Source organism: Benincasa hispida, chromosome 5 (assembly GCF_027475165.1).
Source record: "Benincasa hispida cultivar pf3 chromosome 5, pf3_genome.v1.1, whole genome shotgun sequence".
Classification (NCBI taxonomy): domain Eukaryota; kingdom Viridiplantae; phylum Streptophyta; class Magnoliopsida; order Cucurbitales; family Cucurbitaceae; genus Benincasa; species Benincasa hispida.
In genome coordinates this window covers 13,583,537-13,655,625 of record NC_143482.1, presented here as the reverse complement: position 1 = coordinate 13,655,625, position 72,089 = coordinate 13,583,537, and the positions used below count along the sequence as shown (strand labels likewise).

Sequence of the window (72,089 nt, the reverse complement as noted above, 5' to 3'; positions counted from 1 at the left end):
AGTGCAACTGTGGGTCTTTAGTGAAGTATACCCACAGTTAACAAATATTGATTAATTTAGTTAATGAGTTTAGCAAATTAGTCTCATATAGTTGGAGCTTCTGATCTACAGGTCCACCAGGTCCCCTTGTTAGCTCACTAGTAGATACTTAAGAGAGATAATTTGAATTGTTCAAATTAATTTAAGGAAACTATATATTAATATGATTAATATATAATTATGGATATGATCTATAATTAAATTGGAAAGTGATACTTGAATAAGATTCAAATTAATTAATTCAAGTGAATTAGTTTCACAAAGAAATAATTAATAAAGAGGTTTTGCACATATACATGAGATGTATATGATAATTAAATATATACATTAAATTGGGTTTAATGTATAAATAGTTATTTAATTATTGTACAAATTAAAATTAAATAAGTCTTATTTAACTGGACTAATTAATTAAATAATTATTATTTAATTAAATGAGCTAATTAATTAAATAACTATTATTTAATTAATTATGGAATAGGAAACTATTAGGAAAAGGGTTTGACCCTTCTCTATATAAAGACCTTCCTATGACCCTTCGGGAATACACAGAACACAATATGCAACACTATAGTGTTATTGTACAGAATTTTCTCTAAGGCATAAAGAAAATCCTCTCTACTCTCCAAAACCCTTTTCTCCCCTCCTTGTCCCAATAGTCGAATACCACCTATCCCTTTATTGAAATCTTAGAAAATAACGAGGTTGCTCTCGTGGTAGTGTTCTAGATTGTTCAAGAAATTGTTTATGATCAAGATCGCTGGAGATTCGTTCGTTCGAACTAGGAGAGGATTATTCGTGGCACTTGGAAATCTACAAAGGTAAGAATCATTCTAATCTTTTCCCAAAAGCATGCTAATTTACATGTATATATTTTGTTTTGTTTAATGTAAAATCGATTTGCAAGATTCAAGGCGTTCTAACAAAATGCTTCCGCTACGGAATTCGATCCCTGTAGCTAGTTTATTGAATTAAGGTTATTTGGGCAAGATAAATACAAGATAACAATAACTATTTATTGTAATAAATATTAATAACACTTTATTAATGACCGGTCAAATGTTACATTTACTATTTAGAAGTTTTAGGACATAAAACCCAATAGATTGGATCTCATACAAAATTTGAAGAAGTGTTATTGTGGAAGTGAGGAGAGCTCAAAACTATACATGAGTCACTAAAGATGAAGTATAGCGGATAGGTATTACTAAACTCTTTGCATAGTGAAGTTTCTTTCCACTAGTGCATCTTGTGATATTTGTATTCTGTGTTAAATCTACTTTACTTTTTCATAATCGTCCTCGTGATTTTTATTTTTATTTTTTTGAGAGAGAGATTTTCATTTTAATAAAGGTTATATATGTAGAAAAGTGATCATAGGTAAGTGAAATCTAAGCGGTTATGACATCAAAACCTACATTACACTTGGACAAGATCATTTGGAACTAAACCAACACACATTAAACCAAAATATTAAAACTTTACTTACTAAATTAGATTAGAACGGACTAAAATATTTGGAGTTTGGAATTTGGAAAGAAAAAGAAAAAAGAAAGCCGATAAAAGACAAGATTGTGTTCTTTAACTTAAAATTAATCGAGAGAGAGAGAGAGGCCAACAATGGCGACAGCTTCCGCATCAGGTCGAAGCAATAGAGATGGAACAGCCAAAGCCATGGTGGCCGACCACATTTCTCAGTCGGTACGATCCACTTCAAATCTCCTTCATCTCATGCAGCAATCTTCTTCGGCTCAGGCATGCTCTCTTTCTCCTTCTCTCTCTCTCTCTATTGTTTTTGTTATCTGAAGCTTCAATTCGAACGGTACTCTTCGGAGTACGATCGGTAGCGGTGATGCCTGAATTTGTTCGATATATGTTTTTTTTTTTTTTTTTTTTTTTTTTTTTTTTGTAAATTTCATTTTCGTTCTCTCTTGCGAGGTCTTTAGGAATGTTGATGACGATCTTGAATCATATGAATGGATTATTGAATTTCCAAATCTTAATTGTTCGTTTTGTATCGTTTCCACTTTCTAGCTTCAGTTAATTGAGAAATCACGTTATCTTATAATTTGTGTAATATTGTACAGAAAATTAACTGTGCAATTATTGTTTGCATTCGAAGTCATAATTTCAATTATCCATACTTATATAATTGAATTGGAATTTAACTCTGTTTTTTCTCTTCACATTTTGTCTATGTGAGATGGATTCAACTCTCGGAGTTTTAGTCATATTGGCTGAATGCAATTTGTTTGAGATTTTTTCTCTTATTGCATTGCTTTCAGATTTTCAGTTCAGTTTGTCACATAGTTCTGTCTTGGCTGCAGGCTCAGTTAACAAAGTTGCCAAAGAATCTTTTGGCGAAAACACCTACTATTAAAAATATTGGGAAAGTATGTAGCATCAGTTAATAACCTGAACATGTTCTTATTTCTTCTTTTATTTATTTCTTAGCAAAAGGACTTCTGATTGTACTTTCCCCTCTCATGTTGTGATGCAGATCTTAGAGCAGATGCCACAGGTGGTTTCGTCATTAGATGCATATGTTGAGAAGGGACTAGAAAGGTTATTTTTTGTCCTTGAACATGCCTTGGTGGAATTAATTCTGTTTCTATGTTTTCAAATGTATATGCTCGCACAGTATTTCTTTGTTAAAGAAACCCATGATTTCTGATAAATTTCATAACAACTATTGAAGCACATTAGTAAATGCTTTGTTTCCCAGTGATATATTGTAATCAACAAATTTCATATTAAATTGATATGGCGGAGAGGGAGGGAAAATCTAGAGGTTGGATGATTCTTTGAAACGAGGACAAGGGAGACTTTGATGGTGGAATTTGTTGACCTAATCAGGAAAGAGACCCGCAGCTGGAGGCAAATGGCTAATGGTCATTTGGGCTAAAGGAGGGCATTGTAACTCGGTCTTTCTTTCATAGGGTGGCCAGTGGTAGGAAAAGTAAGAACACCATTGGCTCTTTGGAAAGTGATAGTAGGGAGATTGTTCAAATAGCAAAGGATATTGAGGAGGAGGATAGTGGCTAAAGGAGGGCATTGTAACTCGGTCTTTCTTTCATAGGGTGGCCAGTGGTAGGAAAAGTAAGAACACCATTGGCTCTTTGGAAAGTGATAGTAGGGAGATTGTTCAAATAGCAAAGGATATTGAGGAGGAGGATAGTGGCTAAAGGAGGGCATTGTAACTCGGTCTTTCTTTCATAGGGTGGCCAGTGGTAGGAAAAGTAAGAACACCATTGGCTCTTTGGAAAGTGATAGTAGGGAGATTGTTCAAATAGCAAAGGATATTGAGGAGGAGCTACTATCCTCGTTTCTTAACTTTTATAGTTCAGAGGCAATTCCTAAATCCTTTGTTCATGGTATTGATGGCCATTCTATTTCTGAAAGGGTAGGGGCCGAGTTGCTTGCTCCCTTTTCCCTTGAGTAGATCAGGAGAGCGGTGTTTGGGAATGATAGGAATAAATCCCCATGTTTAGATGCTTTCTCCATGGCATGATAATTGGGATTGTGTAAAGGGGGATTTAGAAGGAGTTTTTAAGGAATTCTTTGAAAGGGGCATCTAGAACAATTCCATCTCCAAAACCTTTGTGTGCCTTATCCCAAAGAAGATAAAGCCAGCAATATTAAGGACTTTCCCCCCATCGACTCATCACGTGTGTTTAAAAAATCTCTGCTAAGGTCCTAGCTAATCGTTTAAGAAAGTTTCCCCCATTGACAATTTCTTGGCTGCAAGGAAAGTTTATAGCCAGGAGGCAGATTCTTGAGCAAGCTCTTATAGCTAATGAAGCCATAGAGGATTACAGACACAAGAATAAAGGAATGGTCTGCAAAATTGCTTTTGAAAAGGTCTAGTGGATTCTTATATTAAAAAAATAAATAAATAAATAAAAAAGGACTAGTGGGTTGGGATTTTTTGGACAAGGTTTTGGAAAAGACAGGGTTTGTGTATAAATGAAGAATGTGGATGTGGAGTTGAACAAGGAATGTTAGCTACTTTTGTCTTATCATTGGTAGTCCGAGGGGTAAGATAAAGCATACGAGAGGCCTTAGACAAGTTAACCCTTTATCCCCCTTTTCTCTTCCTGTTAGTGGTAGATATCTTGAGTATGATCGTTACTAAGGGAGTGCAAGCTCAAGTGATTAAACTCTTAGAGGTCGGCCAGGAGAAAGTGGCCTTATCCCCAGGAGAAAGTGGCCTTATCCCATCTTTAATTTATCGATGATACCAACCCTTTCTGTTTTGAAGAGGTTGAGTTTTTCTTTTTGCTAAACCATATTCTAGCCTTCTTTGAAACCATGTCAGGGCTTAGGGTCATGGGTGAGTGTCAGATTATGGGTCTTTACTGTGACCCGGAGAAGCACAAGAGTTGGGTTGAGGAGGTGAGCTGTGACTTAGGTTCTTTTTCCTCCTATTACTTAGGGCTCCCCCTTGGAAGCAATTTAAAGACTCTTTTTGGAATCCTGGTGTGGTAAGCTTAGAAAAAAATTGGTCTCGTGGAAGAAAAGCTTTTTCTCCAAAGCTAGTAGAGTAATCCTTATTCTTTCTGTTATGAGTGGTATTCCCGTTTACTAATCCTCCATGTTCAGAGCCCTTAGCTTGGTCTATAAGAATATCGAGAAGCTCATGCATAACTTCCTTTGGGAAAGAGTTGAAGAAGGTAATGGATCACATCTGGTGAGATAGGAGATTGCTAAGAAACCTATTAACCCTTTTGAGTGGTTGTCGGCCGGAGTCAAAAGGCATCTATTGGAATTTGTGAAAAGATATTTCTTATAAGCTCCTCTCTTTCTGTCTCTCACCTTGTCCATTGAGTGGTGGGGAAAGGGAATGAAACCCACTATTGGTGTGGTTGGAGAGCTTCATTTCCTTTTCTTGTGGGTTTAGGCACTCGTTGTTTGATAAAAGAGGAAATGGATGTTTCTCCTCTCATGTCTTTGATTTGGGAGTGCGACTTTAGGATTGTGAAAAGGATTTTCGTGTTTGGGGTCCTGAACCTTTAAGAGGGTTCTCTTGTAAATCTTTCTTTTGTTGCATACTGGACCCTTCTCTGATTAGTTGATTTGTTTTCTCTTCTTTGTGGAGGATTCAGATTCCAAAGAAAGTAAACTTCTTTACTTGGCAGGTTTTACATGGAAGAGTTAACACTCATGATCAATTGTCGTGGAAGTTGCCCTTGTTAGTGGGCTTATGCTGTTGCATTCTCTATCAGAGGGTGGAAGAAGACCTGGATCATATTTTGTGGAGACATGCGTCTGTGAAATTTGTATGGGAATGCTTCTTCCGTACTTTTGATTTCATGCTTGCCTAGGGATACTAGTGATATGATCTAGGAGTTCCAAAATCTACTTTTCGTGAATGGGAACAATTTTTATGGGTTGTCCATGTGTGTGCTATCTTGTGGGATCTTTGGGGTGAGCGGAATAAGATAGTGTTTAGAGGTATGGAGAGTGACCCCTCGGATGTATGGTCTCTCGTTAGACTTCATGTTTCCCTATGGACTTCAACTTCGAAGAGCTTTAGTAATTATCCTTTAGTTTTTTTTTTTTTTTTTTTTTTTTTTTTTTTTTTTTTTTTTTTTTTGTTGGCCCGAAGGAATTAATATCAATGGATGACCCCCCGATGACATTGTAAGTTATCCAATAAGCAGATATTTCACTATATTGTCTGAATTACTACTTTGTTCTTGTCCTTTGGTATATCTAGTAAAAATTGCTTCTACTTTTACTTTACCCTCCACAAGAACAAGTGTTCTATGATGCATTTTAAGATAGTTCTGTGCACTGATCAATTTGGCCTCTGTCTTGGTTTACTTGATTCCGAATGTTTGCAGCATTCCTCATTTGCAGACTGTCGTGCAATTACTTACAAACATGGAAAGCTCCCAGCTGAAATCTCTGTCTCAATTCCAACAACCTCATGAGGTTCGAGTCGTCGGACCCTTTTCTCCCCCTCGGGATGAGGGGTTGTCTTGTTTTGTTATATGGTAGTTTGTTGACTCAATTTCTTATGTTTAACTGTTTCTCTCCCAGGAAAGCGAATCTCTTCGTCAACTGAAAGATGTGGACTAAGTGCTGTCCTTCCAAAACATGTAAAGATAAGGCCGTAAGAGTAAATACCCTAACCTTTTTCCTTCTTGTCCTTGGCTGTAGGATGGTACTGAATGTCTGTTGCCTCAATTTCATTTTTTTAACCCCATTCGCTTCAGGAAGTCGATTTCCCTTCATCAACCGAACGACACACGGTGTCATTCTAATAGTTTCCTGCTTTTAAATCTAAAGCTAAGTTGCTGACCATGTAAAGATAGGGTAAAATGAAATTATGAATGTCACATATCCGTAAATCATTTTCATTTTTGGCTGAACAGAGTGATGGGGTATTTTACGTTCAGAGAGTATATTAGAGTTGATTTGGTAGGCAATCGGAAAACAGAAATTCAAAAACAAGTGATTCGATGGAAACAAAGTTGTATTTCATGTTTTTAGATATGTGTTTGATGGCATATTCAGAAACTGGATTCCAATTTAAACAATTGTTTGAAATGTGTTTGATAATGTATTTATAAACCATAAAACTAGTTGTTACCCACTAAATATTAGGTTTAATATATATTATTATTAATTAATTTAAGAATATGTTGTATGTTAAAAAAGGGGATTTTCAAAAATAGAAAAATAAGGGAAACTATTTACACAAAATAGCAAAATTTTAATCTTATTTAATAGAGGTTGATAAAAGTCTATCAGTGATAGAAATTGACTGAAGTCTATCACCGATAGACGTTTATAGAAGTCTATATATGTCTATAAGTTTTTTTGCTATTTCTGTTAATAGTTTGACATTTTTTCTATCTTTGAAAATTATCCTTAAAAAATGTTGTATATTTGTTATTAAGTTTAATATAATTTATAATATGTTATATAACACATATTCTAATTTAAAAGAAGTATGAATTTGAGTCTACAACATGAAATACCATGTTTACCGTTGGTTTTATCTATTTAATCTATTTTACATTTTAAAATTTCAAATTAAAATTTGGATGTATTGAAACCTACAAAATGTTGTTTTTAGAATTTACAAAAATGAATCCTAATTATCTATCAACTTAATAATTTTGAAAACATAAAACAGCAAAAGGTGTTAGATCCTTGTAAGAATTTATTTTCTTTCTTGCATTATCGTATATGATCAGATTTCAGAACCATATTGCGAATTTGCTACCATTTATTTGGATGTTCATTGAATCAAGACTTGAAATCTAATCTCACCCAGGGTTTAAAATGTGTTGATGGAAATATCAAGGTTTTAATTTTACGAAAATATCGAAGGATATTTCTAAAAAATATTATAAAAACAAAAATTCAAAAAATAAATTTAAATTAGTAAACAAACTTTTTTATAATTTTTAAATAAGATAACATATTTATTATTTATATTATATTTACATTAGCGACATTTTATTGCTTTTCTTTTGTTTCGTAGATTTTTTTACGATATAATGAAAATATTGATTCATCACTTTTGTCGATATTATAATTTTTATGAAAACGAGGAAATATTGAGATGTCTATCTCACCTTCGTTTTGAGAAGAATTTCTCTGGATCAATTGGTTCAATTGTGTGTGTTTTGTTTGTTAAATTGATGCATACTACGTTGCAGTTTGAAATAACCCTTGAGACTTGGAGCAATTCATTTAGTTGGGAAGAATCAATTTTGATTGTGTGTTTAGTGCTTTAAAGTGAAGCATGTTGTTCTATAAACTTTTCTTAAAAGAAGAAAAAAACTAATTTTGATTGTCAAACGTTTTTAATGTGTTTTTCATTGGCATCCCTTTTTTAAGATTTTGACACAATAGAAATATCATTATCACATCCATAAAAGTGAACACTTCAATAATTGATTTTTTTTCTTCTGGGTTTCTTTCTTTCTCTCTCTCTTTGGTTAAGAAACACTTTTGGGGGCATTTGGGGTACTTAATTGAGTTATAAAGTTGGGTTGTGGAGTTAAATAGATTGCAAAGTTGTTTAATCTAGAGCTTCGACATTTGTATACTGTTTTTTTCTTTTGCTACTTTTTCTTTTTTATGTTTACTTTTTCTTTTGAAAAGTTGTTTAAATTTTCAAATTTCTTATTGTAACCTTTTGATATTCAATTTCATTTAAATCTTAATATGAATGTTGAAACTTTTCTTAATTTGAGATCAACCCTAGATCAGATGATTTACATTTGAATTTTACATTTTTTTTCCAAAATATTTGAGATGAAGTTTGGACTATATCCAAATTTCATTCAAGGTAAATGTTATATTCTGAATTTGGTTTAGATTTAGAATAGAGTTCTAGAATAGACTTGGAAATTGATATGGATGGATTTTGCAATTTGCTCTTCTTTTCTAATTATTAATATTCTTTTGTGGTGGAGTTATTAGGAACATGGTAGGAAGGAGAGAGAGGAAAATGTAATTTTTGATAAATTTGTAGGTTTCAATAGTAAATATTGTTGAAATAAAGTTGGTAAAGCTGAGTTATTCAACGTTAGATTACAAAGTATGTGGCCAAACAATGAGTTGATTATTTTAACCAACCCAAGTAACTTGAGTGAGTGGGCCGATCATTGTGGTGGACTAAATACCCTCTTTGATAATATTGAGCATACTTCTACTCTATGCATGTTTGTTCTCATTTATTTTTCGTGTTGAAATTTAGTTTTCATGGCCTTACAATATTTTGTTGTCAAGGAAATTCATAGGGTATTAAATTCGAAGTAGATAGGCATTATGGCACCTATGATACTCATGGATCACTATGTCAACTCGTGAATGGTGTGTACTACTTTCATTCATTATTGGCCATCATCATATAAAAATGATGTAAAGTCTAATAACATTAATTATTTATGAAGAAAATATTTTAATGTGAACCGAAAAAGTACGTAATATAAGAGAACTACAAGTTATTATGTACTCATTTTGACTTTAAGAGTTTTACCAGTCTTATTTAGAGTAGTTAGTGTAGTTAGAGATCACTCATGTAGCATAAACTTCTATTGAATGATCTCGATATGAAAAACATGTTTTTTTTCCCCAACATTTTGGGCATGTGAAATTCTCTTTTTACTTTGGGGTTAAAGAAAACACGTTTCAAATGTCCTTTGTTGATAATTGCTAAAAGTATTTGTAATCGCTTGATTCTCGTTACTCTTTAATATACATTTTTTGGTGTTCACTTACTTCCATGATTAAACTTTGTCCTATGCATCTTAAATCGCATGAACGAATATTTGAATTTATTTACTGGAGTAGATGATAAATCGATTGAACTTTTTGTTCTTAGTATTTGATAGCATCTAAAATATGTTATGTTCTTAATTTATACTACTTTTTTTTAGTCTTATATGCTTAGTTATTTATTTTCTAGAGGTCGAACACTTTGAAGTTGTTTATAACATTTTGGACAAATCAAGATAAAAAAGAAGTTAATTGGACCTAAATTGAGAAACAAAGTCAAGAAAGATGAATTTCAAGCCATAATACTTGAGGTGATAATGTCTCAACCCAAAAGAGGCGTCAAAACGCTGCTACATATTTCCATCAAGACATTTTTCTCGTAAGGGTAGCACTGAGATTAAGTCTTATAGCATCTCAACGCTATGAAATAACTTAATAAACTTACAATGCCTCACTCAACGTCGTAGTTCCTCATGCTAAACGTTGGTAGCACCGAGATGCCAGAAATGCATGCACCAAATAATTTTCGCTTATCTAATATGGTATCAGAGTCCATGAAGTTTAAACGCCTATTTAGTCTAAAGAAAAAACAATGGATCTAGTCCAAGAATAATGAACTTAAAGAGGTACTATCACCATAGGCATGTTTATGATCCCACACTAGACAGATGGGATACCTCACAATCTTTATAAAATACATGTGATACTCTTTTTATTGCTTATTGATTTTGAGATGAAACCCCATGTTTGTTTAACATGTATCGTCTCAACGCCACGAATTTTTCTTTGCAAAATAGCTTCTTGTCAGCACTTTTAATCCTTTTCTCCTCATTTTCGGGGGAAAGTTTTTTGTTGTAACACCTTTTAGAGAGCTTTTTGTGCATTTTGTTAATTTTTGTATCAATCAAACCATGACGTGTTTTGGCTATATTGTCACGATGAGTAACTAGAGCTCATGTGACATGAACCACCGAGGCTGAAAATTATTGTTTATTTTTAAAAATAATTTAGATATTATTTTATGTTTACCTTCTTTAATGTTTATTTTGTTGCAACCTTTGTCGGAAGGCGGAGGAAAACCTAAATCAACCTTTTTGGAATTGCTTCTTGCTCTTTGATCTTTCATTTGCCCATTAAAGGAATGTTCAGTTGACAATCTAGGAGTTCCACCTCTATCCGCCTTTCAAAGAGAAAGGTCGATTTCTTTGGTATACTAGGATGTGTGTTTTCTTGTGAGATCTTTTGAGGAGAAGAACAAGCCCTTGTATTCTTTCTTTTTTTTTTTTTCAAAGAAAGTAGTTGTTTCTAAAAAAAATTATCATTTCTAAATATGTTGAATATGTTGTCATTTTACTAAGATATATGATGTGGCATACATTTCAGGTTTTGTGAGTCTGTCTAAAGCTTGGCCATTAGATTATACATATTGATCCATTTTGGCTATATTGTCATGGTGAGTTAATGGAGTTCGTGTTTCTAATTCAAAAGTTAGTTCAAGTCCAATTGTAAGATTACGAGACTTCGAGCGTAATTTTTTTAATTTATCTAAGTATTCTTTAATATTTTCTTTATTCTTATGAGCTTGTGATGGTTGAATTGACGCATCAATCCTAGATTGCTTGCTTCATTTTTTTTTTCTTTTTGCGCTAAGCAAGATTTTAGTAACCCACTAATCTCCACCCAACGAGATTTGCAAGGGAAAAAAAGTTTTTATTCTTTAATTAGTAACTTACTGATTAAAAAATAATTAAAACTCAATTAAAAGACATTTTATAACTACAATAAAATATTTCACAAACTTTTGGTATTTTAGCTTTCAAAAAAAAAAAAAAAAAAAAAACTTTTGGATTCTTGTATCTTTTAATTACTAAAACTTTTTATTTGCTATAATTCTAAGTTGGAAATCAAATAATTCATCATTTTTTTCTTCCTTCACTATTCTAACTATATCTTTTTTCTTTTCTTTTTAAATTGTTATATTATATCATCATATCTTTTAAAGATCACATCTTTGGGTTCAATTTCATGATAATTCGAAGAGAGCAATTTCATCGTATCTTTTAAAGATCACATTAATCTAATTTTAAAATATTAAAATTCAAAAATTTTGTAACGATCCTCAACTTCTACAACTATATAAGTATTTTTTTTCCTTACTTTTATGGTTTTATCAACACACATTGAGTCTATTCTTCTTAGTTTGTTACTCTTTCTTCCTCAATTTCTCCTCCCAAAGTTCTATATTTAGTATTTAAAGATAAACACTCATTTGGAGAAGATTATGTGTGTTTGAGGGAGGCTAAAAATGTAGTTGACAACCTTAATTAAGCAAGAAAAGATGAGCTATGCTTATTGAAGACAACTTTTTTTTTTTTTTTGACATTTCTTTAACTACTACATAGAAAATAAAACTATAGTGATGTGTGTAATTTCTATGAATATTTTTCTCTAAACTAGTATGTGTTAGTTTGATTGTAAGCATAATTGCATGATTAAAATGCTTTGACAAAATTACATAAGTGTATATCAATCTTTCTTATAGGTATTTTCAAATTATTTTATTTGACCTAATATATAATATTGTTGTTATTCTAAAAGTTTATATGCATGGTAGAACTCTTTTAACTTTATTTTTACAATAATAATAATGATAATGATTGTTGTGAATTTGAGGAACACAACGAGAATACAGATATGAAGAAATTATAATATAACAATAATATATAATAAAATAAATAAATAACAAAAATTAAATAAAATAACAAAGGATGGATTTCTCCACTTTCTCTAATCTTTTTGGATTGATCACCAATATGTGTGGCTTCCAAAATGCACAAAATGTCACTATTTATAGGAAATTTAGCAAGTAGGAGGTGGATTACATAGACACTAATAGTGTGTAATCTTAAGACACATGGACAACACACAGGGTAATGGATAAGCGACACTTGGCCAATGAACACTAATAATGGGCATCTACAATACACCTAATTTAACATATTTTTAATATTCTCCCTTAAATGCTCATTATATATGAAATACGTCTCGTTAAAATCTTACTAGGAAAAAATCCACTGAGAGAAAATTCTAGATAAGAAAACAGAGTACATATTCTATATAATATAATAATATTAAAAAGAAAACGATAAATTTACTCCTCTCATGGAAACATCATTCAAACTTAATTAACACTGATAAATATAACATTTAAATCAATCCTACAATCCTTTTTGTAACAAAACAATCATTTGACACTCACCCCTACTCAAACTTATCTCAAACACAATATTCAACTTATTCAAACTTAGTTAACACTCATGACTATAACAACTACCTCAAACTTAAATTGTCTATCCTACAATCATTATTGCAACAGAAAATTAACAAAATAATCATCCCACACTCAGCCCTACTCTAAATCCTAGAATTATTATCGGAGAGAGCTTTTTTCCTGATACTTCTTCTTACGATGCCAAGATGCGAAGGGATCGAATTCTAAGCGAAAGCAAGTGATCACCTTGCAATTTTGTTTTCAATTTTATATAAACAAAATACGGTATAAAAATAATAACATAATGGATAAACAATCAATATTAGCATGCATTTAAGAGAAGAAAAGAGGGAAGAGCTAAACTTTACCTTTGTAAATTCCCAAATTCTTCATAATTCCCTCTGCGTCTTCTTCGAAATGTCTCTTCAATGATCAAGGGACACCACCTTAAGTGAAACCTTGTTATTCTCGGATCCCAAGAATTGGATGTGTGGTCTCCAAGACTTGGAAGAGGAAAAAGAAGTAGTAGAGAAAAAAAGAGAGATTTTGAGAAAAGTAGTAGGAGACTAGGATTCAAATTTCTCAATTCAACCGTATCACAAACATGGGTCATGAAGACCTATTTATAGAGAGGAAGGGTGACCCCCTTCTCCTAATCTTTTCTATTCCTTCTCTAGTTCTAATTTAATTAAATAATTTTTATTTAATTAATTAACCAAATAATTAAATAACCATATATATTAAAATCTAATTTAATATATATAATTAATTAATAAATAAACATCACATGTTTATTTATCTTACTTTTCAAAAATTAATTAATGAATTAATTAACCATTAATTAATCAATTAAATGACTATATTAAATCATATTTAATTTAGAATTAATCAACATATAATTATCACATATTTGTATGTATACATCTCTTTAATATTTGAATATTATTCAAATATTTTTTTTCTTAATTATAGATCACATCTATAATTAACCATATTATATTAATTTCATTAATATGCAATTGATTTGAATAATTCAAACCATTCCTTTTATATATCCTTTAGTGAGCTAACATGGGGACCTTATGGACCTATAGATTAGAAGTTTTGATGATGTAAGATTAATTAATTAAACTCTTTAATTAACTTAATCAATTTTCATTAACTATCGATCACTCCACAAAAGACCGATAGCTGCACTCTTTGTACTGTAGTTTTATTTCCGTGTCCACAGATATAACCAATCAACAGTGAGTCAACCCTTCACAAATTGCTCATAGCTATAGCTGGGTCAAAATACTGTTTTACCCTTATAATTACATCTAACTTCTTAAATATCACTTATCCCTCTAATGAACAAATAATTTATAATCCAATAATAAACTAACACCTTTTGGGCCAATGAGAGGTTGATGCCTTAATGTTTAGGATCAAACCATTTGTAGCACTTTACAACAATTGTAACATCTACAAAATAAGTCATATTCGTAGTGTCACTAGAATAAGGTACTCAGTCTTATCCATCTACCAAGACCGTTTAGGTTATCACTTAAACGTGATCCACCTGTATATCTCTACAAACATGTTTAAGTTTCATAAAATAACCTTGGATCTTAGTTTATTGGATTGAATTAATGGAGTCTAAATATTAATAAAATAACTCTTATTTTATTAAATATATAATTTGTGTTTATAAACTACAAGATACACTCTATTTAAGACATTAACTCCAAGAAGATGACCGTGAAGAGACTTTTTTTTTTCTCGTAGTGTTAATTACTATAGAACTTATCATACCCATTTAATTAGATAACAATAATTGGTTGTAGTGCTTTGTTAGAACCAATAAACCTAGGGAAATTAAATCAAAATGACAATGAGATGAGATGATCTTGAATTGGGAACTTTAGTAAGATTGATTTTTCTTACTAGCATTTATCAACTTATCGTTTAATTTAGACTCTCACAAACAAAGCCCTCGTGTTTTTATCTTTTTGTTGAATTTTAATTTTGAGAAATTGACCGTAGATATCGACATAATCAACTATTTTAACAAACGAAAATAGGAAACTTATTTTATTTTGGCAAGTCTTGACAACCTGACCCTAGTGTTGTTAGCATTACTGAATATAATTTTTTGTCACTGTCTATGCAGATTGTGTAAATAGGTTGTTGAAATATAAATACATTATTGTTCGTTCTTGGCCGATTGATCACAATTTAGGGACCATAGTCTTGGTGTTGGACCATAATCCCATTGCAACATTATAATATCACATAGTACGACTATAAATACTTACAAACATTCGACCACGTTTTTAATAGCAACCATAAGAGACCACTTGCAAACGTTTGTTAAACCCAACTATTCAATAGCCAATGATTTAAAGAGTTTATTATTGATTTTTGTCATTGGTAAAATCTACGTACGGACAACTAAATATAATAAATTGTATATTGAATGAGTGAGAGGGCATATTGGTAAAATTGCATGAGAACAGAAAAAGGTTGAAAAAAAAAAAGCTATCTCCAAACCTAGGTAGTTATTTTAAAGAACTTATGTTAGATAGATCAGTTCTAGCAATTGGCAATGGCAAAGTACCTATATGGGCAAATATTTAATTCCTAAGGACTAAATCATTATATTCTTGATGAACTTTATCAGGTTGTCCCACAAATCTTTTCATTCATAAAGAATAAATAATGACGGTTATATTGATAATCCTCAAAACGATTCACCTATATAATAACATTTTGTATAACAAGAAAATTAACACACTCAAGATAAGGAGTTTGAAGAAGAAGAAAAAATTGCTCTTCCAACACCTTAAATAGCGAAGGTGGTTAGTTTGATGAATGACGTCTTAGCTGGATCTTACTGAAGTCTCTTTTTTCATTGAGGACGCTATGTCGGTTATGCATGAGATGATTGATGTCTTCTTTTTTTTCATGTGAGGCGTCGTCATAAAATGTTGTTTTTTACCACACATAGAATAAGGGGATCAAACTTCAAACTTTAAAGTTAACAGTACAATTTGTATCAATTGAGTTATGTTGATATTGCAATTATGATACCAATTGGTAGTGAAAACATGCATAATATAGAAGCAAACAGAATCATTAAGCACTCTAATCGATTTAATTTGAGTAACAAGCATGCAAGTTCACAACATGTTTCAATAGGGTTTCAAATTGAATACCTTTGATAATTCCATAAATTCCTTGCTTTCTCTACATAATTCTCCTTCAAGCTTTGTAGTAGACCTCCACAAAAGTCTTTTCTACTAAACTCGAGTCTTGGATTGAATGGTGAAACTCCAATTGAGAGAGAATTTAGATTAGATTGGAGGGTTAGACAGATAATTAACTTTTCTACATAAATTTTTCAGAAACTCATTTGCATGCCTCAAATTCAAAAGAGTTTTGAGGTATTTAATCAAACTAAACATGTAAAATCAATTAATGGACATTTTGACACTTCAAAATCTACTAATTAGGTGTTAATTAGTGGGAAAAATGGGATAATTCCACTTTATAATTTTAAAATGATTTTTCAATTTAAATTTTATTTAATTTTACACTATGTGTTAGACACCAATTATCTTTAGAATTAGCATATTTTGGCAAAATAAATATAGTTCAACTTTGACCATCAAATCTATAGTTCCCTAAAACAATACTCTTTAAACTCTACAAATAAAAAGAGGGATAAGAATGGCAATGTGACAAAGAAAGAGAGAGTGGAAAAAGATAAGAATGCCAACCATTTTGAACGTGGGAAAATGGTGAGATGATGAAGTCAAATTTGTCAAAGTTTCATGGAAAAAAAAAAAACGCTTACGTGGATGGATTTTATTGAACCAAATAATTCAATTTTTTGTCACTTTTTGATAATGACGTCCAGAAAATGACAATTTAATTCACCCCGTTTTCAGTTTTCAACTCTCCCAAAATGCCTCATAATGCATGCACTTAATTATAATATAAAACGTCTTTACACTATAAAATATGTAACGTTTTAAATTCAACTTCCCAATGCATTTTCTTTTTTACTTCCAACTTTTTGTTATTGTATTCTTAATTTTAATTTATTTTATTTGAATACCTTTAAAATATTTATTTTCGTCTTTATATTTTTCAAAGTATAATTATTAAGAGATAAGAGATTGAATCTTCAAATTCTTGAATCGGAGTGTATGTCAATACCACTTAGTTAAGTAGGGATATACATGCATTGAGGAGATTTTTTTGGACTAATCCAAAAATTCAGATTGGTCGAGTTAGCTACCTAAATGACCCAAATATGGTATTCAACTCAATTCTTAAAATTCGAGTTAGGTTGGGTTGGGTTTAGGGTTTTTTTTCTTTCTTTTTTAGTATATTTTTTATTAAATTAAAATACTTAAATTTGTCTATAACACTAAATAACTAAAATTTCATTAAAACTCAAATGTTAAATATCAAAATCCAAGATATTTCTTACAAACTTCAAGCAAACATCATATTTATATAAGTTATAATATATATTTTTTAATAATATTAGAAATTTGGGTTGTTTAAAAGTGTATCATAAACCCAACCCAAGTCGGAAAGATATAAAAAAAAGAAATTCAAACCAACTCAATCCAAAAACTAAAACGAATTCAACTCAACCTTTATAATTTGGTTTGGATAGTCCAAATTGTTCAGGTTGTCAGGTCATCTGAACATCCCTAAAACTAAGCTCACTTTGGCTTGATCTTTATATTTTTACAACCTGAATATCTATTTTGGTTTTTTATTAATTAAATGAAAATAAAGATAAAGAGTTCAAAATGAAGATTTTGAGATGCATGGATCAAAATGATTACTTGAAAAGTATAAAACTGAAATGAATAAAAGTCGAAAGCATATGTACAAAAGTAGTATTAATGTTTTTTTTTAGCCATAAATATTTAAAAGTTAAATTACAAGTATAGTACATGAACTTTCAATTATATTTAAGAAGTCCTTGAAGTGTCTAATAGATATTTAAATTTTTAATTGTATTTAGGAAGTTCTTGAACTTTCAAATTTGTGTCTTATAAGTCCCTCATAATTCATTTTCTTTCTTACTTTCAATATTTTTTATTCCTATACTTTTAAAATGTTTATAAGTCTATGTATTTTTACAACATGATTATTTTGGTTCGTTGATAATGAAATAAAAATGAAAATAAAGAAACCAAAATTGTCACTTTCTAAGATACAGAGATCAAAATGAAGATTTTATAGTGCATTGATAAAATAAATATTTATAAAGTTTAAAGATCAAAATGAATTGAAGTTGAAAGTGTCACGCCCCTCCCCAGATTACCCCTTAATCCAAGAAGGGATGTGAGAACAGCAATTGTCAATTCTTTTGTGACAACTACTATCCAACTACACTCTATAACCTATACTCTTAGCACCTGGCAACCTGATAAATATTTCAATACTATAATTGTCTCAAGCATCACCTCATTAAAACTTGATAACACAGGTGCTACCGAACTACTATTCACATACATTCACATAACAGTTAAACCAGTAACAAATGTTATAATTACATTCCTCATCTCAAAGTTTCTACCCAGATTTCCATGATATGTAGAAACAAAACTATAGTTAAACATACATCATGAACCACCTAAACACTATTCTCTAGAGAAATCCTAGATAGTGACTGACTAGTAGATCTACTTAGCTTTGGGACATCGATCGCTACCTGGAGAAAGAAAACATATGAAAGAATGAGCTTAAAATGCTTAATGAATGACTGTCTTAAATCAAACAGGCTTATCATTAAACATTTATAAAATCATAGTTAGGGTTTTAAATGAAACTAGAATCGTAAAAGTACATCATGTAAAAACCCTAAAATGAAGCTCATTAGTATCTTTCTGGAAAACACCACTACTCCACTACTTGAACATGTAGAAGAGCCCTTTTGCTTAATCCCTAATAACCTTAGTTGAGAGAGAGCCCTTTTACTCGATCTCATCAATGTCAATTACATAGTCATACATGCACGTAGAGATGAACTGGATCCTAACCACCTTACCATACATTCGATGTCAATGATCCTAGCATAATTGAAATTTGGGTACCTTAGCATACCTTCGGTACCAACATTGGAGTACGGTTCATACAAGACACAAAACATTGACATGACAGAATATACATTCATTTAAAACATTCCTCATAACTTCATTACCATTTGCATAGTGCCTTGTAAAACAATAGGCATACTTATAAAATTCCTTGATAAAACTATATCATGTTATAAAATATGACATAGGCTTATTGAAAACCGCATGCTAAATTCATAAATAACTTTATCACTTAAAACATGGATCATGCAATCAACATTCATTTAAAGCATGCGTCCATTAAACCATAATATGAAAACTTCATGTAAACTGTCTGTGCGATAAAAACATTCATAAAACTGTTTTTGGAAAACATTTATTAAAACTTGTCACTCACCGTCTTAAGCTACTTATCTGAAGGGCCTGTAAGTCTCTCCTACTACCATCTGCCTTTAATAAGAAGAGGTCCCTTGGTATCAATAGCTCCCTTTTGAGCTTAACATAATACTTAACTTAACATTATCGTTTATCATCATCGCATGAGTTCATCACATGTCTTATACTTAGCCATTTTACCTTCTTCCTATCTAGAGACAGGCTTCCGCCTCTATTGAGTACTCTATGGTCGCAAGGATACCTTATTATACCTATGCGTCAACCAATCCTTGCCTGTCTTACTTCACGCCTGTGTGCGTCGTCACTCACCTTGACAAACCAGCCACTTGCTTACTCTTTGTATGCAGCTACCTGCTTATTCATCCATAGCATTAATTCAGATTTCAACCTTTAAAACCTCATAATTCTATTCCAGCTACTAATTAACTAAATTTCCTTTTGATAACTTACACAAAACTTCATTGCTCATTTACATTAGAAATTTAAGCATCAAATCCTTTTTTATTCAGATGGAAAACTTCTCAAATCTCCTCAAACTTGCTCAAAATTCTTTCAGCACCTTCAGAGTTTTAACGGGCACTCACACTCCTCTTGGGTGTAAGAAAATTTGGCAAAACAATCTCCTTCTTTGCTAAGCCTATTTATATTTAGGCTTGCATGAAAAGTTTGCTTAATTAAGTGTCATTTGGCCCATTAATCCTTAGTTGACCCTTTCTAAGGTTAGTACTTATCCCACTAACAAATTATTAAACCTGAAATTCTTAACTTATCTTCAACACATAGGGCTTGCGATTACTTAGGCCCTTTCATTCTGTTGGGATTGATGCCCTAAATCTCATGGATCCTATAGCTTATAATTCTAATATATAAATATTTTATTTATTTAATAAAATATGAGATGTTTTATTCAATATTTAGTAGCATTAACTCACAAACCAATAAACTAACATTCAAGGTTATCAATGTTTTATTCACTGTTTAAGTGATAACCCAAATGGTCTGTAGTAGATGGATAAGGCTAGGTACTTTATCTTGGTGACACTATGAATATGACTCGCTTTGTAGATGTTACAATTGTTGTAAAATGCTACAGATGATCTGATCCTTATCATTTATATAGAGACATGAGTCGGGGTGTTCTATACAAAGGAGTTTGTATAATACCGGACCACAAAATCAATAGTCCTATTATACAACATCGTTCACAATAGGGACTTACATTTCACTAGGATGACCATAGGTAACATGACCCAAATCCCGAGTAAGTTGTGAACTTCTGTCTATGAAGGTGGTCCTTTAATTTGTATGGGTGATAGTGGCCAGATTGTCGACTCAATAAGCCTACCATTTTGGGAATTTGTCTAATTTGGGAGCTGGGAATACAGTTACACAAGGCGGAATTCACGCATTCCCTAACATCTGGGTAAGTAGATAAATTACTCCCTTAAGGACTGATTTTGGGGCTTGAACAATGTACCGCCACACCCTCTTTTACCTCGAGAGGGGTTTGATCATAGTTGGACTATGACTTATTGTCATTAGAGGGATCAGTGGTACTTACGAGGTTAGATGTAACTATAAAACCCAAATGGTAATTTTGGCCCAACTGTATTTATGAGCGATTTATGAAGGGTTATCGCGTTGTTGATTGATTATATCCAATGGATACAAAAATATATTTGTAATGCGAAGAGTGTAGTTGTCGGTTTTTAGTGAAGTGACCGAAATTTAATGAATGTTGAGTAATTTAAGTAAATAATTTAATTAATTATCTAAGTACCATTAGAGCTTCAATCGCAGGTCCATGAGGTCCCTTCTGTAGCTCAACAGGGATTATTGAAAATTAATTTTGGATTAATTTAAATTGTTCAAATTAATTTAGGGAATTAATTATATATGATATAATTAATTATATGTAATATAATTAGAATAATGTATATAATACATTATAATATAAAATTTATTTGAGAGAAAATAAATATTTGGATATAATTGAAATATTAATTATATGGATTGGATTCATATAATTAAATTAAGTATAAATGTGATTTATATTAAATACCATAAATGATTAAGAGAATTAAAAACTATAAATTATATTGTATTTGATACAATATAAAAGGATAGGTTGTGTATTATATTTGATATAACATATAGTTTTTGTTTCAAAAAGTTTCTCACATATTAGATAGAGTACTTCTATTCCTAATTTGGTCGTCAGTATTAGTTCTTGTTCATTTTTATTTATCATTGACCTTTGAGTTCAATTTGTTCTCCATCTGCCACAATGATAGCAAGAGTTGGAAAAATTACCCTTGATAGAATCTCTGTCCCCTTCCTTTTTGGCATCGGTGTTGCTCTCATCTTTCAACATCAATAGGGTTGACAAGATCGACTGCAACCGGCTCATTATATTCATGGGTGTTGCTTTGTCCATCACTGTCTTTTTTTTTTCTTTACCGCATTTTAAACGAACTCAAACTCCTCAGCACTGAAGTTGAAGAGACCATTATCATAGTTGTCATTGCCTTCAACGACGTCATGACCTAAATCTTCCTCACACTTTTTCATTGCTAAGATTCTGATTTTCGTTATTAAAATAATGAATAAATAAATAAATGTTGTTACCTACAAGTTACAGTCACCAGACAATTGATGCCTGCCGTTGGAACTTATCCATTCCTTTAGAAAAAGGTTCGATTTAACTTTAGATTTAAAGATTAGTGGAGGATATAAGCTATCTAAGAATATATTATATTCTTTTTTATACAATTTTTTATTGACCATTGATTAACCAATATGAACAAACACTACATATTTATTACTATAATATCAAGTTAGAGTGTATGAATGGTTGTCAATTAACCAATATTAATGTAATTTATCAAACTTAACTCATTAATTTTCCATGACTGAGTATTGAGTAACATATTGTTTGATACATATCCATGATTGAGTATTAATTTTCTCAATATATATATATATATAGAAAATTGTTTGACTAAGTAATAGTCGTAATAGTCTATGTTTAATGTGAAGTGATTTTAATATTCTCTTTTACATGTGGAAATGAAGAAAAATAATGTATTCTAATGGTGAGGATAAACTATTTTTTCTGGACTAAATTATGAGTTTAGGGCATGTCTACTTATCCATAATCAAAATTGTCGTAATTATAATGAGTTTATATTTATGTATCAACTGTAATGGACCTCAAAAGGGAATGAGATTCATTTGATTGTATTTAGTATATATGGGTGCAATCATGTAAACAAAAATTCATTGGTGTTGTTTACTGATTGCAAAAAAAAAAAAAAAAAAAAAAAATCATTGGTGTTGTTTACTTTTATAAGGAAACGTAATGAAAAGGGTAAATGATGAATACTAGTAGAAAAAAGTGTGGGGTCCCACATAATATTAGACGTAATTGGATCGATGACTCTCCCCTTTGCAATAGAATTAGGTTTGTTGATTACGTATTTCATAGTAGGTCCACGTTTTATTACGATTACAGAACACTACTAAACAACAAATGTAATCATATGAAACCCATTTTTCATATTATCATTGATCGATTATGCTTACAATGAAGTAAACATGACCTTAGTTATCAGTTTTAAGAATGGTGTGTATTTCATTCCTCAATTATCAAAAGTATTAAATAGGTCGATGAACTCTCAGATTGTGTCTGAATAGATTTTTGAACTTTAAAAAGTATTTAATAAAATATTAAGCTTTCAATTTTGCATCCAATAGATCTATGCTTTTTCAAAATTATGTTTAACAAATCATTGACTTATTCAATATCTTAAAAAATTCACTTATCTACTCGATACAAAATTAAACATTTATAGTCCATAAGACGTAAAATTATATCTAATAGACTAATTAGTTTTTAAATATATCAAGAGAGACCTATTAAACACAAAATCGATAGTTGGGAAACTTACTAGAACATTTTCATTTTTTTTTTAATTCAATGGTCTAAGGCAACAATGAAAATTCATATATTACACACTCTTTGAAATTGTAACTTAACTTTCTTTTTTCTTTTCTATTTTTTTTTAACATCGATATTCTATCTACTAAGTTATATTCAAATTGTCGCTACGAAGGATATAATTTTTGAAATACCAAATTCCAACGAGTTATTCAAATGATAATAAAATATCAAGTGTCTATGTTCATGCATATGACCGAGAATACTTTCAAACAAATGTTATTTAAGGCTATTATTCTTTTTTTCTATATTTCGAGGTTATTATTTAGAATCTTGAAATATTTCATTGATCGTAAGTTGTCATGTAATTCTTTCATTTTAGTGGTATCAATACCATTATATAATGTTATTACAATGACCTTTGCTAAAGGGAAGTTACATTTTCCTCCTTGGGTTTATTTTAAAAATAAAATATCATTTAAAATGTTTTTTCTCTTAAGATTTCATTTAATGTTGTTTACTAATAAAGTAGTGTGAAGACTTATTTGGAATATTTGACTTTATGGCCTTCTCAATGATAAATAATTCTCCTTATTTTTTTTTCTTTTCATTTTCTCCCTATCGCTCCCTTATTTATTTATTTCTGTTATATTTAAGTATTTTAACACACATACGTGAATATCCGAGTCAACATGTAGGTATCTTGACTAATCACTTTAGAATATTTTGGTGTCAAGAAAACTTGTAAAATATTTGTTCTAGAGTGATGACAAAAATAAGGTATATAGGAAAGAAATTACAGAAGTAAGGTAAAACGAAAAAATATTAAAAATAGGATGGCAAAATCATGCTACCAAATGTGTGGACGGGGTCCACGAGTTCTATACTTTTATTATTTTTTATTGTTTTTCGATTTAAGTGGATACAAAAAAGTTACTCAATGACATCGAAAGATGTTCAAAAGCTGGCTAGAAATTTGATTAAATTTTTATTTTACCATATGCCTTTAAAATTTTGAATTTTATAGTAAAAGATTCTCCGAAAATACAAAAAAAAATACTAAAAAATAAAAGAAGAAGACAGAAGTTGAGAAAAATGTGAAAAAAATGGATTTAATCTGACTAGAAATTTGATTCAATTTTTTATTTTAGTCTTTAAAAATTTAAATTTCACTATCCGAAAATGCAAAAACCCTAAAAAATAAAAGAAACAGAAGTTGGGGGAAAATGTGAAAAAAAAATTAGCCTTAATTCGTGGCTAGGAAATCGTGGACCTCGTCCACGATTTATGTGTTGACTAACTCGTGAACCCCGTCCAAAATTTCACAACCCTATTTTTGTCCATAAATATCAAAATAACATTATTTTAAAAAAAAAATCTAGATATATAAGGACATACCAACTTGAAAAGTTGAAATTTACCATAAAATTGTTATAGAAAGTTTGAAAGATTTAAAAACATATATAAAACAAAGAATTTTAACACTTATGATGAACAGGAAAAATTTATAATAGCTTTTAAAATTGTTGATAAAGTTAAGTTAATTTTACATATCTACAAATCTATGCAATTAAACTATGCAATTTAATTGGTTAAAATTAAGAAAACGTTTAAGAGATAAGTGAGATGTTTGAGATAAAATTAAAAATAACACGAATGAAATTTAAACTTGTTAAAAATTAGATACATGCCAACATGATACATCTAATTTAAAAATTGGGTGTTTAATGTATTTGAAATATATTTTCAAATGTTTAATTTAAAAAATAAGTTATTTTGAAAAAATTGAAATATTTGGTAAGAACTCAAAATAATTTTTCAAGTGTATTTTAATTGGATTTTATCAAAAGTGTTTAAATAAAAATGAGTTATTTGAAAAACATATTTTTCTCGTCAATCCAAATAGGTCATAAATCTTCACTATTTAAAACCTAGTTCAATTTACACATAATAAAATATTTTGGCAAATAAAGAAAATTATTAAAAAAAATTGCTTTTTTAGTTCTAAATTCATGAATAGATGTTTGATCCCTAAATTTTAAAAATGTAATTTTTTAGTCTATAAATTTTAATATATAGATTGCAGAGGTCATGAAGTTTTTTTTTAAGAAAATTAATTTTCTAATTTAAAATGTCACATAATTATTTAAAATAATGAAAAAAAATATTTAATGGACCTTTTAAACCTATGGTTAAACTAATATTTTAATCCCTGTACTTTAAATTAACTTTAGATTTAGTCCCTCAAAATTAATCTCAACTGGAATTGATGAAAAAACAACAATAATTTTCATAGAAAAAAAATATAATAACTGGATACATTTTCAAAATTTATAGTAAAAATGCTAATATATAATAAAAGATTTTAAAAAGATCAACAATAAACTAGCTTTCAAACTAAATTTAAGATTTATTAAAAATAAATGAACTAAAATTAGATAATTGAAAATACAGTAACCAAAATCCTAGTCTTACAAATTCGAAGAGTGAAAAGATATATTTTAAAAATTCAAAGACAAAATACACACATTTTTTAAAACTCGAGAACTAAGAATTGATATTTTAAATTTAAAGATCAAATGTACACATTCTTCCTATAGGACTTAAAAAAATAATTTTATCATGGAAAAAGAATAAATAACCTACCAAACAAATTAATATTTTGTACTTATTTTTTCCATAAGGACATTTGGCCACGTGTCAAACAAAAAATTAGGAACATGAATTTGTGTGGACTTTTGAAATTTGGATTCTAAAAAATAAATATCATTTTAATTTGGATTTTGATTCTTCATTCTTTTCTTTGACCTGACCCTACCCTCCTCAAATCCGTAGCAAAATAGCCCCTTAAAAAGGAATAACTTTGCGTCAAACGACGACGTATCCGGTGCTTGATGTGACGCCAAAAAAATAGAAATTCATAAAAAACCTTTTTTTAAAAAAAAAAAATTAAATTAAAAAATTATATCTTTAGCCTCTAAAAATTTTGTATCTAGTGTTTTATTTATTTCTAAAACTTCAAAATATTACAATTTCATCCTTTAAACTTTGAGTCGGCTTTCGATATATTATAATTTTACAAACACGATTTGAGTTTTGTATCAAGTTGGTTCTTAGTTTATCACTTTAAATTAATTAATAGATACTAATGTCAAGACGAAGAGCGAATATTTAGTAAAGGGTAATATTTGGTGTATCCCATGATGCACCCATCTCTATGTTTTTCTCTCTTATCACTCACATAAAATATAATCAACATATTTCAAAAACTAAATAAGAATAATTTGCTATATGTCAAATTATGGTAGGATAATTTTAATGGGATACACAAAGATAGATGTTTTTCGAGATGTACCAAGTATTTTTCTTTAGTAAATTTTGAAACTTAAAACGAAATTGATACAAAACTCAATTTGAAATCTAGAGATTAAATGGAAATCAAAACTTAAATTGAAACCTAGGGACTAATTGAAACAAAAGACGAGAACGTGAGTATTCAATGCAAAATAGAAGTTAAAAATATAAATCTTGAAATCTATAAATCAAATTAAAATAAAACTCGAACTTTAAAGTTAAAATTATAATATTTTAAAGAAAATTTTCATAAATAGAAAAGATGTCAAACTATTTAAGAAATAACAAAAAAAATACTAATAAACACCACTTCTATCAACAACTAGTAGTATCAATGATAGGCTTCTATCGATCACGTAGTAGGTAATATCGATGATATGCATCTATCAATTTCTATCACCAATAGATACCGATAAACTTCTATCAATTTTTATAAACTTTCGATCAAATTTGATATTTTGAATAAATAATTTCCTTATTTTTTTATTTTTGAAAATCTCCTTATTTTAAATTCTAAAGGTTAAATTGAAATCAAAATATACACAAAATATATATATACTTTTTTTTCCCGAAAGTATTAAAAGTTAAATTTCCGAATTAGCAAAAATAAATAAACAAATAATTCTTTTTTGTGCAGTACCGCCATTGAAATATATATAAGAAGCTCAGAGAGAGGTGTTCTTCGTCATCTCTGAATCTTCTCTCAAATTTTGTCTTGGAGGGCCTTAACCCTAGCGAGCTTTTGCTCCTCCACTTTTCTTTGAAACAGAGATGGCTTCTATGGCTGCGTTGACTCTTCCGTCTTCTTCTTCGTCGTCGTCGTTGTCGTCTCTGTTCTCTGTTGGCTCCCTCGACCATGGTGCTTTTGTTTCGAACGAGTCTCGCATTCGAATGTGTTCCAATGGCGGAGTTGTATGCTTCCTCTTCCTTTGACTTTGAATTTTCTTTTCATTTGGTGATGCGTTTAATTGTTTTTGTTTGTGGTGCTGGTTCTCACTTTCTGCATTCAACGATGCAATGCCGACAATTCGTTTATGTTTCCCTGTTTTTCTTGCTCTTTTTGGAATTTTGGATTCTGTTGATTGGTTTTTGTTCATGAGAGGGTTTGATGTACTTTTGGGGGAAGGAAGGGATTTTTGTGTAGAAGAACTAGATAAAACAGTTTTAAGTGTTGAATGTACTGTTGTGTCATGTTCGAAGATTAATGCTAGAGGGGGAAGTTTTGGGGTTTTTTTCCCCTTCCCCTGTTGTTCTAATAATTGTGCCGCTATAGCTTTTCTGATATTTTGTTACTGGTAAAAGTTGTCACTATCAATTGCATTTATTCTTATGTTTTGTTTTAACTTAATTTTCTGCCAGAGATGTGATCTGTCCGAGTCTTTGAAGCATGTGAACGGTAAACCAACAATTCCAATTGTTACTGAACGGACGCTACCCAAGTTCTTGGAATCAGCACGCATGGAGCAAAGAGTTGATAGAAGTAGTACGCGTTTGAAATTGTTTTCTGGCTCTGCAAATCGTTTACTTTCACAGGTTAAGCTCTTCTATTGCACTCGTGGATTGTTTTTTAGTTTTTATCCTACAATGGGATGAAAGTTTTACTTATATTTTAACATTTCAAATGATTGTTTAGTAATCACCATCAAGGTGGGATGATATGTGGTGGGTTTCTCTTGATAGGTTAGTCCGATTATTGTTTTGGAGCCTCTGGGTGGATGGGTTTGAAGGTTTTAATAATGATGTCTTGGTCAACGGCAAATTAGCTTACTCATCTTGTTGGTTTAGCCGAAGTGAAATTTTCCTTGGCCATTGTCTAATCAAATGACTTTGTTTTCCTTATAACTTCATTTGCAAGATTTTGACTTTCATTCTATCTTTCAATTGTTTCGCGTTTCTCTTTAATAATTTAGTTTAGTTTAGATATGAGTGACTTTTACACTGCTTATTTAGGCATACCATCACATGTCCACAATGGTGAATATTATTAAGTTGGAATTCTGTGCGTTCAGTTCATTCTCCAACCATTTTTTTCTGGATAATTCGGTCGAACTTGTTGAACCTGTGGGGTTGCTTGATCTTTTTTGTATTCATTCTGCTGGAGAACCAACGTTGGATGAAATTGTCATGTTCAATTAAAGTGACTGACAAGGCTGAATAGTTTTGGCCATCAAAGTGTTCAGATTGAAAAATTTCCTGAGCAGCATATGTAAAGATTCATATTTCTTTCTCTCAGGAGACTGATCTTTGTTTGCTAAATTTGAGTTATTTACTTCTCAGGAAATTGCCTGCTACATGGGGCTGGAGCTTGGAAAGATTAACATTAAGCGGTTTGCTGATGGTGAAATATATGTTCAATTGCAAGAAAGTGTTAGGGGATGTGATGTATTCCTAGTACAGCCAACCTGCCCCCCAGCTAATGAGAATCTCATGGAGCTTTTAATTATGATAGATGCTTGTAGGAGAGCCTCGGCCAAAAATATTACTGCTGTGATTCCATATTTTGGATATGCTAGAGCCGATAGAAAGGTAATATTTTTTAGTCACATATTTTTACAAGTCGTGTTTGAGTATACGCTACAGAGTGCTTATTCTTAAATGAACGAGGAATCTGAGTTTTGATGTGCTGAATTTGTCAAGTTTGAAAGAATAACCGAGCGCATAATCATTTACATTGCTTTGTTTGATGAAATGCTTTTGGACGAAAGTGGTTTCCATTATTTGCTGTGTAACAGTCTGTTTAAACTCTTCCATTAGACTCAAGGGCGTGAATCGATTGCTGCGAAGCTTGTTGCCAACATCATTACTGAAGCTGGGGCAAATCGTGTTCTTGCTTGCGATCTTCATTCTGGACAATCCATGGGTTACTTTGATATTCCTGTGGATCATGTAAATTGCCATGTACGTTCATTCATTTTTTCCCTTCTTTTTGCCACTAGTTGGAAATATTAGATGTTTATTGATTTTTGTATTGTTTGTCCAATTGGCGTCTATTTTATAGCCCGTGATTCTTGACTATCTTGCCAGCAAGAGGATTTGTTCTAGTGATCTGGTAGTGGTTTCTCCTGATGTTGGAGGAGTTGCCAGAGCACGTGCTTTTGCTAAAAAATTATCTGATGCACCATTAGCCATAGTGGATAAGAGGCGCCATGGTCACAATGTTGCTGAGGTAATTTTGCATTATACTCTGTGGCTGTAATCTCTTGTTTTTGTAAGGTTTTCTCTCTTGAACTCAGTGAAATATGAACCAAATCTATTTGTCATGAAATCTGGGATCTATAATTTAGAAAAAATTGTGCCATCGACAATTAGCCATACAGGGAATTATGAAGTTTTGTTGGGTTCATCAACATAATTTTACTTATTGTTGTTGATGAAGCAATATGGACGTTAGACTGCTCAGTTGAAACGAGGACTCCCCATATGTTTTTCAATAGTTAACCCCTTAACGAAAGAAATAAGAGGGTAAATAATCTGGTTATTTGATAAGCCTCCTATTAAGTATGCATATGAGGGAGAGTGGGGAAAAATGTGTTACAAATTTGTTAGTTGTGGGCCCAAGTGGGGGAGGAGTCTAAGCAGTGTGTTCATGCTTATAGGGAGGAGATGTGAGCTGAGAGGGCTACTTTTTGGCTAATCATTTTTCAAGGATTTCTTGTGGGGGAGATGGGAAACTCTATTATTCTTCCCTTGACATTGTACCTTGTTGATAAATAAACTCAGTTCTTATGATTATTGACGCATTTGAAGACAAACAGCAACCTAGGTAATCTTGCTGAAGCATATTCAAGTTCATTAACAGTGGCATGCTGCACTTGTTAGTTGTAACTAACCTATTGGACAAGGCTGATATGATTTATTGAAGAAGTTGTCAATTATAAATTGCTTACCAATCTCAATTGTTAGAGCTGTGAGTCTGGCAAAAATGGTGGCATTGGACTCCATGCATTGTATAGCAGCACTTAAGATATGAGATGAGATGTTTGATGCTGCGGTTTTTTCCCTCTCTTGTAAAATTAAATGAATACCGATGGATACAGGAAAAGCTAGTCTTGACTAAAGCTTTAGATTAAATTGCTTATGAGTTATGACTAAAATCTTTATGCAATGTGTTTGCAGGTAATGAACCTGATTGGTGATGTAAAAGGAAAGGTTGCAGTTATGGTTGATGACATGATTGACACAGCTGGTGAGTTAAGAAACCAGATAGATTACCATCTGCTTTATCCCACCTCCCCCCATTAATACCATGTTTATTAAATTTTCTACCTTGCTGAATGTTCTTTTTAAGAAATATGTCTTATATAAGCGATTGTGGGTTGTAGGAACTATTACAAAAGGGGCTGAACTGCTACATCAAGAGGGGGCCAGAGAAGTTTATGCTTGTTGCACCCATGCTGTTTTCAGGTATAATCCTCCTTCCTCTGGGTACAAAACATTCTATACTAAAACAGAAGTACATATACCAAGATATTCTCCCTCTCCCTCACTAATCACTAACTGAGATTACAATAAAGATCTCCAATCAGTTTAGAATTCAAATAGTTAGACTATCTAGAATTCTCGATTAAGAATTCAATCTAGAATGTGTAACAATAATTCAAGTCTATTCAAATGACTGATCCAGGTAATTTTTTCCTATCAACTTGCCATGTCCATTAAAACAAAAAGAATTCTGTAAGCTGAGTAGATTTCAGTGTCTTGAATGTGAGCCTCCATACGTAAGGCTGTTTGAGAGAGATTCTAAAATAGTTACTTTTGTCATTTTCATTTTGAAAATCACTCTGAAACATACTTTTAATCATTCACCACTAATTTTGATGACATGAAAATTGCATCTAAAAGTGTCAAATTAAATATTAAATTAAATTACTTTTGAGTGATTAGAAGAGTTCGGAGTGATTTTGAACATGACAAAAGTAATTTTAACAATTTCAAAATCACATTCAAACATGCACTTATCAAATTAGGCTTTAGCTTTACAGAAATTGTTAGTTTTTATCGGACCAAAAGATGCCGACAATCAAACATTCCATCAAGCATGTAAAAGCTGAAAAATTCTAGAGCTGGTAACTAGGACTGGATTGTATCACCATATTGTATGAGTATCCTAGAGATCCTGTTTTCTTTCCCTTCTTTTCTGCATTCAACGACATTTGACCTCTTAGATTCGATGGTATATGCCTAAAACCAGTTGACTTTGGCCAGAGATACTATTGTAGCTTGGGATTTTTACCTATTGGCTGTTCCTTATAATCTTTTGGCTTCACCTCTTAAATTTGGATGTCTTCATTGCTTTGCTAGTAATAACTGCCCTTAAAAGTTTCCAGTATGCAGTAGCATGTATCAATATCACTCAACAAAGTTTCTCTCTTTGCAGCCCCCCTGCCATTGAGAGGTTGTCCAGTGGCTTTTTTCAAGAGGTGATTGTTACAAACACAATTCCAGCCCCCAAAAGTCACTTCCCTCAGTTGACAGTCCTCTCAGTCGCAAACTTGATGGGTGAAACCATTTGGCGTGTTCATGATGATTGTTCGGTGAGTAGTATTTTTCAATGATGGAATTACAGAACTTCAGTCTGTCGCTACTCCCTTATTTGTGGAGGTTCTGTGGCCAGCTTATTTTATAATTGGCATATAGTTAGTTCCCGTTAATGCGACAAAGAAAAGGAAAAAAAAAAAGAAACGCCCTTAATTTATAGCTTGGACTAAGTCCTTGGCTTAATGTCATATTTACTAGAAAAAGGGAAAAGGAGAGGGAGGGTTGCCAATCTCATGACAGATTATATGTAATACTAGGAGGTAGTTAGCATAAATTACTGCTTTTCAGCATTGGAAGTGAGCATTGTGAACTCTAAATCAAGGTTTCCTGTCATTCAGTTTCCTTGAATGTATAAATATTTGAGTCTCATTTTCATTGTGTTAAATGAGAAGCATTTGCAATTTTGAGTCTCTAAGCTCCCAATTAGGTATATTTTCACTTTCTTCGTGTTTGCCATTGATTTCACTTATATGCGATGTGAAAATATTTGTCGATACATTCATTATTGATATATCTCTGTATATCGAAAGGAAGGTTTGATATCAATATTAAATATTCATGGATATATTCAACATCTTTTATTAATACTTGTACAACATAAAAATGTCATCTATTTAATCCTATATAAATAAAAATACTAATAACAATATTTTGAGCTAATTATTAATTTAAATAAATTTTATAAATTTTATGATTTACTGAAATATCTAAAATATAATATCTGTTTTGCACTCCCCTTTCCAAGTAAGGCCTTTGTTAGAGATTTTGATAGTTAGAAATACAATTATTGTTGGGAGTTCTGTAATATAAACGGGAAAAATAAATGGGAATCTGATTCCTAGGGAGTTTGTTGTCTGGAAAAAAAAAATTGATGGTTGAAGCCTCGGTTTGAGAAGTAGAGTTTGGTAAAGAATTGGTAACGAGGTGGGGTGGGGATTCTCCATCCCTATGAGATATTTTTGCCAATTCCTGTCCCGTTCTCGTCAATTGAATGTGGGGACAGGAATGGGGATTTCCTGCCGGGGACCCATTTCCCCCTCCCCCTAATTTTTTTTAAATATATGTAATTATATAAATATTTGTAAGATTAATATATATATTAAAAAAAATAAAAAAGATTAATCGAGGTGGGGATACCTTCATTGTTCCTCCTCGTTCTCGATCGGGGATCCAGTTATAATCCTTGGTTTGACCTTCATCTAGGACGAGGACCTGACTTTGCGGGAATTTTTGCCCATCCTAACTTTGTTTTTTTTTTGTTTTTTTTTTTTTAATTACTATTTTTTCCTCCTTTTATAACTCTAAATTCATGTATTCAATGTGACACATGAAAGTAGTGAGCCTTCTTTGAAATTAAAACTATGATCAAATTAGAAACAAAATTTAGTGTATAAATACAAATAGTAGGGATATATTATAATTACAAAGTTGCTATTATAGAGTAGGTTTTTTTTAGACAAAATAGATCTATGAATTATGATGAAGGTTGATGAAGTTTCGGGTTGTATCAATTTAAACACAATGTTTTTGTAAGTGTATCAATTTACATCATCCTCCAATTTTGTTCAACCATTAACGTGTAAAATTTATAATTTTAGTTAATTGAACTCCTAACTTTTCATAAACTAATCAATTTAGATATTTCATTATGATTGACTTTGGAAATCATCGATGAATTAGTTCTCAAACGTGGAAGTAGATTATTAGAGTGAATACATGGATAATTTTTTTTAAAAAATTTGTCTAAGAGTATTAAATTTATTTATTTATGAAAGTTTAAGGGTTTAGTTGATACAATTAGGATTTACGTTTGATAAAATGTAATAGACGGTGTAAATTAATTCATTTATAAAAATTCGGGTTTAAATCGATCAAGTTAGATTGATACAACTTCATACGAATAGATATCTTTCCGGTTTTTCTAATATAAAATGTACACCATTGGAAAAGAAGTCTTTTAGCCTTTTTTTTTTTTTAAGAAGTTATTCTATCCTTATTCAAATACCCTATTTTTAGATTTTACTAGTTTCATACTACATGCATTGCACGTGTTATATAAAGTCTAAAAACAGAATTTAATAATAAAATTTTAATAATATAACTTTAAATTATGAATATAAGAGTTTTGTTTTTCAAATAAGTCATAAAAACATTTATAAAAATTTTAGAAATTGGATGAGGAAAAGTAATAGTTATTTTAATTGAGTATAAAATGTAATATAAAAGAATATATAAATTAAACACATATAAAAGAATATACAACGAAAATATATTTTTAAAAGATTTGATTATGTTCCTAATTTTGGATTTCAATATGATCAAAAATATTATTATCCTATATATATTTTTAAAAAATTAGTAGTCAGTTGATTTAAAAAATATATTTGATATTTGGATGGTTTAAAAAAAGATTCTCGTGAATGAGGCTTTAGAAGATAAAATAGGATTTTCTAAAAAAATCCTTTGATTTAAAAAAAAATTCTTTTCCCTTTAATCAAAGAGAAGTAGATATTATTAAATATAAAATGTGACTTTTTTAAGATATTTTTAGCGGATTAGAGGATAAATAGTGATTTTTTAAATTTCTTTTTTTATTTATTGAATGGGAAGTAGATATTCAAAATAAAATGATATATTTTTTAAAGATTTAAATGTGAAATTAAAGATTTTAAAGTCTCTCCGTATAATGGTCAAAATCGTCTTTAAATTTTACTTATTTTGAGCTCAATTCTGGATTATATATACACATTCATTTTCTTTATTATTATTTTAAAAAAATAATATCACTATTATTAAGATTTTTCTTTTTTTATATTTTTTAATAGAATAATTGTTACTAATTATAACTATTATTTTTCCTCATCCAACTTCTAAAAATTTTACAAATATTTTTTATGACTTATTTGAAAAATAAAACTCTTATTCATAATTTAAAGTTGTATTACTAAACTTTTAAATTATGTTTTAAACTTTATGGAATACCTGCAAGTATCAAGCTAGTAAAATGTAAAAGTGAGTTATTTGAATAAGGATAGAATTTCTTCTTTAAAAAAAAAATTTTTAAATGCCTCATTCATTTTAGAAGTTAGAAAGTGGATCAAATCTCATTTTTCCATTTCATTTGGATAATCCATATATAAAAAAATGCAAACTTCAAGATGGTTTATTAATTAATTAATCTTATTTTTGCATTATTCTCTTAGTTTGTTGTAAAAAATTTAACAACGGTTAGAAAAAAACTCACTTTTGACCGATTAGAGAAACATTCTTTTCATTATAACACAACATTAAAAAAATATAAAATATTTATTTATCAATTTTTTTTAATATTTTTGTATTTATAATTTCAAAATATCTATTGCGATGTAATGTAGCTACATCTGCCATTAATATTTCTGCTAAATTTAGATCTCACCATTTTCATTCACATTCTAAATCTTGCTCAACTTGAACCTAAACTTTTCGGTTGTATCTATACAACCTTGTCCAAAAATTATCATGTGGTAATATTTTTTAATATATATATATATATATTAATTTTCTCTTCGTGTATAATGAAAATGAAAGCGTGCGCTATTTGATATATTAACTTGATATATTAACGAGTCACTTATATATAATTATCCATATCTTAAAAGTATATTACCAAGTACATATACTTATGCTACGCTTGGAAGTGTTATACTTTATTTCACAAAATTCATTTTATTTAATTAAATAAAACCCCGAAATATAGCAATAGAAAAAAAGAAAAAGAAAAAAAAAAGAAAGTAAAATTTAGCGAATAAAATCGAAAACTATCCGAACAAACGGTGAAATTTAAGCCTTTCAATTTTCTTCTACTTTTTCGTCCGTCTCATACCCCGGCGGAGGAATTCCCATTCCGTCGCAATATTCACCCACCGCACCGCTAATCTCCGGCGAGAACGCTCCGCCAGACGAAAAAATCACGGCGGCGCATTTCTCCGGTAATCCATACACAATCACCCTACAACAATTATAACTCACCTCGACCACATTACTCTTCATGGCCATGTCGATCTCGTCATGGCATCCTTCCACCAGGTTGATCGCGTCCCAACAAGCCACCGCCGACCAATTGGCTGAATAAATCGGCTCCGAGATCTTTTTAACAGCGAAAGCCGATTGAATCGTCGATGAAATTGCTAGGGCACAGAGGAAGAATCCGAAAAAATGAACCGATTTCGACATCATGAGATTCGTTAAATCTTCTTCTTCTTCTCTTTGATTGATTAATTGATTCTAGGTTTTCTTGGATTTATAAATGTATAGGGAGAGAGAAACGGAAATTTGAAAAACGTTTTAATGCGTTTTAGGAATTATCCATTTAATTCGTGCCGATAAATTTTCTTCCTACAAGTTTTGTATTGAATGCATTTATTGTGTTGGAGTTTTAAAGAATTTATATCAAAACACTTGTTTCACCTTCTCATGATATTTCTTTGGTTGATTGTAGGGAACAGATCGAAAAATCGATCCAACCGATCTAAACCATCAAGTTGGGCAGACAGTAATTAGTGAAAGTTTGGTCGGAGTCAGTTTGGCATTATTTGAACCGACTTCCATGTATGATGGCCGGTCGGGTATCAACCCATTGTGATCCAACTGAAAAGATAGGTGAAGACCAATTGTCTCAGCCTAAGATATATTTATTTGTTGGAAGCCAATGTTAAAAATGAATGTGATTTTAACATACCTCAATAGTGGAAGATAAACCGTCATTATTTATATCTAACGTATAGTTCTCATTTGTACTCAAAATTGACTAAATTCTAGTCCCATAGATCTTGAAACTTTAGCATGAATTGGAAGAAACTTCATTATTTGAAGAAGTATTTATTTCATTATTTATCTTTAAACTGTATTTATTTGAATTTTATAGTTGTAACTTATTAGTTTAAAATCTTAATGAGGTTGTCTTTCTCTATAGGATTTAGAGAGGCTGTGGATAATGAATTTTATTGTATGATTCATTGTGTTAGTTATTGAATCAACGTGAACATAGTTGATCGTCAGTTCAATTTTCTCGATTTTGGACCAATCAAGAACCAAATCAAATAAATGGATTCAAATGGATGTCCAATAAATAACATAACCAATAGAATGATTTTTATTTGGTTCAATTTATTATCTCTATTGATTTGGTTTTCTATTTTTAGCATTTTCTTTCTTTCTTCCAAATTTTTATTTTTTCTTTCAACTTTTATTTTCAATTGATCTTTTAGTTTTAAATTAAAATGGGGTCTATTTTTTTTTTAATTTTTTTTTTATAGATTGAAATGGAACTTTTTTGTTTTTTTTTTCTAGGCATTTTTCTAAATAAAAGACAGACCCACTTCATAATAATGGTTCTTTTTTCTAAACAGTAAATATATATGCACCATAATAATTAAAATACAATAAGATACGCAACGTTAGAGTTTATTTTTAAGGGTATATATGTACTCTTAGTTCGATTTAGGTTTGATTGATTTTTTCATAAAAAATCCATCTGAACCAATACTTTTTGGTTTTTTTCAAACACAAACCAAGATGTTCAATCTTACGCTAAAAAAACCAAACCAAATCAGTGGATTGATTTGGATGAGTTTGATTTTTGCCGTACTCAAACTTTTCAGTCTACTTTGTTGCACGAATAATTGTTGTGTTAGAGTAGAGTGCCTAAATGTTTGATACGTGTCGGATGCGAACATCCTAATTAAATTTAAGTGTTTGTGTTGGTTAGCTTCTTTGTCAACTTGAAAGCACAAGGTTTGATCTTCCCATGGTGGAGAAAGAAATGTGTGGATAAGTGGAACAGGGGATTGATATTTAGCATAGTTTTGTGATTCAATGGAAGTTTTGGATCTCTATAGAGAGAATATGAAATTTGTGGATGGATCAAATCAAAGGAAATGGGCAAAGGGGGAGTGAAACTAAATGATCAAAAGACCAGAAAGAGGAAAAGGAAGAAATTAAGGGGGGAAGTGGACCATTGAAATATTTGTTGATAAAGTAGAGTCAATTTTAAGGGAACTCAAACTTTTATGAATACACATAAAACACAAAAAATTATTATCTATAAATATGAATATCAATACTGAAGTTAAAATTTATAACTTGGTTGAGAAATAAAATCAAATAAATTATTAATTTAAATAAATTCTAGGAAAATTTTCGTATATAAAACAATGTCAAACTATTTATAAAAATAGTAAAAAAAAAATATCGATAAATACTGAAAGACTTTTATCCACGTATAGAGGCTAATAGAAGTTTATTAGTGTCTATTAGTGATAGAAACTGAAATAGGTCCAAAATGATTAAATTGTCCTATTTTGTGTAAATAGTTTTCCTTATTTTTCTATTTTTAAAAATCCCTCTAAATTCTATAGATTTTTAATTTATTTATAGAAATATTTGTTTATGTAAAATTGAAATTTCAATATTAATATCAGGATTGACATTTTGATTTAAGCTTTGCTTCAATTCAATTGCGATAAGGTGGTAGGAAAGGCTTCTATTAGACAGAGGGAGATTATTGGTGGATAATATAATGTAGAGTTTATCATGAAAAAGTAAAAGAATAAAGAGAAGAGGAAACTGTTAGGTTCCAGTTCTTGCACTCAGCTTAAGCAACACAAAAGAAATAAAGAAATCCACCAGAAAACAGGGTATTCACCTCTGTTCTTATATTATTTATATTTTTAGATGAGTGTTTACACAGAACTAAAAGATTCAACCACCAACAAGAGAAAAGAAACAAGATCAATGTAAAGAAGAAAAGAAGAACCCAACAATACTAGCCAATTCGAGAGGGCTAGCTTTCTCTCCTTCAGCTTATGGCTGCTTTCCCTTAAAACATTTCCTACCTCCCTATGCCTCCCTCCATTAATTTATAAAGCTCAGCTCCCCTTCCCCTGTGATTCCTTTATCCAGACAGTTATAACCTTCCCCCACTATCCTAGAAGTAATTCCCTTTTTACCCCTCCTCTTTTATGTATGAATGATCGGGGGTTGAACAATACCACTCCCTTCTAAGTGCACCTTGTCCTCAAGGTGTAGCTGGGGAAATTGTTCTTTCATCAGATGCATCGCCTCCCATGTAGCTTCACTTTCTGGCAACCCTTTCCATTTTACCAACCATTCATTTGCAGCCACTTCCCTATTCAAACAAATACCAAAAATGAATTCCGAGATTATTTGCAGTTCAAATTTCTCGGTCAAAGTTGGATGATGTTGTTGAACCCTGATTTGTTCGCCAAACTTATTTTTCAGTTGGGATACATGGAACACATTGTGAATATCTACTTCTGGGGATAACTTCAGCTTGTATACAACTTCTCCAATCTGTTCCTTCACCTTGTATGGACCATAGAATTTTGGAGCCATTTTTTCATATTGCTTCCTTGACAAGGATCATTGTCTATAGGGTCTGAGCTTCAAGAACACCTCCTCTCCCACCTCTAATTGTAACTTCCTTCCATTCAAGTTTGCCTGTTTCTTCATTCTATCCCTTGCAAGCACTAGATGCTCTTTTAAAGCCCTCAATGCAGCATCTCTGGCCATCAACTGTTGCTCCACCAGATCATTTGAAATCTTCTTCTCACCATAGGACATTAGTGGTGGTGGTTTCCTCCCGAATATAGCATGATAAGGTGTAGTTTTGATTGAAGAATGGAATGAGGTATTGTACCAGAGTTCGGCCCAAGGAATCCACTTGTTCCACTTCAATGACTGTTCATTACAAAAGCATCTTAGATACGTCTCTAAACAATGATTCACCCGTTTTGTCTGGCCATCCGTTTGAGGATGGAAAGTCATGCTCCTCTTCAAAACTGTCCCCATCATTGAGAGTAATTCCTTCCAAAAGTGACTAAGGAAGATTTTGTCCTGATTGGTCACTATGGATTTAGGGACTCCATGATGTCGCACAACCTCCTAAATGAAAGCCTCAGCCACTTGTTTGGCAGTGAAAGGATGTTTTAATCGCACGAAATGAGCATACTTACTAAGTCTGTCCACAACCACCATAATAACATCAAATCCTTCTGATTTGGGCAGCCCTTCTACAAAATCCATCGTTAAGTCATCCCAAATTTGCTCCGGTATAGGTAATGGTTGTAACAACCTAACCGGTTTCAAGGATTCTGCCTTATTCCGTTGACACGTGTCACATTGCTCTACACATCTCTTAATATCAGCCTTCATTCCTTGCCAATAAACTTCCCCAAACATCCTCTTGTATGTTCGAAGAAAACTCGAATGGCCACCTAGTATCGAGTCATGGAAGGTATGCAACATCGAGGGTATCATCAAGGATTTCTTGGACAACACCAATCTCCCTTTATATAGCAATTTCCCATGGCACAACTGATAATTTGCCTTTCCTTCAGGGTCTTCTTTTAGTTTAGCTATTATGGCCTACAACTCATCATCCTCTCGGACCTCATTGAGTACCCTGTCAACATCGAGTAAGGCTGGTGCATACAATACCATAAGTTCTTCAGTAGGAGGTATTCAGGAGAGTGCATCCGTGGCTTTTTTTGTGAGGCTAAGCTGATACAAAATCTCAAAATCATATCCCAGCAATTTGGTGAACCACCTTTGGAACTGAGGTTTCACTTCCCTCTGTTCAATAAAAAATTTCAATGTTTTTTGGTTCGACGTCACTGTAAATTTGCTTCCCAAGAGGTAATGCCTCCATTTTTGGACAGCCAGCACTATTGCCATCAGTTTGTGCTCATAGACTGACTTCCCTTGTGCTCGTGGAGACAACTTTTGACTGAAATATGCAACTAGCCTCGAATTTTGAGTAAGCACTGCTCCCAGCCCATGTCCCAAAGCATCCGTTTCTATCAAGAAAGGAATTGAGAAATCTGGTAATGCCAGCATGGGAAGTGAAGTCATGGCCTGCTTCAGTTCTTTAAAGGCATTATTCGCTTACTCGCCCCAATGAAAGGCATTTTTCTGCAGTAACTGAGTCAAGTTGGCTGCTGTTTGTCCATACTTCTGCACAAACCATCAATAGTATCCCGTGGACCTAAAAATCTCTCAGTTCTATTATTGTGGTAGGTCTCGGCCATTGCAGCATTACTCTTACCTTATCCCCATCCCCTTCTACCCTTTCTTGTGATACCCAATAACCAAGATATTGAATTCTAGGCTGATAAAATATGCACCTCTTCTTATTTGTGAATAGTTTATGATCTTTCAGAAGATTTAAAACCACAACTAGGTGTATTTCATGGGTGGTAATGTCAGGACTATAGACTAGGATATCATATAAAAAAAAAAATCCAAGATGAACCTTCGAAGGAATGACTTAAAAATCTGGTTCATCAATGACTAGAATATTTCCGGTGCATTAGTCAATCTGAAAGGCATGCAAAGAACTCGTAATGGCCTTCGTGAGTCTGAAAGGCTTTCTTCTTAACATCTTTTTCCCTTATATGGATTTGGTGATAACCTGACCTTAAGTCTAGTTTCGCATAAACAACAGATTCGTGGAGCTCATCGAGTAATTCCTCGATCACTGGGATATGGAATTTTCAACAATCGTTATTTGGTTCAATTTTCGGTAATCCACACAAAATCTCCAACTTCCATCTTTCTTCTTCACTAGTAATACAGGACTAGAATAGGGGCTTCAATTAGGTCTGATAATCTCCACTTCAAAACATTTCCCCTAAGAGTTTCTTTATTTCTTCATTTTGCTTGTGCCCATATTTGTATGGTCTTACATTAACCGATGGTCGTCCTTCCAAAGTATTGATTTGATGATCTATTTCTCTTCTGGGTGGGAGTTCTGTTGGTGCCCCAAGTATATCTTCATTTTCTTCAAGCAGACATTGAATCATCACAAGTAGCTTTTCTATCCCTTGGTCAGCATCCTTTTCAGTCCCATCTCAATTATCTGTTATTTCAAAATTTTGAAACTCGATTAAAAATCCAAGGTCTTCCTCCTTCCAAACTTTGGCTAGGGGCCTTCAGTGATATTTATGAGTGAGTGAGCATCGTAACCCTCTTCAGTGTTACTACTCGATCCCCCTCCATGAAAAAGCACATAGTTAGCGAGGGCCAATGCACCCCCATGAATTCTGTAGTGTAGAGCCACTACATTCCTAGGACCATATCCATCTTGCCCAGGTATATTGGAAGAAAATCAGTTGTAATAATCAGTTTATGTAATGTTAAAAGTAATCGACTTACATACCCCATTGCCCTGAAGCATTTCCCCATTGCCTATCAGCACGCCATAGTTTTCGATGGTCGTTATTGTCAACTTTAGCTCGTTGATCAGCCTCTGGTGAATAAAATTATGAGCCGCTCCATAGTCTACAAGAACGATTACCTCTCTTCTCCCAATGGTTCCCCTCACTTTCATCATTCCACACTTCGAAAAACCCATCATGGAGCGCAGGGACACCTTTTCATCTTCTACCACTTCGATTGTTTTTAGTTCTGGCGCCTTTTCTATCTCTTCTTCCCCAGTTTCCTCAGCTACACCATGGTGATGAACGACATCAACTCACAATTTTCCCTCATTTTGCAATGATGACCGATTGAGTATTTCTCGTTACAACGAAAGCAAAGACCTTTCGCCAACCGTTCTCTACTCGACATCAGACAGTTGTTTGATCGAGGGTTCTTTCTTCATGAAGTTCCCTTTGACGGGGATAGTAATCTATTTGGTAACCTCCATCTCTGTAGCCGTCACGTTAGATTTTGTGGCTGGGCTACTGCTTTTGTTTTCGGTTTGAGCCTCCTTCTTTTCCAGCCCACTAATATCTAACTCGAATAATGCTAACTTATGCGCCATGTTGCAATCACTAATCAGTTGAGCCTCACGTATATTGACGTCTAAGCTAATCAGGTGTCTAATGATAACCTCAGCACATATGGCCGGTTCCAACCCGTTCAAGAAAGTGTCTACAAGGACCTCTTCTGCCATCTTCGGAAGTGGTACAGAGTAGGTCATGAACTTCTCCACATAATCAACGTCGCTGCTTAATTCTCAACAATCGAGCTCTGAGGCTCCCCTCCGTTGAGGGCCGATAGTGTTCGAACAACCTCTGCTTATGCTTTTCCCACGTCCCAATAGCTCTCCAATTATGGCTCCACCTGAACCAGTCCACCTCCTCCGGCGCGAAACTCACCATCGTTACTTCATCTTCTCTTTATCACTGAGTTCATGGATCTCAAAAGAGTGCTCAACGCGATATACCCACGATTCCGAATTCTCACCGTTGAAGGTAGGCATCTCCAGTTGCTTGTACTTACTTTTATCGGTGCCTCCACTTCCCAGATGGTGAGTAGACTCGACTTTCTCCATTTTCCCTTGTTTTTGGTACGTGACCCTTCAGCAATCCCCAATTCTTTATTTCTTTTCATCAAGCTATTCTCTTTTATGTCCTCGGAGAGTTTCTCCATGCTTTTACAGAGGCCCAAGATCAGATCCTTCATAGTTGAAATCTTCTTCTTCGTTGCCTCAACCCTCTCTTCGATATGCTTCTGTGCCATTTGCCTTGTTTGCCCCGGGATTGTAACGACTCTGATACCAATTTGTTAGGTTTTGGTTCCTGCATTTAGCTTAAGCAACACAAAAGAAACAAAGAAATCCACCAAAAAACAGGTCAAGGTAAAGAAGAAACAAAGAAATCCACCAGAAAAATGGTCAAGGTAAACAAAGAAATCACCTTTGTTCTAATATTATTTATATTTCCATATGAGTGTTTACATAGAACTAAAAGTATCAACCACCAACAAGAGAAAAGAAACAAGATCAAGGTAAAGAAGAAAAGAAGAACCCAACAATACTAGCCAATTTGAGAGGGCTAGCTTTCTCTCCTTTAGCTTATGGCTGCTTTTCTTCAAAACATTTCCCGCCTCCCTATGCCTCTTCCTATTCTGTTATAAAGATAAGCCTCGTGGTCCCCTTTCCCTGTGATTCCTTTATCTAGACGATTATAACCTTCCCCCACTAGGAGTAATTCCCTTTTACCCCTTCTCTTATATGTATGAATGACTAGGGGTCTAACAAAAACACTACTATCATGATGAATCTCATCGATGGAATACGTTGAAAATGCCTATACTTATACCTCGGGATCTTGAAAGGCCTCCAATCGAACCTCTAAATCTCTCCCTCTATCTTTAGGCTAGAACATTCTCTAAGGTTCTCTAGTTTCGTGGTGTGCAAAATGAATTCGACTGCCAAAAACCCTAGGATAAATAAGAAAATATTTTTAGAAAATAATTTTTTTTTCTTAGCAACCTAGTGTCGTGGTGCCGGGGGATTTTTCCATGCATCTTGCTTCTATAAGTGGTGCCACAATGTTGCCCTATTTTAGGCAAGTCTCATTTTCAATTTTTACTTCTTTGGATAAATTTGGTATGTTTTAGCTCTTTTTACTATGAATCGATCTCAAACACAACTCCTGGAAATCACTAACAAACGACATCAAACCCAATTAAAATCATATAAAAATTACTCTAAATCCAAGACAAATAACGCATATTTCAGGTACATTTAACCACCCTTAACTTAGAATTTTGATAGTCAAGAGCAAAAATAACAAGATCGTTGGGAAGTTCTAAATACACATGCAAATGATTCAAGCATTAATAATAAGAATAACATGCTAGATTCATAAGTAGAAGCATTCAAGCATATCTTTCGTTATGAAATTTCAAGGCCAAAATTTTCATCCCTATGTGTGTGTGTGCAAGTCACATCCCATTCAAACTAAAAAATTGAATATAAACTTAACAGAACTTCTCTGTTTTCCTCATACTCTCGCTCACACACCAATCAAGCATAAAAAACTCAAGACAGTAATATATCGACTAAGATGTTCGAAATAATACACTTTAAGGGATCCCCAAACTTGCATTCTTTTACTTAGGGACACTAACTTTCACACATTCTCCGCATGGACTCGTACCAAGAATTTCCACGGTATCCTAACTGATCACAACAAAGGTTATCCATACATACATATTACTATTTGGAATTTATGCCCTATAGCCTTGTAGTTAGTTGTTTTGATATAATAGTTTTTTATTTCAAATATGCAACAATAAGTTATCAATTATAGAAAAAAATCTAAGGTTATTTCATGAGACTTGAATAGTTTGTAGTGGATAATATTCAAGTAATAACCTAAAAATTCTATAGTATATGGATAAGGTTGGGTACTTTATCTTGGTAACACTATGAATACTACTCACTTTGTAAGTGTTACAAATGTTGAAGTATTACAAACGATGTAATCCAAATCGCTCATGTGGAGACATGTGAGTAAGGGTATCCTATACAATGAGATTGTATAAGATCGGACTGCGAAATACTTAATCTCTCTTTCTAATATCGTTGATTGAAGATATTAATATTTCATAGGATAACCATGTAATTCGATCTCAATCTTGACTGAGTTTCGAACTCCTATCTATGAGGGTTGTCCTCTGATTTATAAGGAGTCACCGACTTAATAAGCATACCATTTTAGAGACATGTTCGAGTAGGGAGCTAGGAACATAGCTATACAAGGTAGAATTCACTCCTTGCCACTTTTAGGGTAAGTAGATGGGTAGTTCACTTAAATGTTGATTCCGGGTCTTGGACAAAGGTTACCCGCCCTCTCACTGGCCCGAGAGAGTCTTGGTTTATGGTAAGACCATAAATAGATTGTTCTTTAAGGGGATCAATGATACTTAAGAAGTAAGAGGGGTAAAACGGTAATTTGACCTAGTTGTAAGTATGAACAACTAGTGAAGGTTCAACTTACTAATAATGGTTAAATTCATGAATGCAAACTATTTTACAGTGCGAAGAATACAACTGTGGGTCTTTAATGGAGTGATTCACAATTAATAAATGTTGATTAATGTAATTAAAAAGTTTAATTAGTTAATCTCGGATCATTGGAGCTTCTAATCTGTAAGTCCATTAGGTCTTGTGTATTAGGACAATTAGTTTTAAAAGAATTTAAAGTATTCAAAATAATAAGGGAATTTACATTAATTTGAACCTAAACTTTTCGGTTGTATCTATCAATTTCTGGAGTTCATAGTGTTCCGAATCCTATGTTATAAACCTCTGAAGGGATAGCCATCGCTAAACGACTAGCAAAGGGTGGCATAAAGCCAACCAGTAGGCGCAACATAGGAATCTCACGGTGTGACCTAATGGAAGAGACCGTAGGACGTGTGGACACACACCCTTCACCCACTTACTATGAACTACTTCCCCTATTCACCTTGTTCTTGACCCATGCAAACACTTTCCGAAGGGAGGTTGCCGCTAATAGCAACTCGAAGCCGAGCATGGATCTTATGGTGTCAACTCTTAAAGACGTGAGAGCTAGAAATAATACATCTCACATACTATTAAGCTCCCACTGAAATGTTCTATTTTTTAAAAGATTGGGTATTTACTTGGTTATTAACCGGCTAATATTTAACAACCTAAGTCTAGGTGATTTTTCCTAGTATACCTCTTATACCGGATTAACCTATGATGTCTAGGTGATAAACCAATTTTATTACCTTACACCACTCATGCATGCTCATAAAACTAGGGTTATTGACTATGACGCCAATTTGATTCCACATAGGAGGTGTTCCGTAAACTGTCAACTTAAGTACCTCCAATTAGACAAGATCTCCCCAAGTAAGTAAACAACTCTTGTTTTACAAGTAATCGACCTATTCTAACTCTTAAAAAGGCGATTGAATTGCACCGGTTAACCCTAGGTGAGCATGCATCTTATCTTTGTTATAGATTTTAAAATTCTAGGTTATTTTATAAAAATTATAAAATAAATTATAACATTTATAACCCTAGAACATTCATCTATAACATGCTTCCTTAAACAAACATGCTTTAATGTAACACTTATATTAAAACCTAGCATGCATACTATATACGTACATATTATATACATTATAACACTTATAACATATAACAAATTCATGCCACATGTTTATCCTATGGTAGGGTTTTTTAAAAAACTATATGGAATACTTTATGCACACATAATCAAACAATATTATACATCACATGCATAATAAGTAAACAACACTAATGTAGATCGGTTTTGGCATTAATAGCAAACAAACAACTAAACTATTACATAAAACAACACAGCTCCCTCAAACCGGCTTCAAACATTTTGAACCAACTCGAACCGACTTGAAAACACCAAAAACCAGGTTGAATCGATCAAACCGGTTCAACCAGGTCAACTGGACCATTCCATATCGGATGGTCAACGTACAGAGCACGCGGGTCGATGGGGCGCGAACCGGGTCGCAAAGGGGTGTGGGGGCGGGTTGGGTCGACGAGGCAGCTGACGGAGCCGTGTCAGACGAGTCACGATTCGGGGAGACAGCTGCTGCACAGGGACTCCCACCGAATCGGGTCAGATGGCGCTGCAAGTTAGGTCTGGTCGGCAGACTTGGGTCTGGAAGCCTCTCTAGGGTCTGTGAGCTTTTCTCTACCAAATTGAAGATTTCCTCTTTCCCAGAATCGAGCAATTAAAGCCTAAAAACGACTCTAAAGACTCTAGCAAATTTACAAACCTTTTACCGCACATTGAAGCTCATATACATGTGAGCAATTACAAATTTTAACAAGAAATTAAATGAAAACTAATGCCAAAATCGTAATGTATCCACTTTAGTCATTCTTCACATGAATAACACCCACCAAAATGCAATAGAACGTTCTAAGCATGTTGTGATACCATTTGATGGAACATAAAGAACGCATGCACAGTGGAAGCGATGAAATCGACAACATTCTAATTACAATAAAAACAAAAATAAGCATGCAAAAGGGATAGTAAATACAACCTTCAAAGACTCCACCGCAATCTTCCTCTCTCGAGCTCAATCGACACCACCAACGGTAAATTTCGCTGTTCTTCGATTGAAGAACACGGCTGTGGGACTGTTATGCTAGTGAAAATAAGGGAATTTCACTATAGAAAGAAGGAGAGTAAAGAGAAATGGGGTGGAAGATTTTTAGGTGAAAAGTTGTGGAAGCATTAGTTTTTTAAATTTAAAAAACAAAGCCTTTTGTAGAGAAAACACATGCAAAATCTCATTTTTCATGTTTTCCACCTCAAACTCCATTAGCATGTAATCTTTAGGTGTCAAGCTTGTGAAATGCCACTCCAAAGTCCACTTAGTTAGGGAGAAAATCCAACAATTGGATTTTTCCACTAACTAATTTTTTAATAAAAAAATGAAAAAAAATTCAAATTTTAGAAAAATATTTAATTAAAATAATTTCAATTAAATAAAAAATAAACAAATTTAATATCACATATTAAATTGTTTAAGACACCTAGCTTTGATAATCACATTAATCAAGTTTAAAAAAATATTTTCATGTTAATGATCAAGTACACTCTAAAAAATAATTAATTAATAAATTAATTATTTAATTGTAAATTATATCTTATATAAAATACAATATTCCCTTAAGACCGAATTTGAACATTTCAAATTTTCACTTCACCTAATTCTTCAATTTTGGTCGTATTGAGCTAGTAAGGAGACCCAATAGACCTATGGATCATGAGCTCCAACGATTCGAGACTAACTGGTCAAACTCTTTAACCTAATTAATCAACATTCTTTAACTAACAAGACTGTCTACTATAGCCTATTGTTGCACTCCTCTTACTGTAGATATATTATGTGTCCATTTGAAATAACCGTTATCAATAAGTTGATCCTTCACAGGTTGTTCGTAACCTCAACTAGGTCAAATACCGAAATACCCCTGAGTTACATCTTTTCTCCTTAAGTACCACTATCCCTCTAATAAACAATTGATTTAGGATCATAATCACTAAATCCATTCCCTCTCAGGCCAATGAGAGGATGGTGCCTTTTGTTTAAGACCTGGGATCAACCATTAAGGGAACAACCTTTCTACTATCCCTAAAATGGGTATGAGTGAATTTCATCTTGCAAATTCTATGTCCCCAGCCATCTACACGGTCTTATCCCTGAAATGGGAGGCATATTGAGCAGCAACGCTGGGCTTACCTTCACCTATGCAGATCAAGGGACAATTGCGAATAAACAGGAGTTCATAGACAGCTCAGGATTCAGATAAAGTTATCTAGGTCATCAAGAAGTGAAATTAATCAGTGTTAATAGTAAACAGTGTTAATACGTAACAGTGATTATTTCATGGTCTGTCTTACACAATCTCATCATGTAGAATACCCCCGCTCACATGTCTCTACATGAGCAAACTGATCACATCGTTTATGACACTTTATAACATTTGTAACAACCATAAAGCGGGTCGTATTCAATAGTATCTCCAGAAATAGGTGCCCAAACTAATCCAAGTACTATAGATGGTTTAGGCTATTTTACTCGAACTTGATCAAGTTTATGTCTCCACATAAAGTCCAAGTATTCATGACAATAGCCAAGGGTTAGTAGTTTTTTGGATTTAGAGGTTTTAAACAATCAACAACACTTGTCTGAATAAACTTCATATAAGTTTACTGTTTACAAAACTACGAGTTTTAGGACATACAACTCAACACGAACAACCTATGAAGTACTGATCGTGGTTAAATCAAGTGGACAGAAATATATCTACAGTGAGGAGAGTGCACTACTCGACTTTAGTGGAGTGACCTAGTAGTTAATGAATGTTGGTCAATTCGGTTAAAAGAGTTTAGCTAATTAATTTTTGATAGTTGAAGCTCATTAGGTCCATTAGGTCCCCCTACTATCCCATAAACAAACTAAACCTTAGAATAATGTGATGAAAGAATTTGAAATGTTCAAATTCAGCTTAAGAGAATTATTAATTATGTACGATATAATTAAATGTTTAATTATCGAATTAAACGAAATTGGAGAGATGTAAATATTTATCACATGAATAGGAATTCATGTTTGGAATTTGTGTAAAATTAATTTAATATTTGATATTAAATTATTGTAATTAATTAAATGGTTTAATTAAATATTAGAATTAATTTTATTTAAAATTATTTTTAAAAGAAATAATTTTTTTATTTAAAATTAATTTTTTTCAAATAAAAATTTATTTTAAATATTTTATAAAGAAAATTTTAAAATTGTTTTTTTATTAGTGGGAAAATCCCACTTAATCAACTAAATTTACACCTCAAAATTCCTTTATTAGGTGTGTGATTGGTGTCAATTGTAGTGAATTCATTTTACATGAAGTTCACATATAAATTGAAGGTTTGAACTCAAATTTGGGGTTCATGCAATTCTGAAAAGGAAAGAAACTTTATTCTCTTTTTCCTACACCTATTCATTCCAATTCCCTAAATTAACTCTCATTTTGGATCCTACAATCCAATCTAAGGTCAGAGGATAGTAGATAAGACATTTTTGGTGGTTTACAAGCCATTGAAGAGGAGAATCAAGCTGACAATTGGAGCTAATTTAGAGTTCTTCAAAGGTATTCACTGAAACCCTAATTCTGGAATATTATGGACTTGCATGCTTGTGATATAAAATTAATATAGTTAGAGTGCTGAAGATCCTAATTGTTTTTACATGTTGAATGTCAACACCATCAATTTGTATCAGAGCATGATTTAAGCACTCAATTTACATTAATTTTAGCTTGGTGGGTGTTTTTCATATGTTGTATGAAATGGATGTTGATATGGATATACTACAGTTTTGGCATTAGATTTCTCTTTAATTATGTTGAAACTGTTGTAATTGGCTCTTTGTTTATGGGCATGTGTGATTAAGAGTCTGTAAATTTATTGAAGTCAATAGAGTGGAAATTAAGTTGTAATTGGAAGCAAAATGAAGCAAGCTCACAAGGAAAAACGGTAGAAATAGCCACTTTCTTCGAAAAATTGCAATGTTAATTGAACAGTGTTGCAATGTTATTCTTCAACCAACCCAGTTCGGTTCGAGGATTAGCTGGTTTAGGTAGTGGAGGTTCTGTTCAGCCTGGTTTTGGACCAATTTACCTATTTTCTTACCTTGCAAGTTCGATTCGAACTGTTTGGAGTTGGCCCAGGTTGGTTTTGGCGGTCTCGAAGCGATTCAAGATATATATATATTTTAATTATCTTTGTAATATTAGCTTGTTTACTTGCTTAGGATGCAAAAACTAGTCCATATCAGTGTATGTTTAATTATTTATGCATTGGGTGTATGTTATAATTAAATTAAATCTTTTATATGCATAATGTATACCATGTAGATTTAAAATCTCACCATAGGAAGCATGTAAAGTATGTTATAATTTGTCATAATACATAGTATGCATGATTTTAAGGTTTCATGTGTTTAATATACTTCGTTATATTAAATTGTGAAATCTTGGTCAATGTTATGGATTGATTAGCATGGCTATAATTTTATAAATTGTTATAAAATGAATATGACATTTAAAATCTATAACAAAGATAAGATACATGCTCACTTAGGGGTAACAAATAACAACTTGTTTTAATTAGTTAAAATAGGTCGTTATTTTATAAAACTATGGTTACAAACTCACTCGGACTAAAATCTGGTCTAAGGCTGGAGGTACTTAAGTTGACAGTTTACGGAGCACCTGCTACCTAGGGATTTTAGCCAATTCTTAAACGTTGTTAACTCGATTTTATGAGCATATGTGAGTGATGTGAGAAAATAAATTGGTTTATCACTTAGACATCGTAGGTTAAATCTAAATATAAACATTATAATTGGATAAACACGTAGACTTAGGTTAAATCTAGTAGCTAGAATATACCTAAGTAAAAATTTACCCAAAACAAATAAAACACTTCAGTGGGAGATTAATAATATATAAGATATATTGTTTTTAGCTCTCACATCCCTATGAGTTCACACCGTGAGATTCATGCTCGGCTTCGAGTCACCTCGGGAGTGACCTCAATTCGGAAAGTGTTTGCACGGTCAATATCAAGGTGAATAAGGGAAGTTGTTCATAGTAAGTGGAAGAAGGAAGTGTGTCAATGCATCCTACAGTCTTCTCCATTAGGTTGAACTGTGAGATTCTTATGTTGCGCTTGCTTGTCGTTTTTAGGCGACATTAGCTAGTCGTCTTTTCAGTGACTATTCCCTCAAAGGGTTGTAACATGGGATTTAGAACAACTCAAACTCTAGAAATGGATAGGGTTTCTAAGATTGATTCCCAACTTTGATTCTCCAATTCGGTAGCAATATTGGGGTCGACCTTTGAGGTCTAAAAATGGAGAGTTACACTTACAAGAGTTACTAAGTGTTAGTAAGTTATTGACTAAAAATAGTGACTAAATAACTATGGGAATAAAAGGTTATTCTGGAGTTAGTATTTAGTCAAGAAAATCTTGCTTCAGTGAAGGAGTATTTGACTGCCCCTCGGTAGCATCTATTTTTACTCCTAAAGTATTGTTGCAAATAAATAATGAAATTTGGGTACATTATTACATTTTGCTACAATTTGATTGATTTTAAAAAGAAATTACTAATTAGAATTTGTTTATATTTTCAGCATGTAAAATTCTTCTAAAACACTCGCTTCCGATAAGTTTAGCGGTTTTAAATATTCAACATGGAAATCAAGTATAAACACAGTACTAGTAAAAGATGATCTAAAGTTTGTTTTAACAGAGGAATGCCCTTTAACTCCCAGGTCATCTACAAATCAAAAGGTTGAGATGCTTATGATAGATGGATTAGGGCGACTCAAAAGGCCCGAGTCTATATATTAGCGAGCATATTTGATATACTAGCTAAGGAATAAGAGAGCATGGTTTCCGCTAAAGAAATCATGGATACGATGCAAACATTGTTGCTACAATCCGTCAAGCAAGATTCTCTCGATAAAGTTTATTACTATAACATAAAGGATATAACTTCTGTTAATGAGCATGTTCTAGATGTTGGGTTGTATGTCCTAAAACTTGCAGTTTGTAATGTTAAACATATTTTATTTTTAATAAAGATGTTATTGACGTTTATTCAATAAAGTTGTTGTTGAATATATAAATTTCACTTGTTAAGATTAAATCCAATAAACTTAAAGATCCATGGCTATTATATGAATACCTAAACTTTATATGGAGACATAAGAGTGGATCAGGTTCGAGTAAATAGTCAGAATGATCTATAGTATACAAATAAGGTTGGGTACCTTATTCTGGTAACACTATGGGATGCAGTTCACCTTGTAGTTATTACAATCGTTGTAAAGTGCTACAAACGAAGTGATCCTAATTCGTTTAGATAGAGACATGAGGAGTGGGGGCGTCCTATACAATGAGTTTACATAAGATTAGACCAAGAAATAAGTCACTCTCACTTTGTAACATTGTTTACTTTTTAAAACTGACTATTTCAAAGCGATGACCTAGGTAACTTAACCTTAATCTTGAGCTAATTATGAACTCTTGTTTATTCGAGATTATCCTTAGATTTTCATGGGTGAGGGTTGGCTCAATAACGCGGGCTCAATAAGCATCCCATTTCAGGGGTAAGACCGGATAGATAGCTGGGGACATAGGGTGCAAGATGGAATTCACTTCTACCCCCTTTTAGGGATAGTAGAGAGGTTATTCCCTTAAATACTGACTCCAGGTCTTGAATAAGGAGCTCCACCTTCTCATTGGCCCAAGAGAGATTCGGTTTGATGATTGGATCTCAAACAAATTGTTCATTTGAGGATTAGTGGAAGTTAAGAAGCAAAAGGTAATCTCGGGGGTAAAAACAACTATTAACCCAGCCGTTATTACGAACAACCTGTGAAGAGTTAACTTACTAATCATGGTTATATCGAGTGGAAACAATATATCTACGGTGAGAGGAGTGCAACTACAGGGCTTTAGTGGAATGACCCGATAGTTAATTAATGGAGATTAATTCGATTCAAAGAGTTTAGCCAATTATTCTCGGATCGTTGGAGCAAATGATCTATAAGTCCATTAGGTTCCCTTACTAGCTCACAAACATTATAAAGCTTAGAATAGCGTGATGAGTTCATTTGAAACGTTCAAGTTCGAATTAAGGGAATTAGTAATTATATGTGATATAGTTACACATTAATTATTGAATTAAACGGAATTGGAGAACTGATTAATATTTAAATATGATTTAAATATTAATTGCATGAATAGATATTCATGATAGTGGAATTGGTGTTTAATTAATTTAATATTTGATATTAAATTAATAAAATTATTTAATTAATTATTAATTTTATTTTAAAAATTAATTAATTGAATTAATTTTTGGTAAAATTAACTTTTTCAGTTTACTTAAAGAATTAAAACTGAAAAAATGGTTTTGATTTTGAAATTTGATTTCAAAATTAAAAAGGAAATTGAAATTGTAAAAACCATAAAAAGTGGGATTTTCCCACTTTGGCTTAAGCACCTTAATCACCAAATTTCTCTAAATCCACCAAGTAGGTGGTGTCTTCATTTGATGAAGACTTTAAGCATGTTGTAGTTGAATAAAACAAAGTGGATTCTGCTGAGATTGATCCAGGCAAAGTTGAGAATTTATGGATTGGAGAGGTTGAAGAAGTGTTCTTCAACAAACCTAGAAGTTTCCTGATCTCCTCTCAAATTCTTCCCTAAATTCATATCATTTTGAGTCCCACAACTCAATCTAAGGTTCTAGAGGATAGTAGGAAAGATCTTGTGATGGTTCACAACCAGTAAAGGAGAAGATTGCAGCTAAATTCGTGGATTGAAGAAAGTCTTCACAGGTATTGCTAAAACCCTCTTTTCATTTGTTGAACATGCTTAATTTGAAGCTAAAATTGATGAATTAGAGTGCTTAATGATTATGTTTTCTTCTACTGCATGCTTGTGAAAACTAAAAATTAGTATTAGAGCATGATTTAAGCACTCAATTCGTATTAATTTTGGCTTGGTGGTTGTTTTTCATAAGATGTATGAAAAAGGTTAACTAATATGGTTTTTCCTTAGTTTTGGCATTTATTTCTCTTCAATTATGTTGTAATTCTTGTAATAGGCTCTTCTTTGATGGGTTTTAATGTGTGTTTAAGTGTATGTAAATTTATTGGAGTTATTAGAGTTGAAATTAGAATGTAATTGAAGAAAGAAGCATAGAAGGTCAGCAGCAGTTTTCATGAGGAGCAACTACTGCCAGGCAGTGTTGCAACGCTGGCCATAGAGCGTTGCAATGCTACTCATCCTGAATATGAGGCATCACAACGTTGGTATGGGAGCATTGCAACACTGCTCATCCCAACACAGAAGTGCGCGTATGACCTAAACCGGCGGGTCAAGTGAACCGACTCTATGGTCTAGAAGTGTTTTGGTGCCAGTTTTGCTGATTTTTGTAATAATTTAGGCCTTTTGCTTGCTTGAAATGCCAAAACTTGTCCATATCAGTACGTGTTTAATTATTTATGCATGTGATGTATGTTATAATTAAATAAATCTTGTATGTGCATATAGTATGCCATGTAGATTTAAAATCCACCATAGGAAGCATGTTACATGCATTGAAAGTATGTTATAAGGAGTTATAATATATAGTATGCATGTTTAGGGTTTCAATTGTTTTATTATAAGTGTTATATTAAATCTTGAAATATTTGATTTTTGTTATGGATGCAAAGCATATCTAAAGTTTTATAAGTTGTTATAAAATTGGGTTAGACATTTAAAATTCATAACAAAGATAAGTTGCATGCTCACTAGGTCAACTTCTTGTTTTAATAGTTAAAATAGGTCGCTACCTTACAAAACTTGGGTTACAAACTCAACCGGTATATAATCCTATCTAAGGCTGGGGATACTTAAGTTAATGGTCTACGAAACACCTTCTACCTAGTGATTATGGCCGAATAATTGAGCGTTGTTAACCAGAAAATTCAACTGGTATATAATCTTGTCTAAGGTGCCGAATACTTAAGTTGACGGTCTACGAAACACCTCTTACCTACGAAACACCTTCTTGTTGGTTTATCACCTATACTTAGGTTGTTTAATTAGCCGAAATATACCTAAGTAAAGATTTACCGAAAAAAAATAGAACACAACAGTGGGAGATTAATAACATATACAATATGTTGTTTTTAGCTCTCACGTCCCTAAGAGTTGACATCATGAGATCCATACAATGCTTTGTATCGATTATAACTCGACTGCTCCATTCAGAAAGTATTTGCATGGGTCAATATCAAGGTGAATAGGGGAAGTAGTTCGTAGTAAGTGGGCGAAGGATATGTGTCAATGTGTCCTGTGGTCTCTTTCATTAGTTTGGACCGTGAGATTCCTACGTTACACCTGTTGTCGTCTTTTGGACGGCATTAGCTAGTCACTAACTACGGCTATCCCCTTGGAGGGTTGTAACATAGGTTTCAGAACAACTCAAACTCTAGAAATTGATAGGATTTCTTAGGTCGATTCCTAACCTTGACTCTCCAATTCAGTAGTATTGTTGGGGCCGCTAATCTTTGAGATCTGAAAATGGAGGGTTACATCTACAAAATTACTAAGTGTTAGTAAATTATTCACCGAAAATGATAACTAAATGACTATCGAAATATGAGTTATCTGGAGATAGTATTTAGTCAATAATGTCTTGCTTTAGTGAAGGAGTATTTGACTGCCCCTCGGTAGCACTTATTCTGATTCACTATAGTATCGTTGCAAATAAAATAATGAAATTTTGGTACATTATTACTTTGTTAAAATCTAATTGGGTTTAAAAGCAATTTACTAATTAGAATTTGTTTATAATTTCAGCATGTTACATTCTTCAAATTTACTCGCTTCCGAAATGTTTAACGGTAAATCAACATGGAAATCAAATATACTAGCAGATGATGATTTAAAATAGGTTTTAATAGAGGAATATCCTAAATTTTTTGTTTCTGTAAAGGCATGTCATTGAGACATGCTTAGTACAAAATTATAAGTTATCATGGATAATTAATTTAGAAGCAGCTAATCATATCTATACTTTCGCTCAGGAAACCAGTTCTTAGAGACAACTTACAGAAGAAGAGACAACCTTTAAGGTAGGGACCGGGGAGGTTGTTTCAACTAAAGCAATGGGAGATTTAAAGTTATTTATTGGAGATAGACACATTTTACTTGAAAATGTTTATTACATTCCTTCTATGAAAAGGAATTTAATCTCTATCTCAGGTTTGCTTGGACAAAATTATAAAGCTTCGTTTGAAAATAATGAAGTGTTCATTATTTCGAAAGGAAACAAAATATGTTCTGCAAACCTGGAAAATGACTTATATGTTTTAAAACCAACTGAGGTAAAAGCTGTTTTGAATATAGAGATGTTTAAAACAGCTGAAACTCATAATAAGAAAAGAAAATTTTCTCCAAATGCCTATCTTTGGCACCTAAGACTAGGTCACATTAATCTCAATAGGATTAAGAGATTGGTTAATAGGGATTTCTAAACCAGTTAGAAGATAGCTCTTTACCGCCATATGAATCTTGTCTTGAGGGTAAGATGACTAAAAGATCTTTTACTGGAAAAGATCTTAGAGCCAAAGTACCCTTAGAGCTAGTACATTCAGATCTTTGCGGTCCGATGAATGTTAAAGCTAAAAGAGGATATGAATATTTCATCAACTTTATAGATGATTATTCAAGATATTGCTGTATTTACCTAATGCATCATAAGTCCGAAACACTTGAAAAGTTCAAGGAATATAAGGTAGAGGTTGAGAACCAATTAGGTAAAAAGATTAAAACACTTCGGTCAGGTTGAGGTCATGAGTACATGGACTTAAAATTCCAGGACTATTTGATAAAACACGGAATTCAGTCACAACTCACAGCACTTGGAACACCTCAACAAAATGGCATTGCAGAAAGGAGAAATAGAACCCTGTTCAACATGGTTCGTTCTATGATGAGTTATGCCCAATTGCCAAGTTCTTTTGGGGATTTTGTAGTAGAGACTGCAGTGTATATATTGAACACGTTTCCTCGAAAAGTGTTTTGGAAACACCTTATAAGTTATGGAGAGGAAGTAAAGGTAGTTTACGTCACCTCAGGATTTGGAGATGCCCAACACATGTGTTGGTGCAAAATCCAAAGAAGCTGAAACGACGTTCAAAAGTATGTCTATTTGTAGGCTATCCTAAAGAGACAAAAGGTGGTTACTTTTATGATCCTCAAGAAGATAAGGTATTTGTGTCAACAAATGCAACATTTCTTGAGGAAGACCACATTAAAAATCATCAATCTCATAGTAAGCTAGTATTAAGGGAGATGTCTAGAGAAAACACAAATAGATCAACAAGAGTTGTTGATCGAGCAGGTCCTTCAACTAGAGTTGTTGATGAAACTAGTACTTCACATCCTTCTCAAGAGTTGAAAATGCCTCAATGTAGTGGGAGGGTTATGCAACAGCCTGATCAGTACATGGGTTTAACTTAAACTCAGGTCGTCGTACTTGATGATGGCTTAGAGAATCCATTGACTTTTAAACAAGTAAGAACCAATGGATAAAAGCTATGGACCTCGAAATAGAGTCAATGTACTTCAATTCAGTTTGGGATCTTATAGATTAACCAGAAAGGGTAAAACCCATTGGTTGCAAATGGATCTACAAGAGAAAATGAGACCAAGCTAATGAGGTATAGACCTATAAAGCTAGACTCGTGGCAAAAGGGTTTACCCAAAAAGAGTGGGTAGACTATGAAGAAACCTTCTCTCTGGTTGCCATGATCAAGTCTATTAGAATACTCTTATCCATTGCCACTTTTTATGATTATGAAATCTAAAAAATAGATGTCAATACGGCTTTTTTGAATGGCATTGCTGACTCCACTATGGAGTCAGAGTATGTAGCGGCTTTCGAAGCTACTACGAAGGCTGTCTGGCTCAAGAAGTTCTTGACAGAACTGGAAGTTGTTCCAGATATGTCTAGGCCAATCACCCTCTATTGTGACAATAGTGGGGCTATGGCGAACTATAAGGAGCCTAGAAGTCACAAGCGCGACAAACACATAGAGCAGAAGTATCACCTGATCCACGAGATAATGCATTGAGAGGACGTGATCATCACGAAGATCGCTTTAGAGCACAATGTTGCTGACCCGTTTACAAAGGCTCTCACGGCTACAGTGTTTGAGGGTCACCTTCAAAGCATGGGTCTACGGGACCGCTCGCGGCTAGACTAAAGGCAAGTGGGGAATTTTCTTGTACTAGGCTTTTATGCCCTAGTTTATTGTTTTTTGTACTTGTTTTTGTACACCCTACTTCTCTTAGGACAAGTGGGAGATTGTTGGGGTTGATGCTCTAAAGTCTCGTGTCCTGTAGTTTGTAAATAGTTTGTATGAACGCTTGTGATGTATAATATATGATATTTACTTCACTTCTTGATTTTGCTCATCTGGATGTTTTATTTGCTTTACCACAAACCAATAAACTAAAATCCCTAGTTGTCTTTATGTAACTTAAGCATGTATGTGGTGACATACAAATGGATCATGTCTTAAGTGATAAACAAAATGGTCTGTAGTATATGGATATAGGAGGGAAACCTTATCCTGGTAACGCTACGGATATGGCCCACTTTGTGGAATAGTTACAAGTGTTGTGACTCGTCATAGATGGTCTAATCTTGATCATTCATGTAGGGGACATGCGAGCGGGAGCGTCCTACACAAAGAGTTTGTATAAAATCTGACCATGAAGTGTTTACATCTCATTATACAACACCGTTCATGACAGAGACTTCACTTCACTCCTGAGTGAATTGGGAACTCCTGTCATTGAGGGCGGTCCTTTGATTTGCATGGGTGCGTATGGCCAAGCCGTCAACTCAAACCTTCCCCTTTGGAGATTTGTCTAATTTGGGAGCTAGGAACTCAACTACACAAGATGGAGTTCACTCCTTCCCCGAAGCAAGGGCATGTAGATAGACAGCTCTTTTAAGGGCTAATTCCAGGGCTTGAATGATGTGGCGCCACACACCTTCTCATGGCCCGAGAGGTGTTCACACATAGTTGGACTATGTTGTATTGTTCACTAGAGGGATTTAGTGGAATGCTTGGCATTTAACGGATGGTGGATCCCGTGGCTAAAGAGTTTAGTCAGCTATTCACGTACCATTGGAGCTTCGAGCTATAGATCTATAAGGTCTCGTTGGTAGCTTGGATAAAAGTTTAGAATCATATTTTGGGTTAGTTTGAAATGTTCAAATTGACAAGAGGGAGTTCGATTATAAATATGATATGATTATATATATATCATATATGGTTAATTATATATGATATGATTGACTAAATGTATGAGATACATTATTTTGGAGGAAATTGGATATAAATACAATTTATATCAAGTAGAGGAGAAAACACTATAGTTGATATATGATATCAAACTATAAGTTATGAATATAATATGATTATATTTATTAATTTAATAATTGGACGATTATGAGATAATTGGCCAAAGTTTTCTCCGAATTAGTGCATTAGTAGGAAGTTGAATTCAATTCTAGTAACTAAAGAATAAAATAAAAATAGTTTTCATTTTGCAAAAGAGACGCATAATCGCTCACGGTGTGATAGTATTGTATTGCTTAGTGTTGAGAGCCTATACGATAGTTCCCGCTCATTAAACGATCGCACACCCGCGCTTTTCTAAACGATTGCCCGCGATTTTCTAAACGATCACTTACCTCTTCCAAGACGATCGCTTAGCGCCTGAGCATATCTAAATGATCGCTTACCTTTTCATAGACGATCGCTTAGCTTTTACTACACGATTGTGTACCCCGCTCTAAACGATCAAGCACCTGACTATACAATAGTCTCCCTTTCTCCCACTTGCTTGTTCGTAGTACACGATAGCCTTTCCTCCTCTCCTCTACCAATTCCATCAAAGCCCACCCTTTGGATTCTCACTCCCGAGAATACTGAGGGCATCTAGTGGTGATGTTTTCCCTGTTGCCTGTTGTTCGTGTGCTATTGTTCATGTAAACGACCGTAGTGTTGCTGAGCGATCACTTGCTGGACGAGAAGGAGTGAGAGGAGTTCGTTCACGGAGAGACCGAGTGTTTTGAAGAAAGTCTTCCACTGGTACGTTCTCTCGGTCTTTTGTTTTTACCTTTTAAAGCATGCCAGTAATTTAGCATTAGCAATGCATATCTGTTTGTTTGAATGTATGTGTGTAAATTCTATCACAATGAATTGGAAAGATTCGTTTTCACTCATAGGTACTCTTGTATAAGAGTTCCTTCAATTGGTATCAGAGACAAGTTTCTGATATTCTAATTTCATTGATGCAAAGAATTACATTTACATTCTCGGTGGGTGTAACATGTCTACTCTCTGTTTTAATTGTTAATTCATTTGTGATGTGTGGATTAATGGAGTTTTCTGGGATAAAACCCCGGTTTGTTAAATTCTTTTACATTTCTAGTTAATTGTAAAGGCCCTTACGTTTTTAGGCATAATTAATTGCTATCGAGTCTGTATTCAAAGTTAGTTTGAGTTTTGACTCATTCGTGAAGAAATTCGAAGCAAGGGTTGCTGTTCTTCGAGGAAGAAAACGATCAAGCATTGTTCGGATTGTGTAGACGATGAGGTAGACGATCGCTAAGTATCGGATGCTCGGGTGTCGTTTAACGTGCGTGTGCACTAGACGATCATATAGCTCAGCAAGCCTCATCATTTAGTTACTGACTATACGATCGCGGAGTAAAGGCGCGGTAAATCGTTTATTTTTCGTGTTTTAAGCAATCTAGACGATCAGGCTTTGCAGCCTCGTGAACCGGTTTGCTCGATGGAAAAATGTAATAGATAGAATTTTTCATTCCTGTTTTGTGTTGGTTCATCCCGGTCCATTAATCTTTGGTTTAATACATGAGATGTATGTCTATTTATATGTCATATGGTATGCACATATAGAAAATCCCACCTTAGGTTATGCTTTGGTCATACATCATCCCTTTATAATAAATGTTATGATTTAGAGAAGCATGATTTAAATTACGTAAGAGCATGCTCATGCATCATATAATATAAGAGTTATATTTATGCATGCATAAAAAGCATTGACATGCATCATCTTTATATTGTAATTGTTATAGTATAAGGGTGTATGGAAAGCATGTTTGCTTGGTTATTACATGTATATAAAAGCTATGTATAGTAATGACTGGACATTGCATGAAGCATGACACATAGGTTACTTTACAAGCATTATAAATACCTTGTCATGTGGCAATGTGTTTTAGTTGTTTCTTTTTAAAGGTTAAAGAAAAATTAGAACTAAAAGCTATAAGAAAGACATGCATGCTCACTTAGGTTTAATTTATGGTTTTAAAATTTTTAAACCTTAGATGACATAGACCTAAGATCACGGTTCTAATATGATTAGCAACCATTAGACGTTAATCTTTTAATCAATTTAGTAGGATTAAATTGACTAATAAAAGGTTAAAGTGTAGCAAATCTATCTATAAGGGACCTTTTGGCTAAGGCGGGTTCTGTCTAGGCTGGAGTATTTAAGTTAACGGAAACTTAATACCCCTACCTGGGAACCTACCTGGAAAGGTGAATTAGATAGATTTGATGCATGCATGCAAGTTAAGAATAGTCCATTAAATTGTTTAAATGTGACTACTTGAACTTGTTTTATTTCATAGACAAAAGTTGTTTATAAGCGGACTTAAAAGATGACTTAGACTAAAATCAATAGCCGGATTGTCTAGGTTAATGAACCCCTAGGTAGAACATTCAGTGGGAGGTACTTGAGGCATGTGATGCTTGATTTAAACCTCTCACGTTTCTCCCATATAGTCCACACCGTGAGATCTACCCTTGGTCTCGTGGCACCCTGGGAATGTGTCCGTAAAGGATAGTGTTTGGGTAGGTCAATATCAAGGTGGATGGAGAGAATGTTCATAGTAAGTGGGAGCGGAAAGTGCGAACGCATATCCCATGGTATCCCTCGTTGGATTGAATAAAGTTCCTGCATATCACCTTGAGGCACCCTGGGAGTGTTCTCCTATAGGATGGCAGTTTTTTACGTTTCTTTATTTGATCTCCTACAAGAGGATAAGATTACTTAGTCTCTTGTCTTAATCTGCTTCTTTCCTACAGTGGGCTCATTAGGGCGGGATTCTGGCGCCAAAAGCGAGGGGTCACACTTACGTGGAATTATTAAGGGTTAATAGTTCTGGACCAAATATATGGTGGCTGTTAGGTTCAGTTCCAAGAGTTGGTTCTGCCTGATAGTTGAGAATGTCTCATCCCAGTGAAAGGGCATCTGATCACCCCATCGGTGACATTTGTTCTGCCTCACTAGGGCATCATTGCAAAATAGAAGTCTTTTACACTTAGAGTACTTGGAAATTGTTTTGTTAAAATTAATTGGATAAAATGTGGTTTAGCAAAATCTTATAAAAGTTTGTTCGTTTTTCAGCAATAAGTTTTAAAATGGCTACAGCCACTATAGCTTTGCTTAGTACCGAAAAACTTACTAGCAACAACTTTTTGACTTGGAAACATATGATCACGACGATACTAATCATCGAGGATCTCATGTTCGCCCTTACGGAGGCCTGTCCTCCTATCCAGCTCCCAACGTCGCTCGAAATGTTCGAGAGGCGTACGAACGATGGACACGTGAATACGAGAAGGCTCAAGCTTGGAACTGAACCTAACAGCCACCATTTATTTGGTCCAATCCATGCCCAATATCACACCAAAATCGCGCATATAGGTTACATCTAATGTGCAAATTGCTACCTCTACCTGACATGCTTTTATATTTTCTGTAGCTAACATGATCTCTCCCGGTGGAGTGGAAATGGACAATGCAAATGGCAAAGGTTCTGAGTCTAACATGGCATGCCTCACAAATACAGCAGATATAAACGAATGCGAAGGGCTAGAGTCAAATAAAACTAAAGCATGGTGTCCCAAAATGGGAAGTGTACCTATCACCACGGTGCCTGACTTCTCGGCCTCATGCCAAGTGGTAGAAAACACCCTACCCTACTGTTTCTAATGACTTGGGCCTCCCTGAAACGAACTTACGGGCTGGCCCCTGTGTTCGGGCGCGTTCCTCCTCGGGCATCTATCTGACATATGCCCCTTCTGGCCACATCGAAAACAGATCCCAGAGCCAGCTAGACAACGTCCCAGTGTTGCTTATCACAAGTGATGCATATCAGCCTATCCTCTCTGCCAGTCACAACCTGGGAACCCTGTTGTCCCCATTAACGTGGAGCATTCACTGTGTTCTGGCTTCTCTGTTGATGCTCAGGAGCCCTATGTTCAGCCTTCCTTTTCTGACCTGCGAGGTCCCAATCCCGAGCGAGCTCCTATATTCCTCTCCCACCTGAGAGTCGGCATCAATCCTCACGGTGGCCCGTAGTGCCATAGCATTCGTCTTGAGATCCAAGGCATGCACCATCCCTCGCAGTCCACTCCTCAGGACCTGGATGAATCTCTCTGTCCTCGCTGCCTTGGTGGCTACTGATTTAGGAGCAAAGCGAGACAACTTATCGAATTCTTACTCGTATTCCTCCACCTACATAACTCCCTGCCTCAAGTTCAATAATTCTGCTTGTTTGTTGTATCGAGTGTTGGCCGAAAAGTACTTCTCATAAAAGCGCTCCTTGAACTGCACCCAGGTTGCAAGTTCACCGCCATTATCAATCATTTTTTCTTCTGAACGCCACCAGATTTTCGCGTTACCAGTCAACATGAAGACTGCGCATTGAAGCTTGTGCTCTTTCGGGCACCTCATAAAACGGAATATTGTCTCAATAGATGACAACAACATCTCTGTTTTGGTGGGGTCCCCCAACGTTCCATCGAAGGGGCGAGGGTCATACTTCCAGAAATCCCTCAGATGTTTAGTCTCAAGAGATAAACCCTGCATGTCTCTATCCTACGGTCGGGTCTGTCATACTGCTAGGGTGGCACTGGTTCTTCCTGAGCCTCGGTTTGGGCAGTCTGTCCTGCCATCGTGCTACGAATCAGCTCCTGCAGCTTTCCCATTAGAGAGGATGCAACAGCTTCACTAGTTCTAGCTTTCATCGCCTTTTCATCAATTTGGGTCACAGGCGGATTTGAAGCTGCTGGAACAATCTGGCTACTCTCAGCTTTCTTTGTTTGCATTTCTTCTCTAACTGTCTTTCTTGTTCTAGGTTTAACTGCCATATCCTATCATAAATTCATACATTAACTAGCTATTTTTGGGTCTTTATCAGACATCATGCATTTAAAACACTACATCACTGTTCTTACATATGCATTGAAACTTTCATTAGTAAAACGTACCTGGAGATGACGACGGATCCATTACTGGGCCATAGGGACTATCTAGACTTACGTAGTAAGTCAGTCTACAGAACCCAAAACATAGGCTCTTATACTAAATACATGAAGCATGACCCCCTAGGACTTAAGTTAGGTCGTTATTAAATACATGCATGAATGGAACTCAAAACGACACTTGGTTATGGCGAAATAAATGCTAATTAAATAAGGTAAGTTCAAAAGACTTTACAGACTCAACATCATAATCATTACTGTACGAATTTATGACATACATATAAACCTCAACACCCTAGTTTTACAACATACATGTATACCTCAACATTATTAGATCAAATACAACCATACGGAAGCACATACCATCTCATACTAGCATTCAAGTGTCTATTTGCGTAAATAAATAATTTAGATCTCATACCAGAACATACTTTGATCACATTATACTATTAGTCTATCATGCTAACATTCTGCCATAACATACATTTATCATGCTAGCATACATCTAATGCCTGGCCCGTGGGTAGTTCCAGTAGTAAGATTACTTACCTCAAATTACGCCTAAGTGGTAAGCAATTTAATACTTCTACTCGTTTAGATGAATCTTGAATCAAGCCCAAAGTATAGCTTGTTCCAAAACTGCCTTCGATCTCTCAAACAAATGCCTCAATCTAGGCAATTCAATAATAGTGGTTAGAACCTAAAAACCCAACAAGTATATTTTAATCTAATCAATTGAAGGCTTAATATACTTACCAAAATGTTGCTTGGTCAAAAATTAGTTTCGAACTTAAGTTCGTTTGCGAACCCAACTTAATCCTTCGCAATGCCTGACAACACACTTCTATCTTAAAAATTCCACCAATGCTCGAATCTATGGCCCAAACACAATGGGTATTAATAAATGGAAGCCAAAACTTGATGGATACTAAAAATCTTCAAGAAAACCCATAAAAGTAACACACTGTGATGGGCCAAAGAAGAGATCATCGGTCGGACGTCACAACCCAGCGAGGACAGCTAAAGCGACATTATGCTTCGACGGAGACGACGATGCTGCACGGTGAGGCGGGGATCGCGCAGTTGAGGCTGAAGCAGATCTAGACAGCGACTTCAGTGGTCGGTCGGCGAGTGCGAACAGCAACTCGGCAAAAAGGATTTGGGGTGGGCGTCTGTCGGCTGGGGAAGGGAAGAAATTTCGAGGGCGGGGGGCGCCGGACGTGAGGAAGTAAAGGTGGGTGGGGTTTGACTTTTTATTAAAAATAAATAATAATAATAATAATAATAAAACAAAAAAAGGAAATAAATATAATTACATTTATTTCCTTTCCGTTTTATACTATTAAATTCCTTTCTGTTTCAAAAGAAAATTAATTCCTGCCATTAATTTTCAATTTGAATAATTTCACGCCAATAGTTAAATTACTACATTTACACTTGAAGTCCAAAATTCCAAAAATGGCCTCCAACTAATAACAATTACTGAAATTCCAAATAATAAAGTTACTGAAATTACATTATTGCTAAAAAATGTGTGGGGTGTTACATGGAGGAAGACACCTCTGTTCGTGAACATGTGCTTAATATGATGGTCCACTTCAATGTGGTGGAGATGAATAGGTCTAGTATCGATGACGACAGTCAGGTTAGCATAATCCTGCATTCATTGCCGGAGAACTTCTTACAATTTGTTAGAAATGTGATTCTTAACAAAGTGAAATATACCCTTACAACTCTCCTCAACAAGTTTCAAACATACCAATCTTTACTGAAAAGTAAGGAGAGGAAAAGGGCTAAGGCAAATGTTGCTTCATCCTGTAGGACGTTCCATCGAGGTTCGATCTCAAGAACGAAGTTTACACCTTCTACTTCTAACTCTGCAAAGGGGAAGAATAAGAAGGGTGGTAAGGGGAAAGGGAAAATGCCTGCTAACCCGCCAACTGTGGCACCAAGAAGACGTCTACCGCCAGTTGAAAAGGAAAAATGTTTCCACTAAAACCAGGATGGACACTGGAAGAGGAATTGTCCTCACTGGCTAAAGGAAAGGAAGGCCGCCAAAGCTAAGGCCAAGGCAAATAAAGATAAATATGATTTACTTATGCTAGAAACATGTTTAGTGGAGAATGATGATACTGCCTGGATAATTAATTCGGGCGCCACTAATCACATTTGTTCTTCTTTTCAGGGGATTAGATCTTGGAGAAAGTTGGAGGCTGGTGAGATGACGATGCGAGTAGGCACCGGGCACGTCGTCTCAGTTGCGGCAGTGGGAGGCATCTAGTTATCTTTATAGAATAGGTTTCTATTTTTAAAAGATGTGTATATTGTTCCTAAATTTAAGAGGAACCTTATTTCTGTAAAGTGTCTGTTACAATGTAAATATACGCTTTTTTTTAATGTGGATAAAGTATTTATTCATAAAGACATTGTTGAAATTTGTACAACTTATCTCGAAAGTAACTTGTATGTACTAAGACCGTTAGCCTTAAGTTCCCTCCTTAACACAAAGTTGTTTAAATCTGCCGTAACTCAAACTAAACATCAACGAATTTCTCCAAAAGAAAATGCCCAACTTTGTCACCTTCGATTAGGGCACATTAATCTCAATAGGATTGAGAGGTTGGTAAAGAATGGACTTCTAAGTGAGTTAGAAGAAAATTCTTTACCAGTTTGCGAATCTTGCCTTAAGGGTAAGATGACTAAAACACCTTTTACTGGAAAAGGTTATCAAGCCAAAGAGCCTCTTGAGTTAGTACATTCTGACCTTTGTGGTTCTATGCATGTGCGAGCCCGAGGTGGCTATGAGTATTTTATCATTTTTACTGATGATTACTCTAGGTATGGGTATGTTTATCTCATGCAACAGAAGTCTGAATCATTTGAATAGTTCAAAGAGTTCAAGGCTAAAGTTGAAAACGCATTGGATAGACGGATTAAAACATTTCGATCAGATCAAGGTAGAGAGTTTTTGGATTTTAGGTTCTAAGACTATTTGATAGAACATGGAATCGTTTCCCAACTCTTAGCGCCGGGTACACCTCAGTAGAATAGTGTAGCGGAGAGGAGAAATAGAACCTTGTTTGACATGGTTCGTTCAATGATGAGTTACGCTTCCTTACCGGACTCGTTTTAGGGTTTCGCAGTGGAGACTTCGGTTTACATACTCAACTGTGTTCCTTCCAAAAGTGTTGCAAGAACACCTTTGGATTTGTGGAATGGGCGTAAAGCTACTTTACGTCACTTCCGCATTTGGGGTTGCCCTGCACATGTGTTTGAGGAAAATCCCAAGAAATTGGAACCATGGTCGAGGTTATGCCTTTTTGTAGGCTACCCCAAAGGTACACGAGGGGGTTATTTTTATGATCTGTTAGAAAATAGGGTGTTTGTTTCCACGAACGCTACTTTCCTGGAGGAGGATCATATTAAGGAGCACAGTCTATGTAGTAAAGTCGTGTTACGTGAGCTTTCCAATGAAACTATTGAAACTTCAACAAAAGTTGTTGAAGAACCTACTTCATAAGCAAGAGTTGTTGATGATAGTTCATCTAATAGGTCGGTTCCACCTCAAGAGTTAAGGGAACCTTAATGTAGTGGGAGGGTTGTAAACCCGCCCGTTCGCTATCTGGGTTTCACGAAAATCCTTGCTATGTAGCAGATGGCGATGTTGAGGATTCGTTTGTCTTATCAGAAGGCAATAGAGGATATAGACCGGGATGAATGGGTCAAAGCCATGGATCTCGAGATGGAGTCGATGTACTTCAACTCAGTATGGGATCTTGTAGATCAACCTGATGGGGTAAGACCTATACATTGTAAATGGATCTACAAGTGCAAACGGGGTGCTGATGGGAAAGTGCAAACCGTCAAGGCTCGACTTGTGGCAAAGGGTTATACCTAGGTAGAGGGAGTCGACTATGAGGAGACTTTCTCAGCTGTTACCATGTTAAAGTCGATTCGCATCCTCCTGTCCATTGCAGCTTATTATAACTATGTGATCTGGCAAATGGACGTCAAGATGGCCTTTCTGAATGGCAATCTTGAGGAGACCATTTACATGGTGAAACCCAAGGGATTCTTATCCCAAGGTCAAGAGCAAAAAGTTTGCAAACTGAATCAATCCATTTATGGGCTGAAACGGGCATCTTGATCTTGGGACATACGGTTTGATATTGCGAGTCGTATGGCTTTAACCAGAACGTTGATGAATCTTGTGTCTACAAGAAGATTTTCAACGCTTTAGTAGCTTTCTTAGTGTTGTATGTAGATGATATACTACTCATTAGGAATGATGTAGGTCTACTGACTGCAGTTAAGAACTGACTTGTGACCCAATTCCAAATGAAAGATTTGGGAGAGGCTCAGTTCGTTCTGGATATACAGATCATTCGAGATCGTAAAAACAAAGTACTAGCACTGTCTCAGGCATCATACATTGACAAAATATTACTCAAGTACTCGATGCAAGACTCCAAAAGGGACCTATTGCCATTCAGGCATGGAGTCACTTTGTCTAAGTACATGTGTCCTAAGACGCCTCAAGAGGTTGAGGAAATGAGACGGGTCTCATATGCATCTGCTGTTGGCGGTTTGATGTATGTGATGCTCTGTACTAGACCAAACATCTACTACGTTGTAGGAATAATCAGTAGGTATCAGTCTAACCCAGGCCAGGGTCACTGAACCGTAGTGAAGAATATCCTCAAATATCTTCATAGAATGAGGGACAACATGCTCGTGTATGGATCTTAAGGATTTGATCCTTACTGGATACACAGATTCTAACTTTCAAACTGATAAGAACTCTCGTAAGTTCACTTGAGGAGCTATAGTTTTGCGAAGCACTAAGTAGAGGTGCATTGCTGACTCCACTATAGAGGCAGAGTACGTAGCGACTTGCGAAACTGCTAAGGAGGTCATCTAGCTCAGGAAGTTCTTAACAGAACTGGAAGTTGTTCCAGATATGTCTAGGCCAATCACCCTCTATTGTGACAATAGTGGGGTTATGGTGAACACCAAGGAGCCTAAGAGTCACAGGCGCGGCAAAAATATAGAGCAGAAGTATCACGAGGACGTGATCGTCACGAAGATCACTTCGGAGCACAATGTTATTGACCCATTTACAAAGGCTCTCACGGCTACAGTGTTTGAGGGTCACCTTCAGAGCATGGGTTTACGGGACCGCCCTTAACTACACTGGGGCAAGTGGGAGATTTTCTTGTACTGGGCTTTTATGCCCAAGTTTATTGTTTTTTGTACTTGTTTTTGTACACCCTACTTCGCTTTAGGACAAGTGGGGGATTGTTGGGGTTGATGCCCTAAAGTCTCGTGTCCTGTAGTTTGTAAACAGTTTGTACAAATGCTTGTGATCTATAATATATGATATTTACTTCACTTCTTAATTTTGCTCATCTGAATGTTTTATTTGCTTTACCACAAACCAATAAACTAAAATCCTTAGTTGTCTTTATGTAACTTAAGCATGTATGTGGTGACATACAAGTGGATCATATCTTAAGTGATAACCAAAATGGTCTATAGTATATGGATATAGAAGGGAAACCTTTTCCTGGTAACGTTATGGATGCAGCCCGCTTTGTGGAATAGTTACAAGTGTTGTGACTTGTCACAAATGGTCTGATCCTGATCATTTATGTAGGAGACATGCGAGCGGGGGTTTCCTATATAAAAAGTTTGCATAAGACCTGACCACGAAGTGTTAACGTCTCATTATATAACACCGTTCATGATAAAGACTTCACTTCACTCCTGAGTGAGTTGGGAACTCCTGCCATTAAGGGCAATCCTTTGATTTGCATGGGTGCAAGTGGCCAGGCCACCGACTCAAACTTACCACTTTGGTGATTCGTCTAATTTGAGAGTCGAGAACTCAGCTACACAAGATGGAATTCAATCCTTCCCTAAAGCAAGTAGATAGACAGCTCCCTTAAGGGCTGATTCCAGGGCTTGAACGATGTGTTGCTACACACCTTCTCATGGCCCGAGAGGTGTTCACACATAGTTGGACTATGTTGTATTGTTCATTAGAGGGAGCAATGGTACTTAAAGAGTGAGATGTAACTACAGGGGGAAAACGATAAATTGGCCCAGCGGTACTTACGAGCATCTGTGAAGCGTTATCGTACTCATGATTGGTTATATCCGATGGACATAGAAATATATCTGTAGTAAGAATAGTTCAGATATCGGTCTTTAGTAGAATGCCTGACAGTTAACGGATGGTGGATCTCGTGGCTAAAGAGCTTAGTCAGCTATTCAAGTACCGTTGGAGCTTCGAGCCATAGGTCCATAAGGTTCCGTTGGTAGCTTGGATAAAAGTTGAGAATCAGTTTTTGGGTCAGTTTGAAATGTTCAAATTGATAAGAGGTAGTTCAATTATATATGTATATAATTAAACTAGTTAATTATATATGATTTGATTGATTAAATGTATGAGATACATTATTTTGGAGAAAATTGGATATAAATATGATTTATATCAAGTAGAGGAGAAAACACTATAGTTGGTATATGATATCAAACTATAGGTTATGATTATAATATGATTATATTTATTAATTTAATTATTGGGCGGTTATGAGATAATTGGCCGAAGTTTTCTCCGAATTAATGCATTAGTGGGAAGTTGAATTTAGTTCTAGTAACTGAAGAATAAAATGAAAATAGTTTTCATTTTGCAAAAGAGACGTATAATCGCTCAAGGTGTGATAGTATTATATCGCTTAGTGTTGAGAGCCTATACGATTGCGCCTGCTTACTAAATGATCGCACACCCATGCTTTTTTAAACGATCGTCTGCGATTTTCTAAATGATCGCTTACCTTTTCCTAGATGATCGCTTAGCGCCTGAGCGTATCTAAACGATCATTTACCTTTTCATAGACAATCACTTAGCTTTTACTACACAATCGTGTACCCTGCTCTAAA

General features: G+C 33.9%; 3 protein-coding genes and 1 long non-coding RNA gene across 5 annotated transcripts; 3 read left to right on the top strand and 1 right to left on the bottom strand.

Annotated features, from left to right (window-relative positions):
• The first annotated feature begins 1,432 nt into the window (after positions 1-1,432).
• Positions 1,433-6,564, top strand: TOM2B (tobamovirus multiplication 2B). Of its 2 annotated transcripts, XM_039021902.2 has the most exons (5): positions 1,433-1,794; positions 2,367-2,432; positions 2,540-2,604; positions 5,886-5,976; positions 6,085-6,564. In XM_039021902.2, the coding sequence occupies exons 1-5, from the start codon at positions 1,660-1,662 to the stop codon at positions 6,121-6,123; spliced, it is 396 nt and encodes a 131-aa protein (XP_038877830.2). In that variant the 5' UTR covers positions 1,433-1,659; the 3' UTR covers positions 6,124-6,564. The 2 variants fall into 2 exon arrangements, with proteins under 2 accessions (XP_038877830.2, XP_038877831.2); XM_039021903.2 differs by lacking the exons at positions 5,886-5,976; positions 6,085-6,564 and adding an exon at positions 5,178-5,598 and having other exon boundaries at positions 1,550-1,794.
• A 20,345-nt stretch (positions 6,565-26,909) lies between these two features.
• LOC120070040 (ribose-phosphate pyrophosphokinase 1) lies at positions 26,910-32,277 on the top strand. Its single transcript, XM_039021900.2, has 8 exons — positions 26,910-27,241; positions 27,689-27,862; positions 28,607-28,855; positions 29,084-29,227; positions 29,328-29,495; positions 30,446-30,515; positions 30,652-30,733; positions 31,707-32,277. Exons 1-8 carry the CDS (start codon positions 27,101-27,103, stop codon positions 31,882-31,884), a joined length of 1,206 nt encoding a protein of 401 aa, XP_038877828.1. The 5' UTR covers positions 26,910-27,100; the 3' UTR covers positions 31,885-32,277.
• Positions 32,278-35,681: 3,404 nt separating this feature from the next.
• LOC120070038 (uncharacterized) lies at positions 35,682-36,717 on the top strand. Its single transcript, XR_005479765.2, has 2 exons — positions 35,682-36,089; positions 36,345-36,717. It is a non-coding gene; the product is annotated as an uncharacterized LOC120070038 (long non-coding RNA).
• A 2,146-nt stretch (positions 36,718-38,863) lies between these two features.
• On the bottom strand, positions 38,864-39,259 carry LOC150035918 (uncharacterized). The gene has a single exon (XM_090313512.1). It carries the CDS (start codon positions 39,257-39,259, stop codon positions 38,864-38,866), a length of 396 nt encoding a protein of 131 aa, XP_090169638.1.
• Between the last annotated feature and the right edge of the window lie 32,830 nt (positions 39,260-72,089).

Bases quoted from the DNA above. Each gene is read 5' to 3' on its own strand.
- TOM2B (XM_039021902.2), top strand. From the start codon at position 1,660: ATGGCGACAGCTTCCGCATCAGGTCGAAGCAATAGAGATGGAACAGCC. The intron at 2,605-5,885 runs GTTATTTTTTGT...GAATGTTTGCAG, and splicing joins GTTGAGAAGGGACTAGAAAG to CATTCCTCATTTGCAGACTG. The intron at 5,977-6,084 runs GTTCGAGTCGTC...TTTCTCTCCCAG, and splicing joins AATTCCAACAACCTCATGAG to GAAAGCGAATCTCTTCGTCA.
- LOC120070040 (XM_039021900.2), top strand. From the start codon at position 27,101: ATGGCTTCTATGGCTGCGTTGACTCTTCCGTCTTCTTCTTCGTCGTCG. The intron at 29,496-30,445 runs GTAATTTTGCAT...ATGTGTTTGCAG, and splicing joins ATGGTCACAATGTTGCTGAG to GTAATGAACCTGATTGGTGA. The intron at 30,516-30,651 runs GTGAGTTAAGAA...TGTGGGTTGTAG, and splicing joins TGACATGATTGACACAGCTG to GAACTATTACAAAAGGGGCT.
- LOC150035918 (XM_090313512.1), bottom strand. From the start codon at position 39,259: ATGGCTCCAAAATTCTATGGTCCATACAAGGTGAAGGAACAGATTGGA.